Source organism: Colius striatus, chromosome 24 (genome assembly GCF_028858725.1).
Source record: "Colius striatus isolate bColStr4 chromosome 24, bColStr4.1.hap1, whole genome shotgun sequence".
Lineage (NCBI taxonomy): Eukaryota > Metazoa > Chordata > Aves > Coliiformes > Coliidae > Colius > Colius striatus.
This window is the reverse complement of record NC_084782.1, coordinates 4,403,093-4,453,747: the sequence shown is the minus strand read 5'-3', so window position 1 is coordinate 4,453,747 and position 50,655 is coordinate 4,403,093. Positions and strand designations below refer to the sequence as shown.

Below are 50,655 nucleotides of genomic sequence, written 5' to 3'. Positions count from 1 at the left end.
AGCTGGCAGGGGGCAGGGGTGGTGTGGGGGAGCCCCTTGGCCCCGCTGTATCCCAACACCTTGTGCTGGCAGGGCTGGGGAGCAGGGCTGGAGGGGTCTGGCCAGGCCAGGGGCTGGGGCCATCCCTGCCACACACTGGGGGATTGCACTGAGTACAGAGAGGCAGGGGGCCTGCCTGCAGCCCCCTCTCCTCCAGCCTGGGGAGGGGCTGGGGGGGCTGAGGGTCACCTCTCCTTCGGCTGGGACACAGGCTACGTGGGGTGCAGAAGGGCTGGGGGAGCGGGAAGGGGACAGAGAGCTGGGACATGACCCCAGGGAGGGCAGAGGGAGGGAAAGCCCCGGACCCCGGGAGAGGCTGGCAGGGGCATGCGGGCTGCTGGGGGGGCAGGGGAGGGGGTGGGCGGGCTGGGGCAGAACCCGCCTCGCGTTCACCCGCCGTGGGATCCAGGAGAGGTCTAAGATAGAAAAGAGAAGCTGTGAGTGGGGCCCAAGAGCTGCCCCAAAGGGTGTCCCCGCGGCCCCCCATCACAGTGAGCTACGGCCGCGCCGTCCAGTCCGGGTAGAAAAGCGGAGGCGGCGGTCAGAGCCGGGTCTGTGCCTCGGGGATGTAGATCTCGATGCTGTCCGCGCTCTCGGTGGCCGAGCTCTGCCGGAAGGACGCGGCTCGTTTGGCTGCCAGGAGCCTCTTGCGGGCCTCCTGCCGCTGCCGGTCCACCGAGTCCAGGGAACGCTCCTTCACCGGGTGCACCTTGGAGCGCGGCGGCTTCTTTGGTATCGGGGGAGGCACCTTCTTCTCCTCCTGCACACACAAGAAAGGCTTCAGGGTGGGCATGGGGCTGGGGTCTCTGGGGAATGGGTATCTCCATCCAGGGCAGGGCTAGCAAGGTGCTGAGGGGATGGAATGTGCGTGTGAGTGAGGAGGAAAGGCTGCGGGACCTGGGGCTGTTCAGCCTGGGGAAGAGAAGCCTGAGCTCAGGGGCACCTCAGCAACACTGACAAATGGTGACACTTGTGGGGGACACTTTTTTTTGGTCATGCCCAGTGACAGGACAAGGGGTAATGGGCATCAGCTGGAACACAAAAAACACTTAAACACAAGGAGAAGCTCCTTTGGTGCTGAGGGGAGGGAGCCCTGGCCCAGGCTGCCCAGGGAGGATGTGGAGGCTCCTTCTCAGGAGGTTTCCAAACCCACCTGGAAATGTTCCCGTGCCACCTGAGCCAGGGGAACCTGCTGTAGCAGGGGCTGGATGAGCTCTGCAGGGCCCTTCCAGCCCCCACCATGCTGTGATTGTGATCCCACTGGGCTCAGCACAGCCAGTTGCCATGTGGCATTTGCACCTTCTGCCACAGCTGGCAAAGCCAAAGCCACAGGGACACAGCCTCATGCCCCTGCTGCACCACACCAAGTCACAAAGCAGGGCCCCATGTCGTTCCATCCATCTGCACAGGCATGAAGGTGCCTATGGCACCCTGCCCCTGCCGAGACCCTGCCTGGCCCTTCACAGGCAGCACTGCCCAGAGACACCCAGCGAGCCATCTGCAGGGGAACAGCCTCTTCCACAACCTCCTTTTTTCCCCAGTGCTGCTTTTCAAGTGTTTGCTGAAAGTGGTCACTGGCAACAGCCTGGCAGCAGTGGTTTGGGTACAGACGTACTTGGAGAGGAAGAGGGAGGCAGAGGTGATGAGTGCCCTCACCTTGGGCTCCACAATCTTCCACCCATTGTCCTTGAGCTGCTGGAGCTCCCCAAACTTCATGCTGACATCCTCAATGGAGAGCTGCAGGAGGTCCCAGAAGCCGGCCAGGTCTTGGAAGGTAGGCACAGGGAACGCGTTGGGATCCTGCAGGGGACAGGGGGACAGAGGGACAGTCATCCACATCTGCCCATGGGACATCCTCTCTGCTGGCCACGTGGCCATCCCACCCCCACGCTGCTGGGGATGCTTCTCTGTCCAGGCATTTACAAAGCCCCTTCTGCACTAGCTAAGGGAATGAGACCCCCTACCCGCCATGGCTGACCCCGTGGCACCTCTGCCCAGCACTCACCATATTCTGCTGGCAGAGGCGGTAAAACTGCTGCACCTTCTGGGACATGAGGAGCTGGGCACTGCCCACGGCGCTCCGGATCTTCTCCAGGACTGGCAGGATGAGAGAGAGCAGACAGTCAGCACTGCCAGGGGCACACAGCATCCTCTCTGTGCAGTGGGACCTGCATCTCCTCAAGGCAGTTGAAACCCCAGGCAGCTCAGACACCCCCAACCCGTGTGGCATCTCCTCTCTCGTCCAGATCTCACTAATCTCAAAGGGTTTCCCAGTGGTTTCCCCCACCCAAACTCTTTAGCTTTGGCAGGAGAGAGGCTCCAAGGTGGGTGAAGGGCTACCAAGATGATGGAGTGGAGCATCTCCCTTCTGATAAAAAGCTGAGGGAGCTGGGGCTCTGCAGCTTGGAGGAGACTGAGGGGTGACTCATTCATGTTTACACGTGTCAGGAGGCTGGAGCCAGGCTGTGCTCAGGGATGGCCAATGACAGGACAAGGGGCAACGGGGACAAGCTGGAATGGAAGAGGTTCCAAAGAAACATAGGGAAGAATTTGTTCCCTGTTGAGGTGAGGGAGCACTGGCAGGGGCTGCCCAGATGGGCTGTGGAGTCTCCTTCTCTGGAGACATTCCAACCCAGCTGGATGAGCTCCTGTGTGCCCTGCTCTAGGTGCTGCTGCTCTGGCAGGGGGGTTGCACTGGATGAGCTTCCCAGGTCCCTTCCAGCCCTTGTGATTCTGTGACTCTGTGATACAGGAGCCCCAGTCCCTCCCACCAGCCCCAACTCACTCTCCTCTGGCAGATCATAGTCCTCAGCCTCCCTCTCCATCTGCTGGCACCAGCCTTCCATCTTCTCCACCTCCGCCTGCAGCAGTTTGATGAACCACTCCCCGTCACGGTGGCAGGGGGAAGCGCGGCCGGAGTCGGGGAGGCTTCGGGAGCCTCTTTCCATCCAAGTGTCCTGCCTGGGCACCTCCACCGTGTCGTACTGCAGCTGATAATCCTCCCGGTACGCCCACTGCCCCTGCGTGTGCACCGTCTTGTACACGGCGTACTGCCGCCCCGACTCGGGCTCCGAGGAGTGACGCTGGAAGGGCCGCCCGAACTGCAGGGCTTTGTCCTCGGTGGCCACAGCCAGCCCCGTGAAGCCCTCCAGCTCCAGGTCTGCCTGTACACCCGCTGTCACGCTGTTGGAGCGCTTGAAGCGCGCTCGCCTGCGGAGAGAGAGCGTGTGGGGACCCTCACAGCCGCCCAGGGCACTCCACGCTGGGTAAACACGGCGGGCAGGGATGAGGGCAAGGAGAGGGAAGCCCACAGGCAGGAGGGGGCTGGGGACACTGGTCTGGATCCAAGGAACAGCCCTGAGCAGCCACAGCCTGCTGGTCCCTCATCTCCTCTGATCCTAGCTCGTTTCCATGGCTACCGGTGCTGGACCGAGGATGGAGAGGAGCGTGCACCTGGGCTGCGTGGGCACACTGCTGGAGCTCCCTTCACGTGGGCTGCACAGGTCCCAGCCCACGGCACTCCCTCCCCAGCCAAACCGTCATATTTAGCTGCAGAAAAGCACAAACGTTTCATCTGCACCTGGGCTGGGCTCAAAGCCTCAGCAAGGAGACCTGAGCAGAGGGTAGGAGCAGGAGACTCTCCTCTCTGGACAGCAGCGAGGGCAAAGGGAAAGTCAGATCCTGCCCCAGGTCAGGGGCGGTCAGCCTGAAGACAGGGACAGTGCTGAGACACGCTCAGCTGGAGGAGAGGGAGAAGATGCTGTGGGGCAGCAGTGGTGTGTGGGGCTCAGGAAGCTGTGGGGGTCCCCAATCCCCAGGTGCAGCGAGCGTGGCAGGTCTCAGCCCAGCCCAGCCATGGGGTACCTTTTGTCCTCCTCCACCTGCACCCCGATGGAGTGGAACTCCCTCTGGCTCCGGCTCTCCGTATCCGAATCGGAGATGGCCTCAACCTGCCAAGGGGCAGAGGGAGAGCGCTGGAGGGCAGCCCTGAGATGCAGCACAGCAGCTCAGCATCGCCCACGGCAGCCGGGGGAAGGCTCAGAGCTGCCTCAGAGCCGGCGGGGAAGAGCGAAGCCCACCTGGACACCGATGGACGGCCGCCACTTGCGCTGCCGAGCCAAGCTCCTCAGCTCCTCCCGGCCGGGGATGGCCTTGATGATGAGTGTGGAGGGCTTGGGAGCGGCACGGGGCTGGACTGGAGGCAGGTCGAGGGCCATGGCCGTCACCTTGGAGCTCTCCAGGCTCTCAGCCGAGTTGCAGCGGGTCGTGGCGTCTTTGGACCAGGCAGGGCTGCGGGCAACCTCGCCGGGCAGGTAGCTCTCGTGGGTGGACTCGGTGCTGCTCTGCGTCGTGACGGAGATGAGGGGTTTGGCTTTGGTTCCTGGAGGGATGGGAGGTGGAGCTTTTCTGTAACTGAAGGCTGTTGTGGGAGAGGCGCAGGATGAAAAGGCACGTGAAAACACAGACACTTGCTCGTTTCCCCACCACAAACAGGGGCCCCGAGGGAACGGTGCCCACCTCCTCCCACAGCATGGGGCTCACAGCCCGGCAGGGTTTGCACTTCAGCTGGCCGAGATCCAGGCTGGAGCTCGGGGCGGGGGGGCTGTTTTGAATGGTTTATTCCCAGAAAGGGATCAGAAACCACCCCAGGTCCACCCTGGCCATGCCACTGCACCACCCAGCAAGGGGCAGAGATGGGGGCAGACTCAAAGGGTGCTGGGGGCAAAGAGCAGCCCCCTGACCGGGACTGAGCCACGAGCAGGATGGTTATCCCTTTGCTGGGGCTGAGCTGCAAGTGGGATGCTCATATCCTGTGCCCAGGGCAGAAGCAGGGGCAGCAGCCCCACAGGGTGTGCACCTCAGCTGGCTGACATCCAGGCTGGAGTTCAGAGGGGTTGTTTGGCCAGTTTATCCCCAGAAAGGAGCAAGAGGAGGGGTAGCAGCAGCCCTTGGCAGGTGCCCGGGTGAGCAGGCAGGGAGACGCGGGGGTCCCTCGCCCAACCAAGCCCCCACCACCCCCTGGGACTCACAAGTGCTGGGCTTCAGGATGCTGCTGGTGATGGGTGGCCCTGCTGGGGCCGACATGGAGAAGAGGGAGAGGCAGTCGTCGTCCTGGGAGCAGCCGGCCTGGATGGCCCGCAGGTAGCTGTGGCTCCGCATGCGGAAGCAGCCGGGCAGGTCCAAAGCCTCCACGGCCTGCGACTCCACCTCGCCGAAAACCGACTCGCAGACGGCCTCGAACTGGTGGTTGAGCTCGTCGTTGATCTGGGGGGAGCGGTGGGGTGAGGCTGGGGCCAGCGAGTCAAGGCTCAGGGGGTGTCCAGGGGGGAACATCCACCACCCAACCTGCCCCACACAAGCTACGATTCGGGACCCTACCTGGCCGGTGGTGAAGGAGCGCCCGTAGCCCTGTCCCCGCGGGAGCATTCGCGGTGGCGTGCAGCAGCTGGGACAGTTACAGATATATGAATCAGAATAGTGCCTACTGGCAAACCTAATGAGAGACAGTGGGAACAGAAGGGATGGCACCAGCAGCAAATCATCCGAGCACAGCACTCGGAAACGCGGCCGCAGCGATGCTCCCGACGGCCACGGCTGCTGCCTCCGCCCCTAACTGCCCCAAAATCTGCCGTGGGAAAGGCTGTGGCACCCGGGGCTGCTCAGCCTGGGGAAGAGGAGACTGAGGGGGGAGTCTAATATAAAGTATCTAAATGGTGGGTGTTAGGAGGTTGGGGCATCCCTTTTTTCTAGCAACAGGACAAGGGGTGATGGGATGAAGCTGGAACACAAAAGGTTCCATTTAAACATAAGGAAAAAACTGTTTCAGTGTGAAGTGAGGGAGCCCTGGCTGCCCAGGGAGGGTGTGGAGGATCCTTCCTTGGAGGGCTTCAAGACCCATCTGGACACGTTCCTGTGCAACCTGATCTAGGGGGACCTGGTTCTGCAGAGGGGTTGGACCAGATGATCTCTAAAGGTCCCTTCCAACCCTCACCATTCTGTGATTCTATGAAAGATGCCATCCTGGGGGTACAGAGCCATCCCTCAGTGGTGTGAGGACACCCAAGGGCTACGTGCCTGCTTCAGGCAGCCGGGCTGGGGATAAGGAGCCAGTCTGTCACCCACCAGGTCTGGGGCACATCCCAGTCACCTCCTTCAGAACGTGCCTCTTACCCCACTTCTGCTCAGGGCTGCAGCAGCAGGTCCCACCCCACAGCCCAGCACAGCCACATCCCCTCCAGCCCCACCACCAGCAGCCGCGGCACCAGGCAAGGGCTCGGTGCCGCCGTGTCAGGGGGCACGGCTGTGAGCTGCTCATCCCCCCGGGGAGCCCCAGCCCACGGCCCCACGCTGAGGTGGGGCCAGGAGGTGACAGCCCTTACTTGGTCCTGGCCTGGTCGGCGCTGGAGGAGCGGCGGTAGCTGTCTCGCCGCGCGGCCGCCCGGGGCAGCACTTTGGCGCTGGCGTCCGAGTCGGCGCTGTCCTCGTCGCCCATGGCCTTGATGTAGCTGCCGCTGCGCATCCGTCGGCACGGGATCTCCCCGTCCTTGCCCACCGCCGGGTACCCGCTCCACTCGTCCTGCGGCACCTGGAGCAGAGGCTGAGCGTGGGAGGAGGCGGTGGCCGCGGTCGGGATGCAGAGCTACGACCGCGCCTGCCACGTGGCACACGCCAACCTCAGCCTGGCGTGAGCCCCGAACGCGGCGTGTATGCACAGCCCAAGGCTACAGCATGTGCTGGCACAGCTCCCCTGCCCTCCCCCACCTCACCCCAGAGCTGCAGGAGAACCGATCATCTCCTGAACATCCAGAACTGAACCCTCCTCACAGCTTCCCCGCTCCCACCTCGCAGCCTCCCCGGCAGGCGCGGCGCGGCCAAATCCCACCCATGCCGGCACAGCCACCCGGCTGACATAGCAGCCACGGGCCCTGCTGACGCCAGCACCACGGGGTCCTCACCGGGCTGTGGCGGGGGGAAGGTTGTCCCCAGGCCCCACGGGGAGGGCAGTGGGGCTGGCACCCTGCCCTGATGCCCCCACTGCTGGCAGAGAGGGGCCCCGGCCAGCGCAGCGTTGCTGCTCCCTGTCTCCTTCCCCCGGGAAAGGGAAAGAAGAGTTAATTAGTTTTTAATTGGGAGAGGGGGGATGACCTAGAAGGGAGCCTGGTGACGAGGCAGGCGGTGGCACCCAGCCAGGCACCAGCGGGATAAAAGCTGCAGGGAGGGAGCGGGCAGGGGACCGTCGGCAGCCCTGAGCCCATGGAGCCGACCCCAAATCCAGCGAGGACGGGGCAGGAGGCGGCAGACGGGGCTCCACACCGCTGGCGAGGGGACAGCAGGGACCGGCGTGGGACCCCGCGGGATGGGGTGCAGGCGCTGGGGACACGGAGCAGAGCTGGAGTATCCCCATGGCGCCCTGTGCTGCTGGGACGGAGGGTCCCAGCCTCACCTCATCCCACAGCATCGCTGGGGCAGCAGCCCCCCGCCCTGCCCAGCCCCTCACCTGCAGGTACTGGTACGCTCGGTCTTTGGCCTTTGCTTCCTGAAGCATCAAGGTCTTGTCGGTGCCGCCGGCGCTGGGGTAGGCTTCGCGGGCCTGGCTGACGGTCATGGTGTGCCAGGCGCTCCTCTTGAGCGTCTGACCGTCCAGAGACATGGACATGCTGGCACAGGCCAAGCATTTTCCTTCCCCGCCGCCCTTTAGACTCTTCAAGGTCAAGTCTCTGAAGGCACTTTCGGGAGCGTCCACGCAGTACTGGGTGCCCTGGTCGGCGGCGTGTCGGCCCGACACCATGTAGCTGCTGTCGCTGTCCAGGTTGTCGTCGGAGCTCCACCAGCCCATCACCTTGGAGCGGTGCCGGGAGTCCACTTTGCGCTCCTTGCTCTTGCTGCGCTTGCCGTGGCGGGACTGGTGGTGGTGATGGTGGTGGTGGTGATGGTGGTGGTGGTGGTAGCCGTCCCCGCGGCCGTCCATCTTGGCGCCGTTGTAGTCCCGCTTAGCCGGCGCCTCCAGGGAGTGGGACTTGGCGAAGAGCTTCTGGACGGAGTGCACGAGGTGGCGGATGCGGCTGGGGCTCTCGCTGCGGGGCTCGGCGCCGCCGGCCCGCGGGTACTGCAGCGTGTGGAAGCCGTCGTGGTGCAGAGGCAGCTGCTTCTCGAACTGGTCCAGCAGCGTCGGGGGCAGGCGGTTGATCTTGCTGGCGGGGTGGGTGGTCGCCATGCATTCGTCGCAGGAGTCGTAGGGCTGCTGCGCGTGGTGCATCCTCGGGAAGGTGCTGCTGGCGCTACCCGAGGGCGGCTCGCTCAAGGGACCGCCCGGGCACTCGCTGGCAGCGCCGGGGCTCCGGGACGGGCAGAAGGGATGCTCCAGGGAACACGGCTCGCCGGGGCTGAGGACGTACGGCGGCGGCCGCCCCTCGGGGCCGTGCTGGATGTAGTCGGCGGGATGCTCGCAGTCCTCTGGGATGCAGCGGCAGCGGTGGCCGGAGGAGGGCTGTGCCTGGCTACGCTCCCCATGGTAGCCCTTCATGGTGTCAGCATCCTCCCCGGAGCCACGGCATCCTGCAGGGTTGTCCCTGCGGGCTCATCTGCGGGGAAAAGGGACAGGCACAGCGTCACGCTCCCCTCCACACCCCACCGCCGCCAAAACTGTCCCATGGGAACTAACCAGAAGGGATGGGAAGCTCCCAGGGCCGGATCCGGCCCCAGCTGAACCCCTAAAAGCCATCTCTCCATGGGGCAAAGTGGGGCATGGGGCTGGGACCAGGGTCATCCCCAGCTTGGCTGCTCGGAGGGGGAAGCGGGAAGGAGAAGGTGCTGCCGGCAGCGATGTAGGCAGCGCGGGGCCCGCAGACAGCGAGGGAGGACACGCTGCCATCCTCAGAAACCTGTTTCCTTCCCCGACACCAAATATTATGAAGTGTTTCTCCATTAGGAAAACGGTTCTGGCTGAGTTTTGCAGCCGCTGCGATTCACAGAGCCCTTAATGAGCTGCCGCGGGGCGGGGGGAGGGTGGGCACCGAGCTCTGATGTCTCCATCCAGCCCATCCTCCCTCTCTGGCACCCAACTGTGGGTGGAGACCCACAAGTAGCCACCTCCTCGGCCCCCACAGGCCCTGCCAGCCCCTATAGATGGAGTGTTGGGGAGCAGAGGTGTGGGGCTGAGTGTGGGGCATCCCCACATAGGCACAGGGAGATGAATGGCGTTGAAGCCGCCGGGACGCCGGAGCTGCCGGCACCCACGGAGGTTTGTCTTCTTTACAGTCCCTCAAAGACTTTGGTGTGATTGTAAATGAGGAAATCACTTATTCTCCAGTGTAGCTCGGCTAATTAACAGGCATCATTAATGCTCTCGTTATCACATTTGGGCAGGGGGTGCCGTGGGCAGCCCGCAGGGAAAGGCGACAGGGATTTGGCCCGTGGGCTCCGTTAGACACATGGGGATTGGAAACGAGGGAGACTGGGGAAGGAGAGCCCATGAGCCCTGAGGAGCCTCCAGAGGGGAGAGGGGCTGGATGCCTGGGGGCTGTGGGGGCAGGGGGTGATGGGCACAGGGGTGACGGGACTGTGGCAGTGCCCAGGGAATGCATCTGCCCTAATAAACCTCGGCCGTCACCTTCCTGCCCGGCTCCAAGACTGAATGGCTCGGCCCTGCACCTCTGCCCCCACCATCACCATCACGCTTCTGCTCTAACGAGGCTCCCTAATTGCTGCATCTTAACTGAAGGAGGATGCTGCAGAAAGAAATGCTTCCCCCTTCTCAGGAGAGCTGCTACAGAGCAGGCAGGGCAGCGTGGGAGGGGGCTGCCTGCCCTGCCTGGGGGGTCGAGCTGGCAGAGGGCAGCAGGACAGACAGACAGCCTGCCAGCCCCAGCCCTGCCGCTGCAGGCTGTGCTATCATCTCCTGCTTGAGGAGGGAAGCTCTCAGCTGATCCAAATATTGCTGCTGCGACGGGAAGAAGGAGTGGAAATAGCTGAGCAGCCCGTGAGCAGGAGCCCAGCAGGCTTCTGTGCTCGGCAGGTGCAGGGAGGAAGCAAAGCCGGGCCCCGGCGAGGCAGCGCCGCAGCTCTCCCGCAGCTGCGAGGACGGGGACACGCCACGGTCAGGGCTGCAACAACCCCGCCAGTGCCAGCTCACCAAAGCCACACAGGCGTCTGTGCCCCAGCCAGGACCAGCAGGTCACCTCACTCTGGGCGATGGGGAAGGGATCTGGAGCGATTCTGTGGGTCTCGGCACAGCCAGAGCAGCCCGGGGTCTGTGTCCCAGTGCGGGTGGCCACATGCAGAGGGCAGAAGCCCACTCCTCTCCCTGGCCCGAGGCAGGAGGTTGTCCTGTGGGGCATGGCTGGAGCACAGCTCGTGGCAGACAGCCATGGCTGAGAGCTGGAGCTGTGTCTCTCTGAAGGCTGCTCATTCTGTGCAGCCCTTGGGGAGGAGGGTATTTGTGCCACCAAAACACAGACTCAGAAAAGGGAGGGGAAAAAACCCCCCAGCCTGGCTGAATTTTGTGCCATTTAACACCAGGGTAATTACCACCAGTGGGAACCTACCGCCCACACAATTATGTGCTAGGATAAACTGGAAGAGCATAATTACCATTACAAATAACTCACTTCTTGCCTTTATTGCATCCAAAGCCTGGAGAAACTCCCACCAGTGATTCCCCTGCCGCCACCTTCCCCATGACATCTGCTCACACCCTGTCTCTCCCCACTGCAAGGGTCAGCAGAGCCAGGAGAGGGGCCCAGAGCCCTCACAGAGCTGCTGGCCACACCAAAACTCAGCCTCCTGCTTCATTTCCCATAGGGGCACTTGGCAGAGGCAGCTGTGCTTCCCAACAGCAGCTCAGTGAGATCTCTGCCTTGGAGGCAGCACCATGCCAAAGCCCAGGGCTGTGGGAACCCAGAGCCTCAACCCAGGACCCTGTGAGACCCAAAGTCCAGCTTTCCTCCAGCTCTGGGACCACTGGTGTGGAGGTGATGGGACAGCAAAAGCCCACCTCCATGTCTGGGTCCAGCAAACCACCCCTGGGCAGGGCAAGGCTGGGTTTTCCAACATTTCCAGGTCAGACCCTAAGAGATGGAGTTGATGGCCCTGTGTCTAGGGAGTCCTGGCCTCCTGCTCTTCCCAAGCAGCCCCCACCATGGGCAACACGTAGCAGGGGCTCAGCAAAGCCCAGCAGCAGCACTTACCACCCGGCGCTCAGGGGGATGCTGTCCTCATGGCCCCGGCTGGCAGCAGCTCCTCCACGCTGGGTCTCCCGGGGGCAACAGGCTCTGGGGGGGAAAGACACAAAAGGGATGAAGCCCAGAAAGGAAGAGCAGAAGCATTTCTCCCCAAAACCAGCCTGACCCAGCTCCCTGTGTGTTTTCTCAGTGGCTCAGCCTTCCCTCCTCCCCTGAGGCCGTCCCGCAGGCAGCTCTGCCCGCACCAGTACCCACAGGGTCAGCTCCACACAGCCACAGCCACGTGTTTTGCCCAGTTTAGCCCCAAAACCATCCCCATCCCTGACCTCTTACGCAATCCCCTGCCAGCAGGTGCCAGAGCCAGCCCAGCAGCCACCTCACCACCAACTTTGATTCACTCAGGATCCAGCCATATGCTCCACAAAGCCTCCTCCCTCCATCCCAGCTTTCCAGGGCAAGCAAAGGGTTCCTTCCTTTTTCTTTTTCCCCCTCCAGCCACCAGCCCAGCAGAGGCACAAGCTCAGCCCGTTCTGCTTTGCAAATTAGCACAAGCTTTTGGCAGCGTGGGTCCTGCTGGGGATCTTTACGGCCAGGGATGAAAGCAGGAGAGAACAAACACGCAGCGTGAGCCGTGCACAAGCTGGAGCTGGGGAAAGGGGGAAAAAAAACCCCCACATAAAGTGGTCTTCTCACTTAGGAGCTGAGCAAATTTGATCTATGGTCATCAGAAGAAAATAAATATGGACTAACACCAGGTCGTTTCCACCACGCTTTTAATCTTATTGACTTTTTTCCTCAGCTCTGTGGTGAGGGAGGATTGTAGAAAGCAAACATTTTATTTTATTGCTAATTGCTGTGTTATTTTATTAGGGCTGTATTAGTAACATTTACTCAGCTTGGAATAGCAGAAAAAAAAACCATGAGGGGCTTAGTAAGAGATCACCTAATTTAGAACAGGATTCTGCACCGAGTCATTATTTCCTTCAAAGTTGAATTAGCTGAAAGCAGCTCGCTGCTGGTTCATTAGTTGTGTGAGGAAGGGATGAGGGTGTCATTAGGGAAAGGTTGGTTACCCTGGGAAGGGTTGGGAAGGGAAAAGGAGAAGGGAAAGAGGAAAGGGGGGGAAGGAAGGGGAAAGGGAAAGGGAAAGGGAAAGGGAAAGGGAAAGGGAAAGGGAAAGGGAAAGGGAAAGGGAAAGGGAAAGGAAAGGAAAGGAAAGGAAAGGAAAGGAAAGGAAAGGAAAGGAAAGGAAAGGAAAGGAAAGGAAAGGAAAGGAAAGGAAAGGAAAGGAAAGGAAAGGAAAGGAGAAAGTGAGTGAGTAGGTTTCCAAGCTTGCAGCAAAGGTGGTCAATGCAATTGGGAAATCAAAGCCAGTTAGTGCTAAGGAAAGCAAAGCGAGGGGGCTGCAGGAACCAGCCCAGCACTGCCTGGAAACAAGGGGTGAGGTGAGATCTGTTCAAAAGTCATGAAGGACAAACACCAGCTGAAGAAATGCAAATGTGAGCAGAGCAAGAGGTGTTTACTGAGGCCACAGCAAGGGGCTGTCAGTATCGTGCTGCTCATCACCCTGACAGAGCCAGGCTGAGGTGGGGAGGTCCTGGCACTCCAATGCCAGAGGGGCATCTCCCTGGCACATCCATCCTTGCCGAATGCGGGCACCAAACCCAGGGTGCCCCAGGGCTCAAGCCCAGCACAAGGCAGGGGACAGGCCATTCGACTGAAGGGGCAGGTTATTAAGCACATGATTAATTTTGGCACCGGCCCCAGCTGCCTGACAGCTCGTTCTCCAGGGCTGGGGAGAGCGAGCGCGAGAGGTGCTGCCTCTGCTGATGCAGCGGTTGGTGGGATGAAAAATCCTGCAATGCAGCACTGCTTCTTAATGAGCCATTTGTCTTTGAGTCTTCTTGACTCATTACCATGCCAGGAGAGGAATGGGAGTTGCCCCAAGTCCCCATCTGAGCAATTACTCCTGGAGCACAGCGAGGAAATACGGCTCCGCCGCGCCCCAGCTGCCAGGGATCCCGGCACAGCCGCCGGGACTCCCGCTGCAACACGGGTACCGCCGGCCCTGCTGCTGCGGGAGAGGCTGGGGCAGGACCCTCTGCCCTGCACATCACACGCAGACCAGCGCTGCCCACCTCCCCAGGGACAAATGCCCCGGGGTGACAGCCACACTCCTGTGCCGGGGGGTGTGAGGGAGGCAGAGCATCCCCGAGCTGCCGGGGCAAAGCTGGCAGAGCCTGGAGCTCTGTCCCTCCAGGGCCCAAACCTGGATCTTGGAGGCAGAGGCACTTCTTCAGAAGCCCTGTACAGGGAGGGAGCAGCCAGGGACAGCAGACAGAGCCTGCAACGAAGCTGGGTGAGAAGGAAAGAGGTGGCACAGGGAACGAACCACACCAGCATCACCCAGGGGGCACAGGCAGAGGAAGGGCTGGCAGAGGTGAGCTGCCCCAAGGTACAGGCACCTCCAGCCCCCTCAACGATGCTCATCCTGCCCACAGCAACCAGGACGTGGCACATGGGAACCCAACTGCCTGAGGTGGGACCCCATGGACAGAGCAGCAGCTGAATCAGGACCCTGGAGGGGATCCCCAAGCCAGGCCGGGCCCTCAAGACCCGGCCTATGCCAGCTGGGACAGGGTTCATGGGTGCTGCACTGCATCCATCACTGGTTATGCCCACAGACAGCTTCACTCCCACAGATGCACCTGACATCTGCCTGCACTGCCCAGGGCTGGCAGCAGCTGGCACAACTCCCCCAGTGCCCCTCCAGTGCTGAGTGGAAAGGGGGGATGTGCAGGTGACCCCAGGGAGTCTGGCACGAGACCAATGTGCCCCACATTCACCTGCAGCAAAGGGAAATGTGCAGGGACATTCCCCTGTGCCACAGTCATTCCAGAGGCTCTGCCCCACATCCCCACCAGGCACCTTCCTCCAGTGCCCAGCAGAGCTCCAGGTGGGTGATGGGCTCTGGGCACCTCCCAGGAGTCAGACCTGACCTCTCCAGGCATCTGGGCTGGATGAACCCCATTTCTCCACCCCACTTCCCCCTCCTGCTCCATCAGCAGGATGGGCTGTGCTGCCTGGGCTTAAAAAGCCACTTATCTCCCCAGCCACACGCTGTAATGACTTAAGCCAGGGATCACTCCAAAGCTGCTTTGGTGAGCTCAGGGTGGCACCACACTGGCATCGAGCATGGCAGCAGTGATGATCTCTGCCCATCCCTTGCCCATCCCCATGGGCAGGTTGGCTCTCACCTTCCACAAGTGTTTCTCCATGCCCAGCTTTGCCCAGCACACAGCACCCTCTGCTCTGACCTCCAACTGCCACCCCAGTTCTGATCCCAGACAGGATGCCCATGGCCTTCTTGGCCACCTGGGCATGCTGCTGGCTCATGTTCAGCTGCTCTCAGTTAACACCCCCAGGAAGCAGAGCCCTTGGTCCCTGTGCTGAGAGGGATGATTTAGGCCACTGTGCTCCATTCCCTGGCTCCATCCCACTCCCGGGGTCCCTTGGGGCCATGGCTGGGATGGGCACAGTGAGCCCGGGGCACGGTGCAGCCCAGCTCACCAGCCACTTTAATGGATGGGCTTAATTTGCAAAGCTGATGAAAACCTAAATATTTAAATACATAATTCTGCACAATGCTCTTAGCACAGGCCCAGAGGGGCAGAGCAGGGAGGGCTACACAGCTGGCAAGTGGAGGGCTCGGTGGGGATGGGAGAACCCTGTCAACCACCTGGGCACTAGCATCCCCAGCCAGCACAGTGTGGGGATGGCACATACCCTCACCCCCACAGCAGGCAGCACACATGGAGTGGGTGCCACAGCATGCTTTGCCATGGGCACCAAGGTCCTGCTTCACCACCAGCCTCCAAAGCATCCCACTGGGGGAAAGAGGAGTGTGGTCCAAAGCCGGGGGAGCTGTGAAGAGCGACGGGACGGGCCCCCATGGAGATTACACCACTGATATTCCTGCTACAAGAGCTTAGAGATAAAAGAGATTTACAGGATTTACCAGCAATACAAATTGAATATTTAATTTTAGCTGCAGGGGAGGAGCGGGGGCTCAGCCCTGGGGGTGTGTGGAGGTGTGCAGGGGGTGGGCACAGGGGCCTCCCACCTCCCTGGGAGGCATCTCCAGCTCTCAGGGCAAAAAACAATGCCAGGGCTGTCACTGGGGGCCGGGGGAACCAAGTACCCTCTGCCCATCCTGCCCCTAATCCCACCAGCCACTTCTCAGCTGCCAACTGCGTGGCACAGGCTCTGTCATCACATGGGAGCTCCCGTGGGATTGTCCCTGGATGAAGCATCAGCACCAGGGATGCTCCAGGAGGGCTTTGGCCCCCACATGCTGCCCACAAGCCAGCTCGGAGCCAACATTTGGCTGTTGCCTGCTTCATCATGCTCCCCCCCTGCCCCAACGAGAATATCCCTGGATAAGGCTGTTTGCTCTCCAGAGCAAGGGCACCGCCAGGGAACGGAGCTGGTGGCAGCAGAAAGGGACAAGAGAGCTGAGCACCCTCCAGGATGGGGTGAAGAAACCCCAAAGGGGTCCTGGCCACCCCCTGCACGGTCAGAGGACATGGAGCCAGAACCCGTCCTGGCAGCCACAGGGAGGGGGCTGCTGGCTGGCCCAGAGCCCCAGCACAGGCGTCCTCCCAGTGCCGGCAAGCCCGGTGCCCACCCTGGCTCACCACGCCACAGGCTGGCACGCAGCGCCGGCACGGGTGCTGCCGCGGGGCGGGCTGGGGGAGGACAGTGGAAGATGAATGAGGGAGTCGGGAGGCTAATGGCATTGTCTGGAAAGTAGGTCGTGTGCTGAGCAAAAAGATATTTATATCAAAGCTCGTTCCCCCGCAGAAGCTCCCGAGCCAGGCACAGGCAGCACCACGAGCCCATGGCCACGACACCCCACAGCACCCCACAACGCCCTCAGGACCCTCTGCCTGGCCCCACACCCGGCTCTGCCATCCTGGGTACCCACAGCCCACCAGCCCCAGGGCAACAGCCCCAGTGGCATCGCTCGTGGGCTGGCAATGCCAGAGATGAAGCTGCCCTGCTGGAGCAGGAGCCGTGGTGGCTCTTTGCCTTTGTTGGCCTGGCACTGGATGGCTCTGGGTTATTTTTAATGTAGCCTTTGCTGAAATGTAATAACTCCCCCAGACACTCCCCTGAGGGGCACAGCCAGCCCTGGTGCCAGCCCTGGCCACGCTCCTCACTGCCTACACCACCCTCGTCCTGAGCTTCAGACAGGTCTCAGCCTTGTTGCAAACCTCAGCCACCTCCTTTCCTGCTGGGGGGAGACCCATGCTCCAGGTCCCCTCCCTCACACCTCTGACCTTCCCCGAAAAGCCAAGAAATTGTCCCAATGAGTCCCAATATCTGCAAAGAGGTTTTGCCTCTTCTGGCCCTGCTGCCCCAATGGCTGCAGACACGACCCAGCCAGTAACCACACAGACATGCAGCCCCACTCTCCTGTCCCCATCCCTGTCCTGAGCCCAGGCAGCCTTGGATCTTGGAGCAGGATCGTTTCCCATAATAGCTGTGCCGGCTGAATTTACAGCCTCGCTCCGAGTTATTAATAATAATAGCCTCTCTCTTAAGTAGGGCTTTTCATCTGCCTCAGAGCCCTTCCAGAGGACGTCTGCAGCATTATCACCATTTTATTCTCATTTCAGTGGGCAGGAGACTGAGATGGAGAAGGGATGGGGGTGCCTGCTGCCAGGCAGCCAAGCCAGGGCGTGCAGTGTATGATCCCACAGGGACCCCGACCGTGAAACCCCCGGGGGGAGTCTGAAGCTGCTCTTGCTGACCATGCTCCAGTGATTTACACCAGCTCTGAGCCCAGGTGGATAAATCCACTTCAGGCAGCAATAAACCAGTGTCACCACATCAGTAATCCACCGTGCAGTGAAAAAAATGAGGGGCGAGGGGCTACGGGCACCGCTCACACGCTTGTGCCAATAAATCCCGCTCCCGTGTCAACGGCGGCGCAGGGAGGTCTCCACGCTGCAAACCCCTGGCAGGAGGGGTGGCTGCACCCACGGGGCACGGCAGCAAGGAAGACCCAGGCACAAGGCACCGACCTGGGACCGGCAGCGGCCACGTGTGAGCGGGGACATCCCCGAGCCGCCCCCGGCGCGTCCCCAAGCTCCCGCTCGCCCCGGGGCAGCCCCGACAAAAGGCTCCCGCCGCGTCTCGCCGCATCTATTCCCCTGTCAAAGCGCTTTGATCCCAAGTTATTTTGTGTGTGTGTGTGTGTTTACTAGCAACAAGGTATTGTAAATACGTCTTTGCCGATAATTATAGAGTCTGGGCGCACACCTTAATCTCCATAACATATCAGATGCTACAATTTGCCTTATTTAATGAGACTGGAGGCAGATAAAGCCGCTGAGGTAAGCTGTAAACTTGGGGTAGAGGAAAGGGGGAGGAGGGAAATGATTGCAAACGTGCTAAAACTGCCTTCGTCTTCCTCCTCCTCCTCCTGCCGCGTGCCCATCACGGGAGCGTGTGCCCAACCCCGCAGCCCCCTGTCCAGCTCCCAGGGTGGGCACGGGCTGTGCCACAGCGGCTTCACGCAGGGATGGGCATTTAGGGCAAACGGAGCCTTTTAGACAATTTACCTCATTAAAACTGAAAGCAGCACCGAGGCCTCAGCGAGCTGCCCGCGGGGCTGCTGCCGGCGGCGGGGGGGCGCACGTTCTGCACCCCGTGGCACACGGTGCCGGGGAGGGCAGGCTGGGGCACAGCCGGGTATGTGTGCCCATGTGCGCGCCCCACGCTGGCAGAACGCAAAGAGGTGCGAGGACAAGGTCCCGAGGGGGTGAGGGGGCACAGCTGCGCTGCCCAGGGAGCGTGTGCTGCCCGGATTAAGGTGTATCCCACGGTACCCCCACGCTGTGCAGGGAGACACGCGTGTCCATGTGTGTCCAGCCCTGCCTGACACCACCGGCCGTGACAAGGACAAGCTGGGGCTGGGGGGGAACTGTGCCAGAGGGGGCCTGGCCCAGGGGGAGCTGCTCGCCCGATGGCACCCGCTGTGCAGGGTCTCCCTTGGCATGGGGGGCTGCGCGGGGCCGGGGGTCCCCCTCCCGCAGTGATGGAGGGGGGGCCCTGCCTGAGAAGCAGGAGGCTCCTCCCGGTACCGAGCACCACCGTTTCCACAGCAACCTTAAAGGCTCACAGCTGCCGCCTCACTGGCGAATCCGCGATGGGAGCGGCCCCGGGGAACGCCGAGCCCCGGCCTCCTGCCCATCACCGCGGCATCGCACCACGGCAGCTTCTTCCCCCAACTCATTTTCGCCGGCTGGCATTTGGGCTCAGCTGCAGCCCCCCCGCCCTCCCCCCCACACACTGAAACCCCCAAAAGATGCAAACCCCTTGTGCCAAGCAGGACGGGCACCCCCAAACCACCCTTGCTCCTGCCTGGACGGGTGTAAGGGGCTGGTGGTGACCTACAAACGTCAGGCTGATGGGTTAATTAATTTCCCTCTTCCTCAGGCCGTTATCAGATGGAATAAGACGTCACCTGAGACTGTTAATTGGGCTAATTATCCCAGTTTCAGATTTTACATAATTAATTACTGTTGTCTCCATCCTTACTTCCACAGTTTTCTAAAAATGTCAGGTGGTTGCTGGCTCCCAAAACCCACGAGATGGGGCAGAGGGGCTGCACACCAAGCCCTGGACACACCGGGGACAGTGTGGTCCACACCAGCACCACAGAGAGAACCCACCTGGTTCCCATACCCAAGCTGGCAGAGAGGGCAAAAGAAGGAAAACAGAGAGAGGAGGAGAAATTAAAGAGGAGGTGAAAGATATGGGGCCAGGAGAAGCCCTCCTGGTCCCCTCCTCTATCCCTCCACTGACACAGTGGTGCCTCAGCTTCAGGCTGAGCTCCCCACACCAGACAGGGCCACAGTAAGCCCCCAGCAGCGCCCAGCTCTCCCCAGGTACATAACTCCTCGAGGTCAGACTCCCCAAAGGGGAAACCTCAGCCCAGTGTGTTGAACAAAAGTGATTTCCCCGTGGAGTTTCCCAGCTGTTGGGCACAGAGACACACACCATTCCCACAGGACACTGGGCAGGAATGTGGGCATGTGGCCCTCCAAAGGGTCACGGTGGCCAAAGCAATACCTGGTGTCCACGGGCTCTGCTCAAGGATCACCCACCACCCCATCTGGGGCATGAGCAGAGAGGTGGGTGCCTGCCTGGGTGGCACATGCAAGGCAGAGGGACAAGCAGAGCCAGCTTAGCCCCTGGCTTCATCTTCTCAAGGAACACCATGCTTTCTCACAGCCTCATCCCCCTCTATTAATAGCCTTCACTAGCCTCCTCGGGAGCCATTTGCATATTTGATTGCAACTCCGGGGCGGGGCAGGGCCCTTCAATCAGCCGCTCCCGCAGCCTCATTTGCATGGTTTGACATTTTGTTCTGGGAGTGCTGACACCAGCACCGTGATCAGGGGCACAGAGGTGGGCACAGTGTCCCCAGCCAGTGCTGCTGCCTCAGCCACGTCGCATCGGCCACCCTGCACCTACCTGTGTGCCCTGAGCAGAGCTGGCAGCAGCTCTCCAGCCTGACCCAAACGGGCATGATGGAGCCTTGGTGGTCCATGTGCCCTGCTCTTCCCTACCCTGCTCTCCAACCCGACTCACCATGCCGTGTCTGATCAGTGGTGCTGGCAGCGAGCGTGCCGTGCCCAGCCTGGGGTGGTGGCTATGGCAGTGGGGTGCCACACATCAAAGGTCGAGGGCAGGCCGGGATGTCCACTGGGAATAGGGCGGGGGGGCCGAGCCCCAGCGTGCCCACCAGCACCTACGGGGGTCTGCATGCCGGGAGACCAGTACCGCGGACAGCGCCCGCCACAGTGGCCACAGCCACGGCCACAGCCACCACCACAGCCACCACCACAGCCACGGCCACCACAGCCACCACCACAGCCACCATGGCCACAGTCACGGCCACCACGGCCACGGCCACCGCAGCCACTGCCGCCACAGCCACGGCCACCACAGCCACGGCCACCACAGCCACGGCCACCACCGCCACAGCCGCTCCACGCACCGCAGACAGCCGGCCCTTGGTCCCACCACCAGCCCCTCTCGTTGCCCCAGGCCAGGGACGCGCCAGGCGGCAGCAGGAGGAGCCAGGTGGCTCCAGGGCCCTGGGCAGACAGGGCTGGGAGCTGTGTCCCGGGATGCCCTTGGCTCCCTCTGGCTCTTGGCATCACTTGGTAGGAAAAAACAACCCAAGGGTGAGGCGTGGGATCGTGTCTGAGGATGACAGGGATCAGGAGAGGGCTCTGCTACTTCCCTCCCTCCTGCCTCAGTTTCCCCTCCAAGAAAACACATCAGAGGATACAGGTGGGTCTCATGCAGAGGCAAGGTGGGGAGGGAAAGCCATGGAGAGGTACAGAGGGACCTGACTGCTCCCGTGACTATGCCAAGGAGTGAACCAAAGACAGGCAGGGCTCAAAGCACAGATGCTGATGCTGGCTGCACTGCTCCCTGGCAGCGAGGGTGACTGGCAGACCTGCAGACCCGGGGCTCCCCAGCTCCTGCCATGGGCCAACACACAGACACTGTACAGGGGACCCTGTCCCTCACACACATGGAGGAGCAGCCCTGTCCCACTTCCACTCTGCCGGGACACTCTCGACCCAGCCACCCTGGGACTGTGCTCCCTGCTCTGCTCTCCGCGACCCAACGGGCAGACAAATCAACACCCACGCCATGGGGGCTTGGGCAAGGCCGGCACATCCCCACAGCTCTGAGCACGGAGCGATGCCTCCCCCGCACACAGCCCGCCCCCTCCTCGCCCCCGCAGCCGGCCCCAGGGCTGCACAGCTCAGGGACAGCCGGCACAGCACGGCCCCGCGCAGAGCTCGGCCTGGAGCAACGGGATCTCACCTCCCTCCTCCTGGTCTGCACGGAGACCACCGTTTGTCCCCTGGGCTGAGTGTACCGCGTCCCCAAGGGTGAGCTCAGCTCAGGCACAGCCCAATCTGCCACCTGCAGCGTGCACAGCCCCAGCACATGCAGCCCCCGGCCCTTGTGTGCACAGCCCCCGGCCCCCAGCCCCAGTACAACCCCCCCTCAGTGTGCACAGCCCCCGGCCGCAGCAGACACAGCCCCCAGCACCGCACAGGGCTGCGGGGAGAGGGAGGAGAGACCTCTGGGAGCTCCCCATCCCGGCCGGCCGAGCTTCAGGGCTGTGCCGAGGCTTGTCTGGGCGACGGCTCGCCGGGAGCAATAAGCTGCACGCCGAGACGAGGAGGCGACTACCGGGGAGGAGGATTCGGCGAGGAACGGGTTAGGAGCGGCTCCAGGGGGATGGGGGCTGGCTGGGGGGGCTCGGCTGCAGCTGGGCACAAAGCGGGGCTCCGCTGCGAGAGAGGCTCTGCGAAGCACGGACCGCCCTGCGCGGAGCCCAGGCCCGCTCCCCTCCCGCCCCGCAGCCCCCCACCGCCGCACTCACCCTCCCGCTGCCGCTAAGCCGCGAAGTTGCCGGTGAGGGCTGGGCAGGAGCCGGAGGACGGAAGCGGCGCGGTGCCTGGATTCGCTCTCTTCCTGCCAAATCCCTGCGGGCTGCCCATGCTGCGGTCAGGCCGCGCAAACCAGCGCCCGCCGGCTCGTCCGGAGGCGTCCCCGAGGCGGGGGGTGGGGGGAAGGTCACGACCACCCACGGGCAGCGTGTTGCGGTGGCCACGCACGCGGAGCGATGGGCAGGCGCTGGCGGAGCCGGCGCTGGGGACACACCCACCCACGCGCGCTCCGCGGCGCGCTCCGTCCGCCCCCGCGCAGCCACGCACCCCCGCGAGCCCGCTGCCCACGCTCCGCACCGCACGCACCGCCCCGCTGCACCGCACCGCAGCGCCGCGCCGCCCCGCACGCCCGGCCGGACGCACGGGGCCGCTCCGCACCGCTGCATCCCTGTGCACCGGATGGCTCCCGCATCCCCCAGCACCCCACCGTGCTCCCGCTGCTCGCAGCACCCTCCCCTCCTCACCCCCTTCCCCCCCCCCGCGCTTCTCTGCATCCCCCGCAGCCGCCACACACATCGCTGCCGACTCTGAATCCCCAACTCCCCCCACGCAGAGGTGGCTCAGGAGGACCTGGAGCAGCCGTGTGTCGTGATGTGAAACGCTGAGACCACCCCTCAGTTCATTGCAGCGATGGCACCAACCTGGGGGGCGTCAACCAGCCCCAACCCGCCGTCTGGGGACACCGACCTGGCCTGCTGCCCCACCACAGCAGGGACAACCACATCCAAGCCACTCAGTAACGAGTTCACCATCCCCAAATTGAGGGGCCCGGTGCCCCCAGTCCTGCCACAGCCCCTCCAGCCCATTGGGGAGGTGGGGGGTGCCCAGGGCAGGACACACAGGCCAGGGATGGAACACCAGCAGGTCTCCTGTCAGGTGTCACGCTGGGATCTGGTGCCTTCAGCTTTCACAGTCCTCTCTCTCCGAAGCAGCACCCCCAGACGCCCACGGACAGGCTGTTCTGCTCTGCTCTGCTCTGCCCACCAAAAACTTCAGCTAATTGCCAGCCCAAACGGCTCCAGACCCCGCTGGGGGAGAGGGGCCAGGCGGGCAGCGAGGCTCCTGCCAGCGCCTGCCGCCCAGAGCTGGCGGTTTAAGGCCAAACAGACCCTCGGTGAAACACCGAGCGCTGGCAGCCACGCCACAAACATCTGCTCTTCCAACAGCATCGTGATTCACAGGCTATTAATTGAGGCTTGGCAGCGCTGGGGAGTGTTTGCATCCCCTGGCTTCGCTCAGAGCCACAACTCGCTGCCGACGAGGCCCCGGTGCTGGGGAAGGAGCCAAAGCCAGAGATGCACCGGCCGCAGCAGAGCGGTGCCAGGACAGGCACGTGGGGTATGGTGCCCAGCTCCCAGACCTGCTGCCCAGCCCAGCGGGAGCATGGCACAAGGAGCCTCAGGAACACGGCAGCAGCGATGCTCTGAGCCTGCCAGGAGCAGCCCCAGCGCCCGCCAGACCCGGGTTGGTTGTGGTGGGGGTGGCCACCGGCTTTGGCTGCACGTGGCTGGGTCTGTGGGTGCTGGTGATGCTCTTGCAAGTGCCCAGGTCCACACAGCTCTGGGTCTTGTAGGATCTCCCACTCGCTCCCCAGGGCACTGGCATCATCTGCCACCGTGGCTTTGAGGGGAGCCTCAGAGCAGCATCCTGCTCAGGCAGCACCAGACAAAGGCTGTGAGAAACCTCCTCAAACAACAGCCAAGAGAAATCTGAATTCAGCAGCTGATTAGAAACCATGTCATGGCTCCTTCCTGCTCCAGCATTTGGGGAGGGTGGGGGGGGAGTGTGTGGAAAAATCTAATTAGGATTGAGGGCAGGTTGTAGAGGCTCTGCCATGGGAGCCGCAGGAGCCCAGCTGCTCGTGGGAGGGGGACAGCAGCCACCTGCCTCACCCCCGGCCCCACAGAAAGTACAAATTAATTCTCTTTAATCTGACGGGCACTTGCTCTGCTGCCACGTGCCACCACCACGGCTGGCAGAGAGCAGCCGGCCTCTCCACGGCTTGGCTTGCATGCCCACAGCAGGAGTGCCCCTCGCAGCCCCCGCAGCTGATGCTGTACGGCCCTGGGGACATATGCTGGGGGTACAGGGAGCAGAAGGGGCTTGATCCTGCCCTGCTTGGGTGAGGTGAGCATAGGGTGCTGAGCTCAGAGCCTGGCCCCCTGTGCTGCTGCTCATAGGGACACCAGGCACCACAGGGCTATTGAGATGGCCACAAGCCCGAGGCCACTTGGGCAGCGCAGCCACGAGGCCACGCTGAGGGGCACTGTGCAGGGTGGGCAGCTCTGCACATCCCCAGCCCTTTGCCTTCTGCTGGCACCCGCCATGCCACCTGCACCACAGGGGTGTCCTCCCTGCTATGAGGGAGGTGTGGGCTGCCACCTCCATCCACCCCATCACCAGGATGTCCCTCGGGCCACATCCCTCCCCGGCTGCCTCACGTCTCACTGCTATTCTTAGCTCCGCGGCGCTGCGCTCTCCCAGCAATGGCACCGTATATTACTATCACTGCTGGCTGCCAACGTCTTGGAGCAGGCAGCCAGCATCGTGATGGGGCTTCCACACCCCTGGTGACCTGTCATTCGGTGCCTTGCTGGGCTCTGGTCCTCAACAGGCTATTTCAGGAAACCTAATTTGATGGGCAGAAGGAGCTGAAGCCACACGTTCAGCTCCCGAAGCTGCATCCAGGCTCCCTGCTCCACCGCTCACGGCCCGATTTTAGCCTTGTCTGTGATGGCAATAAGGGCCAAGAGTCACCTTTGGCTCCAGATCCAAATTTCTGACTGGGTGGGATCCAGGGTTTCGGATCAGCTCGATGGAGAGACAGGAGCATCTGCAAAACCTGGAGCTGGAGCCCCAGCAGCACCAGCAGGGCAGGAGACCCCAGCGTGGGGCCCAATTCTGCCCTCGCAGGTGGGCAGGCCCGTGGGGGCTCACACAGCAGCACAGCCACCAGCCTCAGGGCTCCTGCACGGGCTGTGTGTCCCTCAGGTCCCAGCACAGCCCTGGCCTCCGAGCTAGGGATGGGGAGGCTGGAGTAAAGCCTCCCCCAGGGACCCATAGCCTGGGCTCCCCACCACTGTCTGCTCCTCCCTGATGCCTTGCCAGGCTGCTGGGGGCCAGGTCTCACAGGAGGGCTGGGAGGGCACCAGGCTCAAGCCTTGGCACTCAGGAGGGAGATTTGGTCACTGAGGGCTCAGCACCAACTCTCCCACACCAGATGGAGATGCCACAGTTGTGTCACTCCCTTCCCCACAGCAGGGATGCCCAGAGCTGGTTCTGGTGCCCAGGCTCGCTGGGCTAACAGTGCCCAAGGCAGCCCCGAAATGGGCTCAGGTCTGTGCCACCCCACACTGATACTCTCACCACCCCCACAGCCAAGAGGTGCCCCTCCAGCTCGGATGCTCCATGGTCACTTTGATGGCTATTTTTTCCCCTCCCAGCTCTGCTGTTGCTTGAATAATGCTTTCAAAGGGCCGACACGTCTCCTTCCAGCCTCCCAAGCGTGTCTGTGCCCATTGCCTGGTGGCCACCCCCCCAGCAGACAGGCTCTTGGAGGGCCGGGAGCTGTGGGTGCGTGTGGGGGGATGGTGGGGGCGAGGAACCGAGACAGAAGTGAAATGCCATCATCCATTTCCTACAGCAGAACGTGTGCTGCTGGCTGGATCCTGCCCCGGTTTACACCAGAGGAGGCTGCCTGCTCCCAGTCTGGACTCCCCCGAGGGCAGCTGGCACCCAGCAGCCCCGAGATGGGACGTGGGGAGAAGGCAGGGAGAAGGCTGGCAGCACGGCCCTGTGCTCCGCGAGCGAGAGAGCGGAGAAGACGTGCCGGGCTGGATGTCACGGGACGAGAGACCAGCGGTCCCAGCGCCAACTTGCTCTGCAGGTTTGGCACAGGGTGGAGGGACCGGACCGGCTCCCCCAAACACCCCAACCGTCCGGGACAAGGAAAGCGACGGGCAGACAGACACCCAGGCCTCGAGAAGCTGCGGTGTGTGCCTGGGGGGCTGGGTGGCACCGCGGAGCCTGGATGTGCCGTCAGAGTCGCAGCTCGGCTCCGGCTCTGCAGCAGCTCCCCGCCGGCAGCCCCGGCCCCGCACCGGCCCCGCACCGGCCCCGCACCGGCCGGGACACGGCTCCCGCAGCCCGCGCCAACCCGTCCCCCGCTGCCGGCACCGCAGGCTGGCCGGAGGGGACACCACCGCGCTGGGGAGGGGTCCTGGGCCTGCCCAACCCCGGCCCGAGCCCTCCGCAGCGCTGGAGCATCAGGATGACCCCGGGGAGAGGCTGGGGCGGGGGGGCGAGTCCTTCAGCCCCTTCCCCAGAGCCCCAGGCAGCGGGCGGGGGGATGGATGCTCCCAGCCTCTCTCCCGCACCGCCGGGAGCCGGGGAGATGCCCCCACAGCCATCTTGCCACCGGCTCCCCCCAGCACCCGCTGGGCCGCGACGGATGGATCCCCGGGCCGACACGTCCCGCGCCCCTCGGGGCCTGTCCCGCACGGCCCCGGCGCCCCGTCGGGCAGAGCCCCCATCCCCGGGTACCGCCGCTCCCCCGGGACCGAGCCCCCTGCCCGCCCGGCGACACGTCCCGCGGCGGCTCCCGAGGCACCGGCCCCCCCGTCCCCACCCGCCGCTCTTACCCCGCTCCCTCCGTCTACATCCTCCGTCCGCTGCCGGGCGGTTCCCCGACGGCCCTGCCCGGCTGCTCCCGGCCCGGCGGGTACCGGAGCGGCTCGGCTGTGCTCGGCTGGTCCCGGCACGGCCCGGGCCGGCGCCCCGCGGGCGGCAGCATGCGAGTGGCGGCGGCCCCGCAGTGCAGCGCGGCTGGGCGCGGATCGGCGCGGAGCGGTGCGGAGCGGTGCGGAGCGGTGCGGAGCGGGGCCGCCGCGGCGCAGCCAAGACACGGCGGTGGATTTTCCCCGGGAGTCAGAACGGGCGGCGGCGGCAGCGCAAGATGGCTCCGGTGCGGCTCTGCCGCCGCCTCCCGGCACCCGGGACCCCCGTGCGGGGCGGCGGGGAGCGGGGGAGGAGCTGACGCCGGCGGGGGGGGCGTCGGGACGGGAGGTGCCCATCCATGGGCATCCCCCTGGGGCGGCGGGGGCACCCTGCGGTCCGTCGCCCACCTCTGCCTCTGGCCACGCCGCCTTCCCGGGACAGCCCCGGGCAGGATGCGGCCTCTGAGGGGTCCGAGCTCGCCCTGGGAGCTGCCGCACACCCGCTGAGCCCCTCGCGCCGCGCCCTGTAATCTGCTGATAATAACAGTGAGGGTGCAGCGGGGTCTGGAGTGCAGCAGAACAATAACGCGGGTCCGTCCTCGCTGTGCGCGGTGCCACGAGCCCGGCCCTGGCACGGAGCTGGCCCCGGAGCCACCCGCCGTGTGCCCAGAGCGACACGTGCCAGGACAGTGCCTGCCCCGGGTTTTAAGGAGCCGCGTCCTGGAGCTTTGTGCCCACGTCCCAGCGCTGTGGTCCTTGGCCAGGCTGGTTGTCACCGGGCAGGGCTGTCCCCGCTGGTCACACCATCACAGCCGGGGCTGGAGGACACCAGTGTGTGTCCCTGGGGCGCTGTGGGGCAGTGGGACAGCAGCTGTGGGGAGAGCAAGGATGCATCCAGCCACTTCTCTGCAGAGCCACCCACCCCTTGGGGCACCATGGCCCATCACCACATCCCCCTGAGCAGTCCCTTCCCTGAGACACCCCACCAAAGGCAGAGCAGGAGCTGGGGTTGCTTCAGCCCCCAGAGAGCTCCCCAGATCTCTTGCTGCCCCTGAGCCCCAGCCCCTGCAGTGCCCTCATTGCCATCAGCACGGCTGCTCCTCTGCACGTGGGGCACGGAGCTCTGCCCACCTCCCAGAGCAGTTACATAAAGTGATTAACATTTCATGTGCACTTCAAAAGGGGAACAACTGGGTGGTCGAGGACAACTGGGCCAGGGCTGGGAGCTGAGCAGGGGCACCCTGGGCCACATCCTGGCTCTGCTGAGCTACGGTACTGCAGCACAGAGTGAGCAGCTCCATGGGCACGGCTGCGTGGAGCCAGAGCACCTGGGCAACGTGGGCACCGGCGTCCTGGGAGCCCACGCTGGGTTAACTGTGCCACGGTGGCCCTGAGTCATCACAGTGCATGATTCCCAGGGCACATGGAGACCCCATCCCCACAGGGCCGATAGCAGCTGGGCAGCCTCTAACAGCCCACCCTGTCCCAGTCTGTGCCGTGCTGGTGGTCTCCCAGGCAGCCCACCTCCCCCTGCCCGACGCCTCACACTTCCCTCCCGGGTGCTGGTGGGTTGGAGTGTGCTGCAGAGCCCTGTGCTGGGAGGGTGATCCCCCAGTTAGGAGGCAGCTGATGCACCCCAGTCCCCACCACCCCATCCCCCTACCCCTGCACACTCCAGAGCTCCTGCTGCTGCTCAGCACCTCTTGCTGCTGCTCAGCACCTCCTGCTGCTGCCTGTGCAGCGGAATGAGCCAGGGCTGGGAAAACACCATCTTCCACCCACACGGCTGCCCACCACCCTGAGCTGGCACCGCCGCCCTCGCCCTGCGCCAGGGCTCGCCAGGAAGGTGGGTGGCAAGTGCAGGGCCAGCACGCACCACGGCCACCCACCCGTGGGCAGGGGCTGGGGCAGGGGGGCAGCAGCCCCTGTGTTCACCCCGGCACAGGCCCCTGCTGCAGGAGCAGGGCTGAGCTGAGGCTGGGGGCTGCCTGCTCCCAGCCCTGCCCCAGTGGAGGAGCGGCCCTGGCGCTGCTCGCTGTGCAGTGCAGGTGCCCACCAGTAAAGAGACTGGGGAAGCCTTTGGCTTGTTCATTTTTAATGCCGACTGAGAGCAGGGGGGATGCAGGTGCCAGGCTCGGGCACGCTGCAGGATGGCATCAGGCAGCCTCCCTGGGTAGCCCAGCTCATGCCACAGGGGTGCATGGAGACCCCTGGGAGGGAACAGCAACCCCTGGGCACCCCTCCCCACCCTGTCTCACCATGTCCCATGCAGCTCAGCTCCCCGTTGCTGGCTGAGCCTCCTGTGAGCACGGAGGGCAGGATCCGTGCGAGAACAGAATCCGTGGGCTCGCGAGGATGCGCAGAGAGCAGAGAGGCGGTGGGAGGAGAAGGAGGGGGCTGCACGGAGCCACAGCTCCCCTCGCACTCCCCTTCAATCCCAGCCGGGTGCCACAGACGACCCCAGCGGCCACCCCGCTACGAGGAGGCGCAGGAGGACGTGCGGGCGCTGGGCACGGGCGCGGCGGGGGCCGGGGGGCGCAGCGGGAGGCAGCGGCCGATCCCGCGCAGGGTCCGTCCCAGGTCGGCGCGGAAACGCCGGATGGAGAAGCAATAAACGAGAGGGTCGAGGCAGCTGTTGAGGCTGAGCAGGGCCACGCTCAGCGCGTGCAGCACGTCCAGGGCGGCGGGGGGCCCGCAGAGCGGCGTTGGGGGCTGGCTGCCCACCCAGGGGGCCAGAGTGACGTGGTAAGGTGCCACGCAGACCACGAAGACCAGCAGCATCCCCAGCACCATGGCACGAGCCTGCCGCCGGTGGGAGCCCGGCGAGGCGGCGGGCGCCGAGAGCGAGCGGGCGATGGAGGCGTAAGTGCCGAGCAGCACCAGGAAGGCGGCGGCGAAGAAGCCCACCGTGGCGTAGGCGTAGGCGCGCTGCCGGCCGTGCTGCTCGAAGCAGCCCGTGGCCCCGTCCCGGGAGGGGAAGGTTTGCCGTGTGGCCAGCGTGGGCACGGCGCAGCCCAGCCCCAGCAGCCAGGCCAGGGCGCAGGCCAGCACGGCCCCGCGGCGCCCCGTCAGCGGCAGCTCCCGCCGCGCCGCACGCACCGCGCACAGGCGGTTGAAGCCGATCAGAGCCATGAAGGTGACGGCGCTGTAGGTGGCCAGGTAGTAGGCGGCCCCGGCCAAGCGACACGCGGCCTCTGAGAGCAACCAGTTCCCCCCAGCCAGGTAATAGGGGATCCAGAGGGGCAGGGTGAGGTTGAAGAGGATGTCGGCCAGCGTGAGGTTGATGAGGTAGATGCGGATGGCCTTCCTCACCTTGCCGCTCTGCAGGAAAACCAGCAAGGCCAGCAGGTTGCTCGGCAGCCCCACGCACAGCACCAGGCAGTAGACAGCAGGCACCAGCAGGAACTGCACCGGGTCGCTGGGCACGCACTCGCCAGGGTGTCCCGCTGGCAGCGGCCCCGGAGCCGAGCTGTTCATCCCAGGCTCCTGCAAAGACGAGGGGACAGTCAATGGCACAGCCCCAGTCACAGCCCCGGGGGGACAGGGAAGGGACATGGACTCAGACAGAACAACCTCTCCAGCTGGCACCTGGGCACCACGGGCAGAGCCTCCACGCTGGGATGCCATCATCCTCTGGAGGGGTCCAGCCTCTAACGGCTCCTCAAAGGAGACGAGGGGGTTTGGGTCCCTCTCTGAGCCCCAGCCGTGTCCCCCCACGCCGTGAGCAGCCCCGGGGCGCGTGGCCAGGGCTCCCTGGGGAGCGGCAGGCGCAGCTGCACCGCGGCAGAGGGACAGAGCCGCGGCCGGCGGCACCCGCGGGTGCTGGGCTGGCTCCAGCTGGCAGCTGCAGGGCTTAACACCTCCCACGCAGCCCTGCGCTTGCTGGGGCCACCCCAAATCCCCCCACGGAGCCCACCCACGGCACAGTGACCCACTGCAGCGGAGAGACCCTGGTAATGGATGGGGGAGGGGAGAGGGGTACAAATGTGAGGCCAGCAGCCCCCCCGCACTCCCAGCCCTGTGGGGGGTGGGTTTGTCACCCCGTCCTGGCCATGGAAAACCACATTGTGCTGCAATGGCTGCAGCCCAGGGATGCTCCTGTTTCCCCTCCTGTCACCACCTGCCCACACCTCAGCCCCTGAGTCACTCAGAGGGTGTTTTCCAGCACAGCAGGGCAGGATTGGGCACATACAGCATGGAGGGTGTGAGCTGCTGAGCCTGGGCAGGGATTCAGGGCTCATCCATAGCGGGCTTCAGTTGTTCTGCAGAACCCCCAAGGAGCCTCTGGCTCCCTCAACAGACCCCCCCCCGCTCCTTTTCCTTCCCCACAGCCCTGTTTGCACAGGGGATGCTCCATTTCACCCACCCCAAGCTGGTTACTTACCCCACTGGGTTGGGCTGGACCGTCTGCGTCCCCTCCAGCAGCTCCTCACTGTCTCCTCACAGCCAGGCTGGGGAAGGCTTTAAGTGATGAGGGAGGCAGGAGCTGTCTGATCCAACCCCCCACACAGCATCCCAAGCCCCCGTGGGGGTCAGTGCCTGCGGGGTGGCAGCTGGAGTGAGGAGAGCACCTGCGTGTGTATGTAACGGGGGATTCCCGGCTGGAGCCGTGCTAAGCCGGGAGCTGGGGGTCGGCAGGGGGGCTGACTGCACTGGTGCTGGCAGGGACAGCCCCCTCTTGCATGCCCCCAGCCCCATCTAGGACCCTTTCCCAGGGCCCTTTTCCCACCCACGCTGGGATGAAAGCAGTGGAGGGTCAAGTTTCCACACCCAGCAGCTGAGGGGAGAAGGGGATGCCCTGAAAGGGATCAAAGCTGGAATCTGCCTCCCCCTGGCTCTTTGTGCTTTTGTTGGCTTCAAAGTTGGATTCAGGGGGAGCAGCACCCCGGGCCTCTCCTCAACCTCTGTGAGCATCTGACTTGCTGCTTTGCATGGCCCTGCAATTTGCTGATGCTCCTTTGGGACATCAAAGCTGTCACCCCAAGGTGGCTCAGGGTCTGCTGGGGGTACAGGGCTGTTGTATCCCCTCTGCTCCCCCCACAGCCATCCCAGCCACCTTGCATTGGGTTCAGATGTGACCTTGGAGTCCACGTTGGCTGTGCCCATCCAGGGCCCAGACTCTCCTCATTGTCTGTTTGCTTCCACACCAGCTGCCACCAGCTCCTGCCTGTCCCCAGGCCTGCCCCAGCCATGGGACATCCCCTCAGCCCCTGTGGCTCAGCGTGGCAGGAGGCAGAAATAAATAGGGGAAGCCAAAACGTGAAAAACAAGAGGCTTTATTCCAAAACACAAAAGCCCCTGGGAGAGCAGAGCCAGCCCCAGCCTGGCATGGCCAAACGCTGGGAGGAGCTGGGCACCTTGTGCGAGTTTAGCAACGGAGCTGCCGGAGCAGCGTCAGGGCCATGGCCACTGTCCCAAAGCACCGGGCTGGGGCCCACAGCATGGACACAACCAGCAGCAGGGCCCCAGCAGCAGGAGAGGACACACCGCACCTCAGCAGCACATTACCCCGAGGGAAGCGCTGCCAACCCCCCAAAATACCATCAGGACGTTGCTTCCCACCGGCTGAGCCTCTGCTCACTCGAACTTGGGCTTGGGGGGGTCGGAGTACCCTCGGATGTTGAGCAGCAGGAGGAGGCCGAGGCAGAGGGTGGCCGGGGCACACATGGCCAGCGGCTCCCGCAGCACCAGCAGCGTGTAGATGGCACCTGGGTGAGGGGCAGAGTGAGGGAACTGGGGTCCCTGCCCGAGGGTCTCAGGGGTGGCAGGTACCCACTCGCTCTCACCGATCATGACGACACTGAGCACGAAGTTGCTGATCTCCTGCAGGAGCTGGGGCCCGATGGCCAGCAGCAGCCCAGCCACCGCCTCCGTCCAGCCCACCACCTCCAGGTACCGGCCCGGCTCCAGCGCCAACCCAAACGCCTTCAGGGGAAAGACCTCCGCGAACCGCACGAACTGGGACTTCTGGAAAGGGCAGGAGGAGAGCAGAGCTGCCCTGAGCCTGGGGGCACACGGCCCCTATGGCAGGGTCTGCTCAGCCCCTTCCCTCGAAAGGCTCAGTCCTGCATTCCAAGGGGCTCAGGCTTGCTCACCCCAGAGGGCTCAGTCCCCACAAGGGCTCAGCCCTGCACCCCCCGAGCCTTCCCCCGCCCCGCAGCCTTGGCCGGGCTCACCATGTGCTGGTGCAGGTCGACCGAGAGCTGGTCGGAGAGCTTCAGGACGCCCGTGAGCAGGAAGAAGAGCCCGAGGAGGACGCGGAGGGCCGTGAACGCCGCCGCCATGGCGGGGAGGGAGCGGCGGGACGCGGCCGGGGCGGGGCGAGCGGCGGGGAGGGGCGGCCGCGCGGGGCCTGGGCCCGATCCGGCCCCCGCAGCCCCCGCCGGGCCCGACCCGGCCCCCGCAGCCCCCTCCGGGCCCGACCCGGCCCCCGCAGCCCCCGCCGGGCCCGATCCGGCCGGGGGGTGCTGGGCGCTGCAGCGTCACACCCCTCGCACACACGCCTCGGGGCTGTGATCCCCGGCCAGCACCGTCCTCCCAGCGAAACAGCGCCGGGTAAAAACAATATGGGAAGAAAAACCCCAAACCCGCGTTGTTGGGGCTTCGTGGGTTCCGCGCAGCACCCGGGAAGGGTCCCGGCTCCGGCTGTGCAGGGCCATGGGTGCGGGGCTGCAGTGACAGGTCGGGGCAGGGGGGCAGCTGCAGAAAGGATTTCCTTCTGTTGGCTCTCAGGGGGGCGAGAAGGCCAAGGGCAGCCTGCTGGGATCAGCAGTGGGGTGGCAGCAGGGGCAGGGCAGGGACTGTCCCCTGTGCTGGGCCCTGTGAGGCTGCAGCTCCAGGGCTGTGTCAGTGCTGGGCCCCTCACTCACTGCCACAGGGACACTGAGGGGCTGCAGCGGGGCCAGAGCCGGGCACAGAGCTGGGGAAGGGGCTGGAGCACAAGGGGCTGCCCAGGGAGCTGGGGGACTGCCCAGCCCTGGAGGGATCTCAAAGCCGTGGAGCTGAGGGCCGGGGTCAGTGCTGGGCTGGGTGAGGGCAGGACTTTTCCAACCATACAGATTCTATGATTGTGTCTCCAGGAGGCAGCTGCCACCTTCCCTGTGCTCCTCTGGCCTGTTTCAGTCTCTGCCCTGGCTGAGACACTGGGGAAAGGTGGCTGTGGCCTGGCACAAGAGAGGGCCTGAGGAGGCACAACATGAGGCAGGCCCAGGTCAGGCTGCAGCTTCTTTTGTCTCACACAGGCTCTTATGAAGAAAAAGGGTTTTATAAAGGCCAGACTCTGAAGAGCAGACTGCTGCAGCTCTGTGTGCTCACACCATGGCACGGGAGCAGAGCTCCAGCACAGTGTTACTGCAGGAAGGGTTTGCCACTGCTCCCAGGTTTGTTTTCAGGGAGACAGGCAGACACCCACCTGCAGAAACCATCTTCCTTCAGCTTAAAACGCAACTCCTCGCTCCAGCAGCGAGGTTTTACCCCCTGCAGAGGCTCCTCTGCACCAGGACAAAGGTTGGGCTGTAGTGCAAACATTGCAAAACCATTTCAGCGTGTTTGCCTTTCCCCTGGAGCCAGGGCTGAGCCCAGGGCCCCTCCCCGCAGCCTGCCCAAGCACAACCATCACTGACCCTGCTACCTCGTACCTGCTGGGGTGGAGCCAGGCAACCAGCCTTAGCAGCCCAAGGACAAAACCCCACCACAATGCCCCAGTCCTCAGAGGAAAAGCTGCCAGACAATGCCCATCCCTTTGAACAGAGAAAGCAAAACAGTTTGCTTCCAAAGGGAGCTGGAGGTCAAGTTCAGCAGGCTGAACGCTGCAATTGCATTCAGGCTGGAAGGGTTTCATGCTGGAACAGTGGAAAAGAAATGAGGACAATTTACCAGCAAATGACAGAACTGGAGGGGAAAGAAGGCTGCAGCAGCTGTGGAGACAAAGGCACTGAAACACAGCCCCATGCAGTGCAGCTGCTGAGGAACTGCACACCCAGCCCTTGCTGGGGCCTTTTCGGGATCTGGACAGTACCATGAGCTCATCAAACCAGAGAAGTTCCTCAGAGATAATCCAGCACCCCACAGCTCAGCTGCCCCAGACAGTTACAAGCAGCAGCCAGAAGCTTTTAAACACAACCCCATCCTGCTCAGGGCTGTGAGGCTGCCAGAGTCCTTCCTTCTCCTCCTCCTCCCAGCTACCTCAGGGCTGTCACACCAGAGCCAGCAGCAAGGCAGCTGCAGCAGCTCCAACCAGCCTCATTCTTGTTGCACTAATGAAACTCTGAGGGAAGCAAACACTGGGAGGTGAAATCCAGGCAGGCACTAACCCTGCACCACCAGACATGTCCTGGATATTTCACATGACTTCACTGCATAAATCCCATTTATTTTTAGAACTCTAACTTTGGCATCTCAGGCTTAAGTACCAGAGTCATCACCAAGAAAACCATTAAAACCAGGAAGGTGCTGGCTTTCGTTCAGCATCCTGTGATCTACAAACCCAGCAGGGCACTCAAGGTTGGGGGAGGACTGAGCAAGTGTAATTTGCATATAAAAGCAATCAAGGTATCCATTTAGAAGGCTACACAATGATCAGGAATACAGCTGAGTGTGAACACTGGAGCAAGAGCAAGGCACGATCCCAGCAGGAAGAATACTGTGCATGGCAGATTTTCCAGTTGTTATCCTTCACATGCTCCTCACAGATCAGAGCAGAAGCCAACCACCCAAAGCACACTTGTGTCCCATCTACACATGATGCCAAGCACCTGGCTCACTGAAAGCACTCTGGAATGAAACACAAGTCACTTATACAAAACAGAAGCATTTTATTTTCTAGAATTGTCTGTTCCTGGCTCCTCTTCACTGTATTCAGACTTTTCTTCTTCTGCAAGTGCAAAGCACAGAGTCAACAAGAGGATGAAAAATACCAGCAGAAATCACTCTGAGATGGAAATGGAACTGGCGCATTAACAGGCCCTGAGTCTGTCAAATGGACTCCAGGATCTTAAGTTCTCATGTCAGACTTGAGATTAAATGAACAAGATTCACATTATCATGTATTTCATCCATTTCAAAGGTCTGGAATGGCTCTGTGTTGTACTGCCCTAGACACAAGAGCAGGGTCACATCACAGAGCCCAACAGGAATTCACTGCCTCCTGCCTCACCAGCTCAGCCATGGCACACCTAAGCTCTACTTACCCAGCACTCTGCATTCTCCCCTTCACACAAGATTTTAAATATCTCAAGTTCCCTCTTGTAGTTTCAGTGATAAAGTAGATGGAAAATGTCACCAATTCCAGCTCTGCAAGTCAGTTTATTTCCCTAAACTGCTACCTGCTTGTGCTCTTGCATCTGCTGATTTATATTCCAGGTTATTTTGAAAGCATGATGTTCATTACAATAATTCAGGAACAGTAAAAAAAAAGCTATTTAACAACTTTCAGTGGGTTTAACATTTGAGAAGCAGCTACTCTACTGCTGCCCTTCCTCCTTGCTGACAACCACCCACCTCCCCCAGAGCCTGAATGCAGAAATAGTTATTTCTCCTTTGACCACCTCTGGCACTCAAAAGACAGAGTTTATTTGATGCTGGAGGGATGAAAAGCTTTGATAAGTGGTTACACCTTGGCTCTACAAGAGAAAGATTCAGAACTTTACATAAAGCTGAGATTAGTCAAGGGCAAACCTCAGGCAGGGACTGCATAAGACATCCCAGGGCAATGGGCTACTGTTAGCAGTGTAAGGACAGCAACTACTTACTTGTGCACTTGTTATCTTGGTCCCTCCATGTTTCACTGGGCATCGTGCTGGATGTGCTCATGCTCAGCTCCTGAACTGGAAAAAAAACCATTCCCATGTTATCCCCACAGCAATTGTGTCATCTTTTGTACAAACCCATGCCTAGAAAGGTAATTTTTAAACTGCTGCCAAGCTATCAAGCCCAGATGGAATCTGGGTGCCTCACAGCAGGCAGCAAGCTCTACCTACACAGTTCATGTATTCTCTCATACCCATTTCTCAACAGTCACCAATTCCAAGTTACTCAAGAGAACTGAACATCAGAAGCTTTTACTGTTTCCACCCATTCAGAACAAGAGCAGGAGTTATGCTTACTTCCCACAGATGAGCACTCCGGCTTCACTCAGCTTTCATCTTCACCTAAAGGATAACAACTAAAGTTATTATAGTCACACACACAAAAGTCTGGCCATTTTTTCAAAACTAACTTAAAAACAAGGTTTTAAGATACATGGACTGATTAGTTACGAGGGGAGAATTTACAGATTGTTCCAAAACTATTAAGTGGAAGAGTAAGGGGCAGAAATAGGCTGGCCTGAGCACTTGTGAAGAGATGAAGGAACAGGCAGGTAGTTGGCTGAACTGCACCTCGTCTGAGCACAAACCGTAAACCACCAGTCTGAGACAATGAGGTTTGATTGCAGCCAGAGGTATACTATCCCTTATGTGAAGGCATTCAGTTTTGTCAAGCTACTTCAACTGTTTTACCCTACTTTGTCTCCTGTAGCAATGCCCTCTTCCTTCCCCTTGGTGAAGGAGCACAGTGGCCTTGGACTCCTAACAACCCCAGAAGTGCTTCAGAAGCCAAAGGGAGGTCAGCACTGTCACTCTGATTTCCTCAACGCCACTTTCCCCTTCTGAGGAGCCAGCCCTGGACTAAGCTGAGGGCAAACTGGGATGGTCAGCAGCTGGGGATGCAGTACAAGGTTCTGTGCACACCTCAGGTTGAGAGGTAAATCACACTATGGTCACAATGGGATAGGACCAGGCAGGGCAAAGTTTAAGTCTCAAACCCACCACCTGGGTTTTATCATGGCCCTCAGGAACAGAAGCATAGAGTATGCACGTTTTGTTCTCTATGCCATAGCAACAAACACCATGCATAAGGGATACTATATCTTTGTGCATCTTTTTTTTTAAACCACTCCAGATTCACTTGTAGCCACACTCCTCCCCAGCCCTCCCCAGTTAGCTCTTCAGTACTGGTGTTCAGAAGCAACATTTATAGAGATGGGGTATCACAGACCACTGCGGGATTGCACAGCCAAGTCCTATCGTGTCAATCATTATCTAGCAGCAATGACAGAGGTGGGAGAAGGCCAATCCTCCCTTTTTTTCCTTTTCCAGTAAACAGCTATTTACAGCCCCACTAACTGGTATGGAGAGAGAAAAAAAAGAATCTGAAGCTAATTAGCTGATTCCAAGCTTGCTAGTTAAGTGGAAGAAGCCAAGTCATTACCCAGAGCAGCATACTTTTTATGCCTCCTTTCCAACATGCTCAGCCTCGTTTAACATAATGGAACAACCACCAAAGAAAAAAGACACTGGCCTTCCTGATCATGTCACTGCAGCTGGCAATGATTAACAGAGACATGCAACCCCATTACTGCTCGAGTCCTAAAACTACTCACAGGCCTCTGTGTTTAGCTATGGGGAGAACTGCAAGCAAATCAACACTTTGTATGCTTAATGTTACAGTAAAGCCCCCATACACGCTGTGCTCTCTCCTGACAGCACCAGTATCTGGACCTGAGGGCCTCAAAGGTCACGCATATGTATTCTGACACCACACTTCTGAGCTTCAGGTAAGCTTTTGAGAAAAAGTGTATTATCACACACATATAAAACCAAGATGAAACACAATGCGAGCACTGTAATGTCATTTCTTGTACCCACTTGTTACAGACTGACCTAGAGCAGACATGACTATTTGCTATTAAGTCAGCTACCACACCAAGTTTCATTACTGCAGACAGTCAGAGCTGGTAGGAGACCCATGGTTCAGCCACAGATTGCTTGCTCCAAGAGTGTCAAAAACCTGCTAGTTCAAGTACATAGAACGAGGCAGATGTGCCAGTAACCCCTCCACAACATTCCTGCAGGTCAAGTATCCAGAGCACACTGGAAAAAAAAAACTAGTCAGATCTGAGCACTGGTTTAAAGATTAATAATTCCGGTTTTGCTACATGACAGCACACACACTGCCTTCAGTTTTTGCTACTGAATTCTAGTCACAGGTAACAGTTAAGCCACCATAAAAAGCCAAACTCACTTTGCAACAAGCAGTGTCACTGCTTGACTAGCTAGAGGTTGGCTACACTCACTGTGGTGTAACCAAAGACCTGTTGTTATGATCTGAAAGTGCAGCTGCTACTTCAAGCATTCGATGGAATATGGAAAGAGAGCTAGAGCAGAGGGCAAGGCTGTCCAGCAGATCCCCTGGTCACCAGCAAGAGTCTTGCCTGCAAGATAACACAGAAGGGTCCAGATGTGTCAATAATACCAGAAACAAGTATGCAAAGCAGAACTTTGCAGAACAAGCAGAAAAAAACCCCCCATGTTACAACACCTCTGAAATAAACTGAGCATCAGACAAGAGCTAGATCATGTGCTGAAAAACAAGGGACCTTGAAACGCAGGCTCAAGAGCTAACACCAAAGAGCAGGAGAGATCAGCTTGTCTGGATGTCTGGAACGTTAAAGCATGTTCATCCTGAAACACTGCATTTGGTATTTCTAGCAATGGAAGAGTTTAGAATTACATCCCAAAGACTGATGAAGAATTAAATTGAGCATTACACTACCAAGAAGACTCTACGAGGCAGAAAATACAGAATCTCATCACTGTCAATTAGGCAGAGGAATGTATTATGCCTGTCAATCAAAGATGAAAATAAAGACAAACTGAAATGTCCAATAGGCTCTAGGAAACTACTCACGGGGATTATTCATTCAAGCACTCATTTGTACGTCCTCAAAGAAAAAAACATTGCACATCAGGCTGAAAGCTGACTGCTTTAGCAAGCTTGAAGTGACTCTCACGTAGTGCACACGAGGCCAGAGTGTGATTACTACCGCATGTCCTAGCCAGCCAAGACTCTACAAAGGGATGCGCTGCAGACAGGCACTATGAATTTAAACAGTCCTTAACTAGGCACTGAGAGCACCTAGTTGACTAGTTAAGTGAGAGTAAGATCACATTCCCTCTTCCCCACAGAGCTCAACTCTTAAGAACATCTTCGTTATAGCGGAACTAAGGAAAATCCACCCAAGCCGAGTCGTACGTACAAAGGAATCGGGTCTGAACGTCCTGATCTAAGAATCACAGTAAGTTGCTCATCGACTCTGAACAAGACAAAGCTTAAAAACCGAAAACCACGCAAGCTTTGATGCAAGCTTAACATACAGGTATGGAAGAGTGCTGCACTGTAATTCCACAGTCAGAAGTGTGATGTCAGAATACCCACAGTATAAGATTACATAGAAAGTCACCAAGTTATATTATATTGCTTGTTACCTACCTGTACGCAGTCGGCAATGAGAATCTTGGAGCAAGCAGGAATACTACATCCGGGTCCTAATGTCCATTGCCATTTGTGGTACTACGTTCCTCACAGTTATGAACTGCAGAAATGCTGGCTAAGTGCAGTTATGTAGCAGGCCACTAGTTTTGTTTTTTTAAAGTGTAAATTGCAGTCTCAAGCTCCAGCAAAAAACTTGCTGCCACAGTAAATGGTTGCCAAGGAGAAGCCAAGATCATTCTTTTCTACCATAAAAATACCACAAAATCTCAAAAGCAGTTTCAGTTTCTCATCAGCTGTATAAATGATTAGTGTCATGTGTCTACACCAGAAGGCAAGATTATTCTGTACTCATTTCTGAGAAAGCGTGAAGATAAGTGTATAACAATACCAGTTTCTACCATGCTGCAGGTTTTAGAGATCCAAGTGTCCAAATGGGCTCATTTTTGATAAAGGAAACTAAATTGCAACAGCCAATGTCCTCAAAGTCCAGTACAAAAATGTGTCATGTTGATCCAGACCATCCAAAAACAGGTCTGACCAACAAAGCACTTTTCTAAATGCTGTTTAAAAGATTCAATTACATAAATCTCCTTTTATGGAGGGAAAAAAAAAGTCCAAAACCTCATAGGAACCGCTCAAAGGAACGTAACTCTCTCACCTCCCACATTATCAGATGTCTCAAGTTGACATGTTCGCCAGCTTTTAAGACACCACCTTTAAATGGTCTTGAAAAGAAGTTGGCTAGTTAATTGTATGCCTGTTTAATCCATGCAACTCAAAGCAGAAGTTGTTTTAGCGATTCTGCTTCTGCAGCTACGACAAAGCTAGAGGTAACCAAACTTTCAGATGTTTTGAAAACTGCCAAATCTTTCAGTAGGTTTACTCATCATGGGTTTGCTATTTTTGATACCTAGCAACAGGAGCTTACATACAAAACAGGGGTACCAAAAGACAACCTCTGCAAGGTACAAGGACATCAGCATCCTTCAACTCTTCCAAGTTACAGAACTACAAAAGAACATACTTTAGGGATATGCACCAGCATCTCTTTAATAAAGAATGACATGTAATCTGAAAAATAAACTGAAAAAGAAATTAATTTAATGTTTATGTTCAGAATGGCCCATCTCAGACACCTTCACCTTTGGTGGGTGTCCCACGAACACCCTTCCAGAGAACACAGGCATCAGTTAACACTACTTCAATAAAGCAAATTGCATCGGTACTGATGTTTTTTAAACTAAAGTATCCAAAGTTCTCCCAAATTAACTTGATCACAGATTAGGAACTGCCAATTGGGAATTTCCTGAATAGCAATTCGTTGTTGTAACATGTTCATCAACTCCCAAACTTTTGTGGGGTGATAAGAAGCATCCACCAAACAAGCTGAGTGGCTCTTTAGTGCGCTTCAAGTCAGTGTTACCTGGTATCAGCATTTCACATCATGCTATTTTGTTTTCATTTAAGGAGTAACAGCACTCAGAGTACTTCAAGAGGGATCATCTGCTCCCTTAAATACTACTGACACTAAAAAGAGAAAATTTGACATAGAATTTAGAATTAGCCAATGCTTAGCACAAGGAATGGAAAAGATCTTTGGAAGATTAAAGCTACTCACAGAATGCTCAGCAGCTGGGGAATCATGTGAAGGTACAGATAAAATAAGTTTACCTACTTTGTGCCAAGCAGGTTGATGTATCCTGCCTTAACACCAAGGTATTTTACGCTGGGAAGTCACGTTCCCAGCTTATCTGGTACAATGTAATAATAAGCAAAGCAGCTACCTTATCAATGAGTCCAGAATGCTTTGAAATTCTTCTGTGGCTTAATGAAATGAACAGCAAGCTAACGAATTCATCAAGTCTTCTACAAAAGAACCTTAAAGGGAGTTTATTTGTACTGCGTCGTGTTAACTATTAAACTCCAGATTCAGATACTACTTTAGATGCATTATCTCCAAACATCAATAATAAAAAAGCAATAACCATCATGCAAGCAAGCTAGTTTCTGTATTTTACAGACAGGATTTTAGGATTTGCCCACCAGCTACACGATTTAAGAATAGTTCCTGCAGTCAGTCCCCCATAACACAAATTACTGTATTCTGATCTATGCAGATTAGCCCACTCAATTAGCAGGAGGACTTAATCACTCGAGTAATGCTTCTGGTCTTTTTGCCAAGCAATTTCAGGTATACAATACGGAGCAAGGCCAGATGCTGTAATCTCAAGACAGCTTAAGAGCATATAAATATCACATTAACAATCCTTTAGTCAGGAAGTCAGCCAATACAAGTCATTCTATGAATTTATTTTAAAATAACCATTGCTAGTCTTCTGCTTAAAGTCTTTAAAAAGATTCCAAGCAGTAACTGCCAAGGTGGTTAAGAGCTACCATCCCACCACCCGTTATCCATAGCTACAGGAGGAAATTCATTACATACTGCACTGCTTGCAGTGTAGCTTGAATTACTGTATCTGACAGCACTTGCAAGATTTCCATTTGCTTCCTTATTGCAGCACAATTAATGCTCAAAAAAAAAAATCTGCACCTATGGGAAAGGTTAGGCTACTGTTTGACCCAATCTTTAGCTAGAGGCATCAGGGGAAGAGATCTCACTCTTCACCACACTTCCACACGCTCTGGTCTAGTTTGACCTCTACTCAAGACTGTGTTTACTGCAGGAGGTGTGGTATTTAGCCTCGTATGTTTTAACCACGAATGGCAAGAAGAGCTACTACATTTAGTTTTCTATTTATTTGAAGCACAGTAAAAAAAAGTTGGTACACTTTGGGAATTCAGTGGCACAAGGTACACTGCCATCAAGTTAGGGACGTTATACATCAAAAAAAACAGCTAAATTTGTTTTGAAACACTGCATTACATAATTAAATTGTACTCGCCCAAACAGACCACTTACAAATATTAGGTCAGTAAGTTTCTAACATCCATAAAAACGTAGCTTTCTTACTAAAATGCAAGAATTAAAAAGTTGGTGTCTAAACAAGACAGACAAAAAACAAACTGGAATGAAACTACAGGTCACATCTAAAATCGGGGCTTTTTGTTTGGGCCTTCATATTCTTCTCTCCCTCTACCATATCCTGTTGGTGTTCCAGGCCCCATTCCTCTAGGACCCTGGCCACCCACGGGCCCCGCACCTCCCTGCCCAAAGCGTTCAGGACGCTATTGGAACAGAATTAACAGTTCATTATATGTAGTTGATGTCCATGTGTGTTAAGTATATATTTTTAGAAGGTTCCGTAGTCAAGGTTCGTCGATACAATCACCATTGAGCCGATCCACAGGTACCGGGAACATAGAAAGGAAAAAAGGGTAATTTAAAAATTAGTTTATTGTAAATACATGCCTTGAGGTATGTTCCCACTTGATGCATTCTCATACATCTGTTACAAAGAACAGATCCTCCCTGCAGTGCTAGAAATGTAAGCATTAGTGCAGATGTGAATTAACAACTTTTCCAAATGAGCTCTAGCAATTTTCAACCAAGTTAATGCAAATGGCTTGCAAACTTCTCACCTTTAGTGCAGTAAAAGCTTAGATTACATCACTGTCATTTCCAAATCAGCCTAGCCAGAAAACCAATCTTCAGGTCACTGAAGTACGAGTTGACATTCATCAAATGTCATTGTAAACAGAATGCCTACTCACCAGTTAATGGCATGTGCTGCAATAGAGACCATGTGCTTTTCAAGATGGGGTTAAGACTACGGTCTGCTGACTAAACTGCAGAGGCCTTAGGCAGTAACCAAAACTGATTGTGAGCACTACTGCATTGCAAGAAGAAAAAATAAAGTGAAAAAAAGCTATAATGATCAGTGATTTACCTAACCCACGCAATTGCTCGATCAAAAGGCTTGCATTTGGTAAAGTCCCACATACTCCAGAACTGCTGCTGCTGCATAATATGCAAAACTTGTTCAAGGAACTACAATTTATTCAGTGTTTCTGGTTAGAACTATGCACCAAGGGTTGTGTGCATCCAGTCAGTATCTCCCTTCCCACCCCACTTTCACCACAAGGCTCTTGGGAGAATTCACAGCATTGAAAGGTTTCACACCAGGATGTAAAAAGCTAAGTAACCCTGCAATAAAGCAGAGACGTCAAGTGTTTTTACTGGTACCTCTAAGTTGCATGTACTTCATTCAGTTACTGTATCAGCAGGTGTGATCAGCATTCAATCTACAGAACTGACAGATTATAAAGTCAGAGACAGCTTTTAGACTTTCATTTCAAGCAAGTTTTCCACTACTGAGTTACAGAGCAATGGGAGCTTGTTTGTTACAAAAGGTATCTGCAACTGAAAATTCACACTTCAAGTTCTTGACTTCTGGAAGTTAGTTTCCACCCTTCCAAGAAAGGAATTTCAGACAGGTTACCTAGGTTTCTTCTGCCTAATTCACGGCAGCTTAAGTTTATCTCCAGTTCTGTTTAAAAGGTATCAGCCCAGTAACTGTGACAGCAGTGTGTGGCAGAGATCCCCATCCTAAGAAACTCAAGGCAATTAAATCCATCTTACTGTCACACCTTTTGACCACATCCCGTTTTCAAGGATTACACAAAGTTCAGCATGCACCTGTACCATGAATTTCAGGAGAAAAAAAACGTACACAGCATTCACCACAGACTGCCTGACTGCTCACAGGACACTCAGGAACTGCTTAAGTATCAGTAGATTATATAGATACATTAAGGCCAACGGCACTGTCTACTGAATTAATGATGCTCTGCAAAGTTATCATTCCAAAGATATGGTTCCCAAAAAAGCAGAAGATACTTGAGACAAGCTACTATGGTAGCTCACCATGTTAAGCCAGAGGCCTAACCCCACCCAAAAATAATTTCTTTCAGCTTGTGCTACAGAGTGTACACCCATTTCAGGAGGGTGGAAGCACAGTAACGTCGCCACCTAAGCCAACAGATTTCCATCCCACCCATTAGGCATTTCTTTGATCTACATCCATGTTGCTTCAGTGTGGTAACACCAAGCAGGCTCAAAGCCCGTCACACATGTAGTGTGCCAAAATTGTACAGTTTGGAAACATACCTCAGAACATGAGATATGCCACAGCTTTAGCAAACTCTGCCTATAGTCATGCCCAAGACAGGACAACAAGAACGGGCTATCATTCCTTTGTGAGACAGGAACTACAAAATGGCTACAGTCAAGGATCACTGGAGCACACCTAAAGCTAAAAACCAGCATTTCTGCTCTTCCATCAGCAGCCAGAATAACTGATATGCTGTTTCCCATTGATTATCTAAGTTAATCTGCTGCTTCAATAGACGTGAGTGCAGATTTTTCAATTAACAGCATACCCATACCAACATGCATCAGTCCTAACTAGGCTTGGAAGGGCCAAAATAAATGCAGGGTCACACATTGGAAAGGAGAACAAAAATATCTCTCTTGTCCACAAACACAGAATGTCAAATTGCTGAAAAGCTACTACGTTATGTAATTTAAATTAGGAAATTTGTTAAGATTCTCTAGAATGTATTAAAAAAAAATCCTTCCAAGCCTAACAGTGACGCAGAATTTCCAGAGTCCAATAAAGTCAGTTCATTGCAAATGTGCTTAACAGCACATCTGAATTCACTTACAGACAGCTTCCCACTGTGTAAGCTACCAAAATAGTTAAGAGCTAAACTAGTATTACATACTGCCACACTAGTCTTCACATTGAATACCTGACAAGAAAAGTCAGCAGTTAAACAGTGGAATTCACACAACCATCCAAACACTGGTAGAGAACTCAATTCCCAGCCACAACATTTCCCTCGAGCTAAACTAAAGCCATCACGGGATACATTACCATGTCACTTCCCATCATAGAACCACTTATGGCTGCTTGGCCAACTCCTGGATTAGCTTCATAACCTATGCCGCCACCACCTCCAAGAGGTGGGAATTTCTGGGCTGCAGAAGCATAAGGATCTAAGAGAGAGAAATAAATAATCATATTCTGACAATTTCTAAGTTAACCACACAAAGTAATCATGTAAAAATTCTTTACCTCCCATGTTCATTGTGGTGGCACCACCCATTCTCATGTCTCTCTCTCTCTGCATAGAAGAAACAGCTTTTAGCACAGAGAACAGACTACTGAAATCCACACCTTTCAGGAGATAAAGCAGATGTTCAGCCAACTACAACCAGTTCACCTACACATCACATTATCTAACCTAAAGGAAGTCAACAGCATCGAACTTGAAAATACATCCAAAGAAATCCTGAACATGATGATGTGTCCAAGAAATATGATCATTTCACTTACTGGATCCATGTAACCCATTCTACTATAATTCTCTTCCCTCTGCCTTCTCATTTGTTCTTCCATCTCCCGCTGACGGATCATCATTTCCTCTTCCCGCCTGCGACGCTCCTCCTCCTGCCTGATCATCCCAAAGCAGATGTGTTAAACCCCAGGAGCTCAACACTTCTCATCAGCAGCACTTGTATAAGCAATTTAAAAAGGCACCAAATTATTACATTGAGAAAAAAAGAGATACTTTTATGATGCTCAAATACTTGAGGAAAACTTACACTGCAGTTCAATTTCTCATACACAAACTGAGGCAGCAAAGGTGTTTCTTGAAAAATAAAAACTTTCATATAGAAATCATTTTAAAAAAGAGAAAGAAATGTAACAGAGAAAAAGCCCCGTGAAAGCCAAACCAACCTCAGCTGAATTTCCTTGCGTTTCTGCATCTCTTGGTTATGGAGTTCTTCCATACGTCTCAGCTCCTCCTGACGCCTCATGAGGTCTGCAGAAATGAAGCTTGTCAGCAGCTACTTCCCAAGCTCACATCAGGTTTGAATTAGATTCATCTCATCTGCACTATAGCCAGATGGCTACTTTAGGAGTGTCATTACTCTTAACCGTAATTCCTTTCCCCAAAAGCTGCAAAACTTAACAGTTGGTATTTTTAAACTCTGAAATTCTCAAGTTAGCAGCATGGAACAGGGATTTATTCCAGTCACACATTTACACCAACACTCAAAGCAAAACCATCAGCTAGAATTCAGAGCCAATTACCTTGACGCAAGAGGTTTGCCTGATGCTCGTGATAAGCATCTTCCATCTCACTTTCAAGTTTGTCCTTGGCATCTTTCATGTTTTTTGCCACTTGCTCTCTCTGCTGTTTTTCCATCTCATCTAAAGATTTCCACCTCTGGGAATATTCAAACTCAAAACTGCCAGGCTGGGCAAAACGAGGAGGAGTCTCTCTTTCCCTGGAGAAAGCAAGATGCTCATTCAGACTGGGCAAACCTGGACACTGAAGGTCATGTAAAAGGTGACAAGCAGAACAGTAAAAGTATCAGGGGACATCAGATGAGCCTTGAAAATACCACCTCACAGCCATGTCATAGAAAACTTGCTGTGACAGAATGCTGACAAGAGTCCAGCATTTTACATGCTTCAATAGTAGCATTTAGTATAAATCCTATAACTACCCTAGCAAGTACAGGGCTCCTGCACTGCCACATCCAAGCAAATATTTCCACTTAAAGAGTTCTACTGCATGTTTATCTTGTTCTTAACTTCCTTAGACACTCCATTGCTGGCAACTGCCAGGTGCAGAATACTCAAACAAGAGAGGCCTTTGTCCAGGTAGCTACAGTTGCTTAAAACAGCTCACAGAGAGATGACTTTTTCAGTGCCAACTTACCCAAAGCATTTTGTGGTAAAGGCAAGTAATAATCTTCACTTGAACTTAAATAATTTTCAGAGTGCCTGAGGGCCAACAGTTTGTCCAACAAAGAAACCACTGTCTGTGATTCAGTAATTAGTGGAAGTTCAAAAGCCTTCATACATCAGCAATGTAAAGTATCAACACTTGGGGAACACCATATTAATCTATGCTGTGTTCAAAGACTGTTTCTGAACTGTTTCTAGTTCTGAGCAGTCATACAAACAGGACTGACTGGATTCAGCCCCACACTCCCTTTTGTGAACTGGAGAAATACAACATTTCTACAACAAACAGATTTAATACACACATCCCAACCTAAAGTTGCTTCTTATGAAAAGACTCCTACAGATTCTTATCTACTCTTTTATACCCAGCAGTCAGTTTCATCAGGCAAATCTACCAGCAACTAGTTTTCATTAATCATGCAATTAGTTGAATTGCTACTTAGTTTCTCATTTAACATCATAAACATCAGTTTTTAAGTTCCCCATGGGATCAACAACATGAGCTACATCTTAAGTGAGGTGACAGTTAACAACAGGATGATCAAACAGATGAAGTCTGATTTTCAGGAGTTTCTGTGTATACCAAAAGTCATCTGTTACTGGGATGCTATTGAGGCCTGTTTACGATACAGAACATTGCTTGCATAATGCCCAATGAACACACTACACAAATGAGTGATAAGCTAAAAACAAACTGCTACCAAAAACCCAGGAACTGAGGCAACCGCTCAAAATTCAAAGCCTATTTCTGAAAAATTACTCCATCTCCTTCCAAGTGTGAGACAGCAGTTGCAAACATCATCTGTATACTCCTTATACAGAAAGACAGTGCCTACTTTTGATACATCGGATTCTTCTGAGCAAGCTTTTCTGGAAGACCATCTTCATCATCCAGTTGTTCCAATGGTTCCACAATAACTGGTCTAGGAGTTCTGAACAAAAAAGATCCTCATTTTACTTTTCTAGAAGAATCTCCATGTCAGTAAAACTAGAAGTTGACAATTTTACTCATCTCAAAACTCCTAAGCAGTAAAATACTTACGTTGTCAACAAAAACACTCCTTCAGTACACCGTTCAAATGCTTTTCTTGCAGCTGGCTTTGATGCAAATTCAACAATGCCTTTTCCTGTTGATCTACCTCGATCATCTACAATCACAACAGCTCTTTCCACTGGACCAAATTGGGAAAAAGCTTCCTCCAGTAACTCGTTGGACACATAGGGTGAAAGATTACGCACTGATAGAGCAGCAGCGTGTGTGGCAAACCGAACACGAAGCTGCCGACCCCTCATCGGGGTATCATCCAGTTCTGCCTTCGCAATTTCTGCCAGAGCTCTAGATTCCTGAGGAAAGGTGGAGACCCAGTTTTAGAAAACTAAGTTGTAAATTACTAGTGTGTGAGAATTAATCGGATGGATGTACAGCATGAAAGCCTACCAATTTAATGAATCCAAAGCCTTTTCCCTTGTTGATAAAAACCTCTCCCGGCTCCCCATATTTGGCGAACAGTCTCTTAAAGTCTTCGTCCGTTATATCAGCAGGTAAATTCCCAACAAACAAGCGGCAACGCTGAGTATAGGTCTTCTCCCCGGGTCGCCTCAGAAGAGAGAGGTTTGCTTTAAATCCCTACAAAGAAGCAGACCGATTCGAGCCATCACTGCTTGCAGCCCTGCTGCCCGCACCGCCAAGCTGCGGCCTCCTCCCGCCGGGACGGCCGTCGAGAGCACCGCCGGCGAATACAAACCCAATGCTGCCACAACACCCCTCAAGACCGCGCTCGGAAGCTGCCTAGGCACTTAAGGACCACGCACATCTCGCTCCGGCGTCCCCGTCGCGCTCGCCGCCGCCCCTCTCGCTTCTCCCTCTCCCGGGCCCCCGGCTCCGCGCTCCTCCCCTCAAGATGGCGGCGCGGGCGCGCGGAGCTGCCGAGCCCCGTCGCAGCCGCCGCCATCTTGTGGCTCGGGGAGGGGGGAGGGGGCCATGACTCACCTCGTCCGAGAGCTTCTCGCCGCCGCCGCCGCCCGAGCCCTGCTGCGAGGAGAGGCTCTGCTGTCCCTGGTGCTGCTGCCCGCGGCCGCGCGGCTCTCCGCCGGGCCCGCCGCGGTGCCCCGGCCCGCCCTTGTGCGGCCCGCCGGGCCCCTGCTGGGGTCCGCCCGGTCCCTTGGGCCCGCCGCCACCGGGCGACTGTCCTTGTCCTTTCTTAGGGCCGCCGGTCGGGGTGGGGCTGGGGCTCGGCTTGGGCTGCGACTGCCCGCCCGGGCCGGAAGGAGCCGAGGAGGCCGTCGAAACCGGAGGCTGCTGCTGCGGCGGCTGCCCCGCGGGCAGTGAGGACGGCGGAGGCGCTCCCGGGCCGGCCTGGCTGCCGGCAGGCCCTGCGGTGGTGGCGGCGGACGAAGAGGATGAAGAAGGCGGAGCAGAGGTCGATGCGGGCGGCTTCGGAGGTTCGGGCTTCGGGCCTCCGCCCGGCGGGCCGCCCGGGCCCTGCGGGCCGCCCCCCATGGGGCCGCGATTCTGGCCCATGCCCATGCCGGGCGGCGGAGAGCGGAAATCATGGTTGGGGCCGCCGCGGCCACCGCCACCGCCACGCCGGTGGAAGCCGCCTCCGCCGCCGCCACGGCTACGGAACCGATCCCGCGACATGGTGGTGGAAGAGGATGAAGAGGAGGAGGAGGAGGAGCTGCTCCAGCCGCGGCTTCTGCTCCTCACAGCCCGCTGCTCAAAATGGCGGCGAGCTGACGACCCTCGCCGCCGTCTTTGTCCGCCCCAAATATAGTTTCCCCGCCCCCGGAAACCACCCCCTCCGCTAAGCCAGCCAACCGTCGGCCTCGGCGGCGATGACTGATAGGTACAGCCACCAATAGCGTATCCCTATTCCGCTCACTCTTTGATCTCATTGGCTAGGAACCTGCCTCCTGACGATTGGCTCCTTTGACCACCGATGTTAGCACGGATGATCCGTTAACCTCCCGTGTGCTGATTGGTCGGTTTGATCGGCGGGAGGCGAAGTCACGGCAGGAACTCTCCGTTGTGATTGGCTGCCTGGGGAGTCAGTCGCGCGGGAACCCGCTGGCTCGGCCCCCGGCCCGCCATGGCCACGCGGTGCGCGGCCCCGGGAAACAGCCCGCAGCGGGG

The 50,655-nt window shown here is 57.6% G+C and overlaps 4 protein-coding genes across 8 annotated transcripts; all 4 read right to left on the bottom strand.

Annotated features, from left to right (window-relative positions):
• Positions 1–566: 566 nt before the first annotated feature.
• Positions 567–26,512, bottom strand: DLGAP3 (DLG associated protein 3). The gene is made up of 12 exons (XM_062014367.1): positions 26,413–26,512; positions 11,226–11,309; positions 7,538–8,621; positions 6,420–6,625; positions 5,419–5,533; positions 5,070–5,304; positions 4,119–4,459; positions 3,904–3,989; positions 2,825–3,249; positions 2,045–2,136; positions 1,696–1,839; positions 567–799 (listed from the first exon to the last, which is right to left on the bottom strand). Exons 3-12 carry the CDS (start codon positions 8,561–8,563, stop codon positions 581–583), a joined length of 2,889 nt encoding a protein of 962 aa, XP_061870351.1. The 5' UTR covers positions 8,564–8,621; positions 11,226–11,309; positions 26,413–26,512; the 3' UTR covers positions 567–580.
• A 2,450-nt stretch (positions 26,513–28,962) lies between these two features.
• On the bottom strand, positions 28,963–30,925 carry LOC133627674 (platelet-activating factor receptor-like). The gene is made up of 2 exons (XM_062014285.1): positions 30,872–30,925; positions 28,963–30,147 (listed from the first exon to the last, which is right to left on the bottom strand). The coding sequence occupies exon 2, from the start codon at positions 30,115–30,117 to the stop codon at positions 28,963–28,965; it is 1,155 nt and encodes a 384-aa protein (XP_061870269.1). The 5' UTR covers positions 30,118–30,147; positions 30,872–30,925.
• An 822-nt stretch (positions 30,926–31,747) lies between these two features.
• On the bottom strand, positions 31,748–32,776 carry TMEM35B (transmembrane protein 35B). The gene is made up of 3 exons (XM_062014268.1): positions 32,664–32,776; positions 32,274–32,454; positions 31,748–32,195 (listed from the first exon to the last, which is right to left on the bottom strand). The coding sequence occupies exons 1-3, from the start codon at positions 32,769–32,771 to the stop codon at positions 32,065–32,067; spliced, it is 420 nt and encodes a 139-aa protein (XP_061870252.1). The 5' UTR covers positions 32,772–32,776; the 3' UTR covers positions 31,748–32,064.
• A 2,504-nt stretch (positions 32,777–35,280) lies between these two features.
• On the bottom strand, positions 35,281–50,301 carry SFPQ (splicing factor proline and glutamine rich). 5 transcript variants are annotated; one of them, XM_062014265.1, is made up of 14 exons: positions 49,513–50,301; positions 48,961–49,149; positions 48,565–48,866; positions 48,359–48,454; positions 46,860–47,056; positions 46,503–46,587; positions 46,098–46,215; positions 45,837–45,885; positions 45,636–45,757; positions 39,796–42,984; positions 38,187–38,737; positions 36,591–36,635; positions 36,237–36,311; positions 35,281–35,359 (listed from the first exon to the last, which is right to left on the bottom strand). In XM_062014265.1, the coding sequence occupies exons 1-10, from the start codon at positions 50,161–50,163 to the stop codon at positions 42,847–42,849; spliced, it is 1,947 nt and encodes a 648-aa protein (XP_061870249.1). In that variant the 5' UTR covers positions 50,164–50,301; the 3' UTR covers positions 35,281–35,359; positions 36,237–36,311; positions 36,591–36,635; positions 38,187–38,737; positions 39,796–42,846. The 5 variants fall into 5 exon arrangements, with proteins under 5 accessions (XP_061870249.1, XP_061870250.1, XP_061870247.1 ...); XM_062014266.1 differs by having other exon boundaries at positions 35,281–35,579; positions 38,187–42,984; XM_062014263.1 differs by having other exon boundaries at positions 38,187–42,984.
• Between the last annotated feature and the right edge of the window lie 354 nt (positions 50,302–50,655).

Excerpts from the sequence above, each read along its gene's own strand:
- DLGAP3 (XM_062014367.1), bottom strand. The coding sequence starts at position 8,563 with ATGAAGGGCTACCATGGGGAGCGTAGCCAGGCACAGCCCTCCTCCGGC. Across the intron at positions 2,137-2,824 it reads CTATGATCTGCCAGAGGAGA|TCCTGGAGAAGATCCGGAGC; the intron begins GTGAGTTGGGGC and ends TCATCCTGCCAG. Across the intron at positions 800-1,695 it reads GGAAGATTGTGGAGCCCAAG|GAGGAGAAGAAGGTGCCTCC; the intron begins GTGAGGGCACTC and ends TTGTGTGTGCAG.
- LOC133627674 (XM_062014285.1), bottom strand. The coding sequence starts at position 30,117 with ATGATGGCATCCCAGCGTGGAGGCTCTGCCCGTGGTGCCCAGGTGCCA.
- TMEM35B (XM_062014268.1), bottom strand. The coding sequence starts at position 32,771 with ATGGCGGCGGCGTTCACGGCCCTCCGCGTCCTCCTCGGGCTCTTCTTC. Across the intron at positions 32,455-32,663 it reads TCGACCTGCACCAGCACATG|AAGTCCCAGTTCGTGCGGTT; the intron begins GTGAGCCCGGCC and ends TGCCCTTTCCAG. Across the intron at positions 32,196-32,273 it reads GCTCAGTGTCGTCATGATCG|GTGCCATCTACACGCTGCTG; the intron begins GTGAGAGCGAGT and ends CCCCTCACCCAG.
- SFPQ (XM_062014266.1), bottom strand. The coding sequence starts at position 50,163 with ATGTCGCGGGATCGGTTCCGTAGCCGTGGCGGCGGCGGAGGCGGCTTC. Across the intron at positions 48,455-48,564 it reads GGAGTGTTTTTGTTGACAAC|AACTCCTAGACCAGTTATTG; the intron begins GTAAGTATTTTA and ends TTTTTTGTTCAG. Across the intron at positions 46,216-46,502 it reads CGCAAGGAAATTCAGCTGAG|GCAGGAGGAGGAGCGTCGCA; the intron begins GTTGGTTTGGCT and ends TGGGATGATCAG.